This window comes from Nerophis ophidion, linkage group LG17 (assembly GCF_033978795.1).
Source record: "Nerophis ophidion isolate RoL-2023_Sa linkage group LG17, RoL_Noph_v1.0, whole genome shotgun sequence".
Taxonomy (NCBI): Eukaryota; Metazoa; Chordata; class Actinopteri; order Syngnathiformes; family Syngnathidae; genus Nerophis; species Nerophis ophidion.
The window spans coordinates 51674304-51735251 of record NC_084627.1 but is presented as its reverse complement, the minus strand read 5'-3'; the positions used below and the strand labels follow the sequence as shown (position 1 = coordinate 51735251).

Genomic DNA, 60948 nt, shown 5'->3' with positions numbered 1-60948 from the left:
CCCATGCCTTGGGCACTAATACACCCCCATACCATCACAGATGTGTAAGTTACCCATGCCTTGGGCACTAATACACCCCCATACCTTCACACATGTGTAAGTTACCCATGCCTTGGGCACTAATACACCCCCATACCATCACACATGTGTAAGTTACCCATGCCTTGGGCACTAATACACCCCCATACCATCACACATGTGTAAGTTACCCATGTCTTGGGCACTAATACACCCCCATACCATCACACATGTGTAAGTTACCCATGTCTTGGGCACTAATACACCCCCATACCATCACACATGTGTAAGTTACCCATGCCTTGGGCACTAATACACCCCCATACCATCACACATGTGTAAGTTACCCATGTCTTGGGCACTAATACACCCCCATACCATCACAGATGTGTAAGTTACCCATGTCTTGGGCACTAATACACCCCCATACCATCACAGATGTATAAGTTACCCATGTCTTGGCCACTAATACACCCCCATACCATCACACATGTGTAAGTTATCAATGTCTTGGGCACTAATACACCCCCATACCATCACACATGTGTAAGTTACCCATGTCTTGGGCACTAATACACCCCCATACCATCACACATGTGTAAGTTACCCATGCCTTGGGCACTAATACACCCCCATACCATCACACATGTGTAAGTTACCCATGCCTTTGGGCACTATTACACCCCCATACCATCACACATGCTGGCTTTTGAACTTCATTTTGTTCCAGAGTACAAACACATGTTGACTACCCTTGTGGACATTTAATCAACTCCTTAAAAAAAAAAAAAAATTCCCCCAGAATGATGTTATATACTAAAAGACAATTAAATGCTGTCTTAACTGTATATAAAACTTTATTCACAATATAAAATGTCCTAACCTGTACATACATAGCCGTTGCTTCTCTACATTATCTGACACACTAAGTGAACGATACATACCGGGACAAAATGATGTTATTAAATTAAAATAAAAACTCCCTAATACAATCAACCGTTACAGATGACCACACAAAACATTGCATTTACATTGAATGTGAATAGATTTATGTTAAATTGTGTTCAACCTACTTTTCTGACTGAAATATACACAGTGGCCACTATAGGGAGCCCGGGGGGAGGCGGGGGGGGGACTAGACACCAACAAGTCTTTTTTTGTTTTGTTTTTTCCCACTGGGGAAAAGTTGATTTAAAAAAAAAAAAAAAGTGATTGACTGCTGATGGAAGCGTCACAAGTAAATGTCATGCTCATAAATCTTGCAGCTTGAGACATGTCATAGTCAATAATAGTAAAGCACTGGAGAGACCAAGTGAGCGATTACAAGCATGCATCAACACTACAGGAACCAAAACAAAGACGGACACGACTACAGAAGGAAAACACTTGGACTTGACGGATATTAAAAATTGAATTCCTGCTTTGAGTATTCTACGTGACACTGTGAGCACCCAGCATGGACGAATAGAACAAACAAGTCATTGTTTTTGTCTGCTCGCGGAAAACAAGCATCCTAATCTACGATTTGACTCCCTCCAACGGCCATGACGCTGTGGAAAAAGGACTAGGCTGTTCTGAAAAACACCCCCCGAGGACACCTCAATGGTAAACGCTTTTGACCTCCCTCCCTCCTCAACGACACCTGCAGTCGAACTTTAGCAGATCGGCCTCAGTCTAAAAAACATTACATCATCACACCCAAGACAATTGGGCATACATGCACAAACCCCCCACCCCCACCCCACGCCTTCGCCAACACTTTTCCCCTCGGGGTGATGGTCGGATGGCAGCACTTCAAAGCAACAGTCGCCTTCCAGGGGCCCAACTCCCCGCCCTCTGTTGCAAGTTTGTTGTGATTACATGTAATGTGTTTATGTGTGCATTGCACACAGGTTTTTTTCCCCCACTCCAGACTAGGCCCCTCTTTAGGAGCCCAGTCTGGATTGTATTTTTTACTCATCTTCTTCCCCAGCGTTATACCTTTTCCCATCTTTTACGGAGCGCCTCGTGGTGACCCATTAGTGTTCCTGTTCTGTAATTCTTTAGACCAAGGGTCTCCAAACTAAGGCCTGCGGACTGGATCCGGCCAACCAGCGTCCAAAATATATTTTATGTATATATTTCATATATGTATATATATATATATATATATATATGTATATATATTCATACAGACCGGCCCCTGGCCAATTTTTTTTAATCCAATGCGGCCACAGAGTCCAAAAGTTTGGGGACCCCTGCTGTCCACAGTTTGTTTGTCTGATCTTGAAGGTGTTTGTCCTGTAAACAAAAATGTGGATGTACTTGTTGCAATGACAAGAAAGACCTACCTACCTACTGTGTGTCCGCAGAGGGTAACTGCTGCTGAACATACAGTATTTGTACATGTGTGTAACCTGACACGTAGACCACCGGCACAGTGAAACCAGAAACATCTGATAATGCTTGTGCATAGCCCAAATATATACAGTTGAATTATATATACAGTATACACGCTAATAAGAGGGTGATTAATGCAAAGAGAAGTGACCTTTGTAACTCCCCCAATAAACGCTATTGTATGCATGTTCCAGATAAACTGAAACTGAACAGTATATATTGTTTGGAGAAGCATCGCCCACTTTTGAATCAATCCCAGCGGCGGTGGCGTTGGAAGGATGGTGTAAAGCGCGAGAAGTATTGACGTACAAGCAGGTGATGAATGTTAAGCAGACACCATGCAGCAGAGTCCCGGGAAGCGTCTCTTGCGTTGTCGCACCAGCGGGTGTGGAGTCAGGTTCAGTAGGCTGCTGTCGTCTGGAACAAGAAGAGCAATAAATGGCCACAAAATAATATTCTGGAATGTTCTCAAGTGCCCTGATTCTTCAAAAGGCTGCTGGAAGACTCTGATTACGACAATGGTTTTATGTTCATTTCTACAGTATTGTGCCCTTGAAAAGATGTACTCTGTCATAAAATGTGTCTTGACATGGAAGAAGATGACTTGTGCCAGCTACTGCCAAAATTACAAATGTCCGATAATGGCTTTTTTGCCGATATCCGATATTGTGCAAATCTAAATTACTGATTCCAATATCAACCGATACAGATATATAGAGTGGTGGAATGAACACATCATTTAGTTGTGATGCCCGCTGGATGCATTAAACTATGTAACAAGGTTTTACAAAATACATCAACTCAAGTTATGGAAAAAACTGCCAACATGGCACTGTCATATTTATTATTGAAGTCACAAAGTGCATTATTTTTTTTAATCATAACTCAAAACAGCAGCTTGGAATTTGGGACATGCTCTCCCTGAGAGAGCATGAGGAGGTTGATGTGGGCGGGGTTGAAGTGGGCAGGGGTGGGTAGCACGGGGTTTGGTGTAATATTGTAGCTTCCCGGAAGAGTTAGTGCTGCAAGGTGTTCTGGGTATTTGTTCTGTTGTGTTTATGTTGTGTTACGGTGCGGATGTTCTCCCGAAATGTGTTTGTCATTCTTGTTTGGGGAGGGTTCATGGTGTGGCACATATTTGTAACAATGTTTAAGTTCTTTATACGGCCACCCTCAGTGTGACCTGTATGGCTGTTGACCAAGTATGCCTTGCATTCACTTGTGTGTGTGATACAAGATATTATGTGATTGGGCACTCTGTACTTCTCCCTACTTCCGTGTACCACTCCATACAGCGGCGTTTTTAAAAAGTCATACATTTCCCTTTTTGAAACCGATGTTGATAATTTCAGACAAAATCAGACATCTCTTGTAAAAATAAATGTATTTGTGTAACACATAGTGCGGCTGTGCGAGAGTACGGTGCTAAACCTGGCCCTTCAGGAACATATAACTAGTTTTCCCACGTTAATACTTACTGTATGTAATACAAAACACAAACCCAGTGAAGTTGTGTAAATGGTAAATAAAAACAGAATACAATGATTTGCAAATCCTTTTCAACTTATATTCAATTGAATAGACTGCAAAGACAAGATATTTATTGTTCGAACTGAGAAACTTAATTGTGTTTTGCCAATAATCATTAACTTGGAATTTAATGGCAGCAACACATTGCAAAAAAGTTGGTACAGTGGCATTTTTACCAGTGTGTTACATGGCCTTTCCTTTTAACAACACTCAGTAAATGTTTGGAAACTGAGGAGACACATTTTTGAAACTTTTCAGGTGGAATTCTTTCCCATTCTTGCCTGATGTACAGCTTAAGTTGTTCAACAGTCCGGGGTCTCTGTTGTCGCTTCATATCGCGTCACACATTTTCAATGGTCGACTGGTCTGGACTACAGGCAGGCCAGTCTAGTTTTACACTTTGTAGAGATGCGCGGATAGGCAATTATATCATCCGCATCCGCATCACCAAAATCGTCATCCACCCGCCGTCCACCCGAACCAACATTTTGTCGGGACCGTACCCGCCCGCTGAATTACATCAGAGGTCGGCCACCTTTACCACTCACAGAGCTATTTAAAACTGTTTCACATAGTAATGAAGTCAATTGGAGCCGTTAACGTTCTCGCGACTATTCAATAGCGTTCATCCTGATGACAAGTATATGGGCGTGCTGTGAAGCCATTGCCTTTGTCGCCTTCTACAACATGTCCATATAACATGTTGTCAGTCCAGCAACATGTTATATGCAGCTTCCGCAAAAACACGTATGAGATTGAAAGGCATACTGGGTGATACGGAGTACACTGATGGTTGTTATATAAACAACTTTAACACTTACTAATATGCGCCACGCTATGAAGCCACACCCAACAAGATTAACAAACACATTTCGGGAGAACATCCTCACAGTAACACAACATAAACGCAACACAACAAATACCCAGAATCCTTTGTATTCATGACAGTTCCGGAATATATTTCAGACCCCCGCGCCCCCAACCCCACCCACCTTACCGACGCACGGGGGTGGGGGGGTTGGTTTGGGGTGTACAAAAAAGTCAGGAAGTGTCATAAATACAAAGGATTATGGGTATTTGTTGTGTTGCGTTTATGTTGTGTTACTGTGAGGATGTTCTCCCGAAATGTGTTTGTCGTTCTTAATTGGTGTGGCTTCACAGCGTGGCGCATATTACTAAGAGTGTTAAAATTGTTTATATCACAACCATTAGTGTACTCTGTGTCACCCAGTATGTCTTGCAGTCGTGTGCATGATACTGTGGAAGCCACACACAACACGATACTGGACTGACAAGCAGGTCGTACATGTTGTAGAAGGCGACAAAGCTAACTGCTTCATAGCACGCGCTAATATTTAATATCTGGGTGACTTTCTAGAGAATAATAGCGTCTCCTATTGACTTCTTCTCTTTATTACACGGGTCTTAAATGGCTCTTTGAATGGCAAAGGATACCGATCCCAGAACCATGTATGTCAAATGTCTCCTGATGGTTCAACCGCCACCCGCCCGAATCTAATTAAAATCTATTTTTTCGTCACGTCAACCAGCCGACCCGCGGTTTACCTGCGGACACCGCGGATGAGACCGCAAAGCGCGCATCTGTAACACTTTGCATCAGTCCATCTTAGATGAGCTTGGACCCAACGAAGCCGGCGGCGTTTCTGGGTGTTGTTGATTGAGCTAAAACGAACTGAGCACCAAAATGGCACTCTGGACACTTTTGCTATAGTTTGGGAGCAATAGACACAGCTCAAAACTGCCATATATAAAGGTAAGAGTAAAAGCGTTTTAAAGAAACTTGTTAAAAACCGCCATAAATAAAAGTAAACGTAATAGTGTTTTAAGGAAAAATGCTAAAAATTGCCATAATTTAAGTTAAAATCAAGAGTATTTTAAGGAAAACTGCTAAAAACTGCCATAATTAAAGGTAAAAGTAACAGTGTTTTAAGCAAAACGTCCAAAACCGCCATAAATAAAGGTAAAAGTAATAGTGTTTTAAGGAAAACTGCTAAAAACTGCCATAATTAAAGGTAATAGTATTTTAAGGAAAACTGCTAAAAACCGCCATAATTAAAGGTAAAAGTAATAGTGTTTTAAGGAAAACTGCAAAAAACTGCCATAATTAAAGGTAAAAGTAATACTTTTTTAAGGCAAACTGAAGATGGCTTGTATTATATAATATTATATGTATGTCCAATGTATGTCCAATATTATATGTATGTCCAATATTATATGTATGTCCAATGTATGTCCAATATTATATGTATGTCCAATATTATATGTATGTCCAATGTATGTCCAATATTATATGTATGTCCAATATTATATGTATGTCCAATGTATGTCCAATATTATATGTATGTCCAATGTATGTCCAATATTATATGTATGTCCAATGTATGTCCAATATTATATGTATGTCCAATATTATATGTATGTCCAATGTATGTCCAATATTATATGTATGTCCAATATTATATGTATGTCCAATATTATATGTATGACCAATGTATGTTCAATATTATATGTATGACCAATGTATGTCCAATATTATATGTATGTCCAATGTATGTCCAATATTATATGTATGACCAATGTATGTCCAATATTATATGTATGTCCAATGTATGTCCAATATTATATGTATGACCAATGTATGTCCAATATTATATGTATGTCCAATATTATATGTATGTCCAATATTATATGTATGTCCAATGTATGTCCAATATTATATGTATGACCAATGTATGTCCAATATTATATGTATGTCCAATATTATATGTATGACCAATGTATGTCCAATATTATATGTATGTCCAATGTATGTCCAATATTATATGTATGTCCAATATTATATGTATGACCAATGTATGTCCAATATTATATGTATGACCAATGTATGTCCAATATTATATGTATGACCAATGTATGTCCAATATTATATGTATGACCAATGTATGTCCAATATTATATGTATGTCCAATGTATGTCCAATATTATATGTATGACCAATGTATGTCCAATATTATATGTATGTCCAATGTATGTCCAATATTATATGTATGACCAATGTATGTCCAATATTATATGTATGTCCAATGTATGTCCAATATTATATGTATGTCCAATATTATATGTATCTCCAATGTATGTCCAATATTATATGTAAGTCCAATATTATATGTATGTCCAATGTATGTCCAATATTATATGTATGACCAATGTATGTCCAATATTATATGTATGTCCAATGTATGTCCAATATTATATGTATGACCAATGTATGTCCAATATTATATGTATGTCCAATGTATGTCCAATATTATATGTATGTCCAATATTATATGTATCTCCAATGTATGTCCAATATTATATGTATGTCCAATATTATATGTATGTCCAATGTATGTCCAATATTATATGTATGACCAATGTATGTCCAATATTATATGTATGTCCAATGTATGTCCAATATTATATGTATGTCCAATATTATATGTATCTCCAATGTATGTCCAATATTATATGTATGTCCAATATTATATGTATGTCCAATGTATGTCCAATATTATATGTATGACCAATGTATGTCCAATATTATATGTATGTCCAATGTATGTCCAATATTATATGTATGTCCAATGTATGTCCAATATTATATGTATGACCAATGTATGTCCAATATTATATGTATGTCCAATGTATGTCCAATATTATATGTATGTCCAATGTATGTCCAATATTATATGTATGTCCAATGTATGTCCAATATTATATGTATGTCCAATATTATATGTATGTCCAATGTATGTCCAATATTATATGTATGTCCAATATTATATGTATGTCCAATATTATATGTATGACCAATGTATGTTCAATATTATATGTATGACCAATGTATGTCCAATATTATATGTATGTCCAATGTATGTCCAATATTATATGTATGACCAATGTATGTCCAATATTATATGTATGTCCAATGTATGTCCAATATTATATGTATGACCAATGTATGTCCAATATTATATGTATGTCCAATATTATATGTATGTCCAATATTATATGTATGTCCAATGTATGTCCAATATTATATGTATGACCAATGTATGTCCAATATTATATGTATGTCCAATATTATATGTATGACCAATGTATGTCCAATATTATATGTATGTCCAATGTATGTCCAATATTATATGTATGTCCAATATTATATGTATGACCAATGTATGTCCAATATTATATGTATGACCAATGTATGTCCAATATTATATGTATGACCAATGTATGTCCAATATTATATGTATGACCAATGTATGTCCAATATTATATGTATGTCCAATGTATGTCCAATATTATATGTATGACCAATGTATGTCCAATATTATATGTATGTCCAATGTATGTCCAATATTATATGTATGACCAATGTATGTCCAATATTATATGTATGTCCAATGTATGTCCAATATTATATGTATGTCCAATGTATGTCCAATATTATATGTATCTCCAATGTATGTCCAATATTATATGTAAGTCCAATATTATATGTATGTCCAATGTATGTCCAATATTATATGTATGACCAATGTATGTCCAATATTATATGTATGTCCAATGTATGTCCAATATTATATGTATGACCAATGTATGTCCAATATTATATGTATGTCCAATATTATATGTATGTCCAATGTATGTCCAATATTATATGTATGACCAATGTATGTCCAATATTATATGTATGTCCAATATTATATGTATGACCAATGTATGTCCAATATTATATGTATGTCCAATGTATGTCCAATATTATATGTATGTCCAATATTATATGTATGACCAATGTATGTCCAATATTATATGTATGACCAATGTATGTCCAATATTATATGTATGACCAATGTATGTCCAATATTATATGTATGACCAATGTATGTCCAATATTATATGTATGTCCAATGTATGTCCAATATTATATGTATGACCAATGTATGTCCAATATTATATGTATGTCCAATGTATGTCCAATATTATATGTATGACCAATGTATGTCCAATATTATATGTATGTCCAATGTATGTCCAATATTATATGTATGTCCAATGTATGTCCAATATTATATGTATCTCCAATGTATGTCCAATATTATATGTAAGTCCAATATTATATGTATGTCCAATGTATGTCCAATATTATATGTATGACCAATGTATGTCCAATATTATATGTATGTCCAATGTATGTCCAATATTATATGTATGACCAATGTATGTCCAATATTATATGTATGTCCAATGTATGTCCAATATTATATGTATGTCCAATATTATATGTATCTCCAATGTATGTCCAATATTATATGTATGTCCAATATTATATGTATGTCCAATGTATGTCCAATATTATATGTATGACCAATGTATGTCCAATATTATATGTATGTCCAATGTATGTCCAATATTATATGTATGTCCAATATTATATGTATGTCCAATGTATGTCCAATATTATATGTATGTCCAATATTATATGTATGTCCAATGTATGTCCAATATTATATGTATGTCCAATATTATATGTATGTCCAATGTATGTCCAATATTATATGTATGTCCAATGTATGTCCAATATTATATGTATGTCCAATGTATGTCCAATATTATATGTATGTCCAATATTATATGTATGTCCAATGTATGTCCAATATTATATGTATGTCCAATATTATATGTATGTCCAATATTATATGTATGACCAATGTATGTTCAATATTATATGTATGACCAATGTATGTCCAATATTATATGTATGTCCAATGTATGTCCAATATTATATGTATGACCAATGTATGTCCAATATTATATGTATGTCCAATGTATGTCCAATATTATATGTATGACCAATGTATGTCCAATATTATATGTATGTCCAATATTATATGTATGTCCAATATTATATGTATGTCCAATGTATGTCCAATATTATATGTATGACCAATGTATGTCCAATATTATATGTATGTCCAATATTATATGTATGACCAATGTATGTCCAATATTATATGTATGTCCAATGTATGTCCAATATTATATGTATGTCCAATATTATATGTATGACCAATGTATGTCCAATATTATATGTATGACCAATGTATGTCCAATATTATATGTATGACCAATGTATGTCCAATATTATATGTATGACCAATGTATGTCCAATATTATATGTATGTCCAATGTATGTCCAATATTATATGTATGACCAATGTATGTCCAATATTATATGTATGTCCAATGTATGTCCAATATTATATGTATGACCAATGTATGTCCAATATTATATGTATGTCCAATGTATGTCCAATATTATATGTATGTCCAATATTATATGTATCTCCAATGTATGTCCAATATTATATGTAAGTCCAATATTATATGTATGTCCAATGTATGTCCAATATTATATGTATGACCAATGTATGTCCAATATTATATGTATGTCCAATGTATGTCCAATATTATATGTATGACCAATGTATGTCCAATATTATATGTATGTCCAATGTATGTCCAATATTATATGTATGTCCAATATTATATGTATCTCCAATGTATGTCCAATATTATATGTATGTCCAATATTATATGTATGTCCAATGTATGTCCAATATTATATGTATGACCAATGTATGTCCAATATTATATGTATGTCCAATGTATGTCCAATATTATATGTATGTCCAATATTATATGTATCTCCAATGTATGTCCAATATTATATGTATGTCCAATATTATATGTATGTCCAATGTATGTCCAATATTATATGTATGACCAATGTATGTCCAATATTATATGTATGTCCAATGTATGTCCAATATTATATGTATGTCCAATGTATGTCCAATATTATATGTATGACCAATGTATGTCCAATATTATATGTATGTCCAATGTATGTCCAATATTATATGTATGTCCAATGTATGTCCAATATTATATGTATGTCCAATATTATATGTATGTCCAATGTATGTCCAATATTATATGTATGTCCAATATTATATGTATGTCCAATATTATATGTATGACCAATGTATGTCCAATATTATATGTATGACCAATGTATGTCCAATATTATATGTATGTCCAATGTATGTCCAATATTATATGTATGACCAATGTATGTCCAATATTATATGTATGACCAATGTATGTCCAATATTATATGTATGTCCAATGTATGTCCAATATTATATGTATGTCCAATGTATGTCCAATATTATATGTATGACCAATGTATGTCCAATATTATATGTATGTCCAATGTATGTCCAATATTATATGTATGACCAATGTATGTCCAATATTATATGTATGTCCAATGTATGTCCAATATTATATGTATGTCCAATGTATGTCCAATATTATATGTATGTCCAATGTATGTCCAATATTATATGTATGACCAATGTATGTCCAATATTATATGTATGTCCAATATTATATGTATGTCCAATATTATATGTATGTCCAATGTATGTCCAATATTATATGTATGACCAATGTATGTCCAATATTATATGTATGTCCAATATTATATGTATGACCAATGTATGTCCAATATTATATGTATGTCCAATGTATGTCCAATATTATATGTATGTCCAATATTATATGTATGACCAATGTATGTCCAATATTATATGTATGACCAATGTATGTCCAATATTATATGTATGACCAATGTATGTCCAATATTATATGTATGACCAATGTATGTCCAATATTATATGTATGTCCAATGTATGTCCAATATTATATGTATGACCAATGTATGTCCAATATTATATGTATGTCCAATGTATGTCCAATATTATATGTATGACCAATGTATGTCCAATATTATATGTATGTCCAATGTATGTCCAATATTATATGTATGTCCAATGTATGTCCAATATTATATGTATCTCCAATGTATGTCCAATATTATATGTAAGTCCAATATTATATGTATGTCCAATGTATGTCCAATATTATATGTATGACCAATGTATGTCCAATATTATATGTATGTCCAATGTATGTCCAATATTATATGTATGACCAATGTATGTCCAATATTATATGTATGTCCAATATTATATGTATGTCCAATGTATGTCCAATATTATATGTATGACCAATGTATGTCCAATATTATATGTATGTCCAATATTATATGTATGACCAATGTATGTCCAATATTATATGTATGTCCAATGTATGTCCAATATTATATGTATGTCCAATATTATATGTATGACCAATGTATGTCCAATATTATATGTATGACCAATGTATGTCCAATATTATATGTATGACCAATGTATGTCCAATATTATATGTATGACCAATGTATGTCCAATATTATATGTATGTCCAATGTATGTCCAATATTATATGTATGACCAATGTATGTCCAATATTATATGTATGTCCAATGTATGTCCAATATTATATGTATGACCAATGTATGTCCAATATTATATGTATGTCCAATGTATGTCCAATATTATATGTATGTCCAATGTATGTCCAATATTATATGTATCTCCAATGTATGTCCAATATTATATGTAAGTCCAATATTATATGTATGTCCAATGTATGTCCAATATTATATGTATGACCAATGTATGTCCAATATTATATGTATGTCCAATGTATGTCCAATATTATATGTATGACCAATGTATGTCCAATATTATATGTATGTCCAATGTATGTCCAATATTATATGTATGTCCAATATTATATGTATCTCCAATGTATGTCCAATATTATATGTATGTCCAATATTATATGTATGTCCAATGTATGTCCAATATTATATGTATGACCAATGTATGTCCAATATTATATGTATGTCCAATGTATGTCCAATATTATATGTATGTCCAATATTATATGTATCTCCAATGTATGTCCAATATTATATGTATGTCCAATATTATATGTATGTCCAATGTATGTCCAATATTATATGTATGACCAATGTATGTCCAATATTATATGTATGTCCAATGTATGTCCAATATTATATGTATGTCCAATATTATATGTATGACCAATGTATGTCCAATATTATATGTATGTCCAATGTATGTCCAATATTATATGTATGTCCAATATTATATGTATGACCAATGTATGTCCAATATTATATGTATGACCAATGTATGTCCAATATTATATGTATGACCAATGTATGTCCAATATTATATGTATGACCAATGTATGTCCAATATTATATGTATGTCCAATGTATGTCCAATATTATATGTATGACCAATGTATGTCCAATATTATATGTATGTCCAATGTATGTCCAATATTATATGTATGACCAATGTATGTCCAATATTATATGTATGTCCAATGTATGTCCAATATTATATGTATGTCCAATATTATATGTATCTCCAATGTATGTCCAATATTATATGTATGTCCAATATTATATGTATGTCCAATGTATGTCCAATATTATATGTATGACCAATGTATGTCCAATATTATATGTATGTCCAATGTATGTCCAATATTATATGTATGTCCAATGTATGTCCAATATTATATGTATGTCCAATATTATATGTATGACCAATGTATGTCCAATATTATATGTATGACCAATGTATGTCCAATATTATATGTATGTCCAATGTATGTCCAATATTATATGTATGTCCAATATTATATGTATGACCAATATTATATGTATGACCAATGTATGTCCAATATTATATGTATGTCCAATATTATATGTATGACCAATGTATGTCCAATATTATATGTATGACCAATGTATGTCCAATATTATATGTATGTTCAATGTATGTCCAATATTATATGTATGTCCAATGTATGTCCAATATTATATGTATGACCAATGTATGTCCAATATTATATGTATGTCCAATATTATATGTATGTCCAATATTATATGTATGTCCAATGTATGTCCAATATTATATGTATGACCAATGTATGTCCAATATTATATGTATGTCCAATATTATATGTATGTCCAATATTATATGTATGTCCAATATTATATGTATGTCCAATGTATGTCCAATATTATATGTATGTCCAATGTATGTCCAATATTATATGTATGTCCAATGTATGTCCAATATTATATGTATGTCCAATGTATGTCCAATATTATATGTATGTCCAATGTATGTCCAATATTATATGTATGACCAATGTATGTCCAATATTATATGTATGTCCAATGTATGTCCAATATTATATGTATGACCAATGTATGTCCAATATTATATGTATGTCCAATATTATATGTATGACCAATGTATGTCCAATATTATATGTATGACCAATGTATGTCCAATATTATATGTATGTCCAATGTATGTCCAATATTATATGTATGTCCAATATTATATGTATCTCCAATGTATGTCCAATATTATATGTATGTCCAATATTATATGTATGTCCAATGTATGTCCAATATTATATGTATGACCAATGTATGTCCAATATTATATGTATGTCCAATGTATGTCCAATATTATATGTATGTCCAATGTATGTCCAATATTATATGTATGTCCAATATTATATGTATGACCAATGTATGTCCAATATTATATGTATGACCAATGTATGTCCAATATTATATGTATGTCCAATGTATGTCCAATATTATATGTATGTCCAATATTATATGTATGACCAATGTATGTCCAATATTATATGTATGACCAATGTATGTCCAATATTATATGTATGTCCAATATTATATGTATGACCAATGTATGTCCAATATTATATGTATGACCAATGTATGTCCAATATTATATGTATGTTCAATGTATGTCCAATATTATATGTATGTCCAATGTATGTCCAATATTATATGTATGACCAATGTATGTCCAATATTATATGTATGTCCAATATTATATGTATGTCCAATATTATATGTATGTCCAATGTATGTCCAATATTATATGTATGACCAATGTATGTCCAATATTATATGTATGTCCAATATTATATGTATGTCCAATATTATATGTATGTCCAATGTATGTCCAATATTATATGTATGACCAATGTATGTCCAATATTATATGTATGTCCAATATTATATGTATGACCAATGTATGTCCAATATTATATGTATGACCAATGTATGTCCAATATTATATGTATGACCAATGTATGTCCAATATTATATGTATGACCAATGTATGTCCAATATTATATGTATGACCAATGTATGTCCAATATTATATGTATGTCCAATGTATGTCCAATATTATATGTATGACCAATGTATGTCCAATATTATATGTATGTCCAATGTATGTCCAATATTATATGTATGACCAATGTATGTCCAATATTATATGTATGTCCAATGTATGTCCAATATTATATGTATGTCCAATATTATATGTATCTCCAATGTATGTCCAATATTATATGTATGTCCAATGTATGTCCAATATTATATGTATGACCAATGTATGTCCAATATTATATGTATGTCCAATGTATGTCCAATATTATATGTATGTCCAATATTATATGTATGACCAATGTATGTCCAATATTATATGTATGTCCAATGTATGTCCAATATTATATGTATGTTCAATGTATGTCCAATATTATATATATGACCAATGTATGTCCAATATTATATGTATGTCCAATGTATGTCCAATATTATATGTATGACCAATGTATGTCCAATATTATATGTATGTCCAATATTATATGTATGTCCAATATTATATGTATGTCCAATGTATGTCCAATATTATATGTATGACCAATGTATGTCCAATATTATATGTATGTCCAATGTATGTCCAATATTATATGTATGACCAATGTGTGTCCAATATTATATGTATGTCCAATGTATGTCCAATATTATATGTATGACCAATGTATGTCCAATATTATATGTATGACCAATGTATGTCCAATATTATATGTATGTCCAATGTATGTCCAATATTATATGTATGACCAATGTATGTCCAATATTATATGTATGTCCAATATTATATGTATGTCCAATGTATGTCCAATATTATATGTATGACCAATGTATGTCCAATATTATATGTATGTCCAATAATATATGTATGTCCAATGTATGTCCAATATTATATGTATGTCCAATGTATGTCCAATATTATATGTATGTCCAATATTATATGTATGTCCAATATTATATGTATGTCCAATGTATGTCCAATATTATATGTATGACCAATGTATGTCCAATATTATATGTATGACCAATGTATGTCCAATATTATATGTATGTCCAATATTATATGTATGTCCAATATTATATGTATGTCCAATGTATGTCCAATATTATATGTATGACCAATGTATGTCCAATATTATATGTATGACCAATGTATGTCCAATATTATATGTATGTCCAATGTATGTCCAATATTATATGTATGTCCAATATTATATGTATGTCCAATGTATGTCCAATATTATATGTATGTCCAATATTATATGTATGTCCAATGTATGTCCAATATTATATGTATGACCAATGTATGTCCAATATTATATGTATGTCCAATATTATATGTATGTCCAATGTATGTCCAATATTATATGTATGTCCAATGTATGTCCAATATTATATGTATGTCCAATATTATATGTATGTCCAATGTATGTCCAATATTATATGTATGTCCAATATTATATGTATGTCCAATGTATGTCCAATATTATATGTATGTCCAATATTATATGTATGACCAATGTATGTCCAATATTATATGTATGTCCAATGTATGTCCAATATTATATGTATGTCCAATATTATATGTATGACCAATATTATATGTATGACCAATGTATGTCCAATATTATATGTATGACCAATGTATGTCCAATATTATATGTATGTCCAATGTATGTCCAATATTATATGTATGTCCAATGTATGTCCAATATTATATGTATGTCCAATGTATGTCCAATATTATATGTATGTCCAATATTATATGTATGTCCAATATTATATGTATGTCCAATATTATATGTATGTCCAATATTATATGTATGACCAATGTATGTCCAATATTATATGTATGTCCAATGTATGTCCAATATTATATGTATGACCAATGTATGTCCAATATTATATGTATGTCCAATATTATATGTATGTCCAATGTATGTCCAATATTATATGTATGTCCAATGTATGTCCAATATTATATGTATGACCAATGTATGTCCAATATTATATGTATGTCCAATGTATGTCCAATATTATATGTATGTCCAATATTATATGTATGACCAATGTATGTCCAATATTATATGTATGTCCAATGTATGTCCAATATTATATGTATGTTCAATGTATGTCCAATATTATATATATGACCAATGTATGTCCAATATTATATGTATGTCCAATGTATGTCCAATATTATATGTATGACCAATGTATGTCCAATATTATATGTATGTCCAATATTATATGTATGTCCAATATTATATGTATGTCCAATGTATGTCCAATATTATATGTATGACCAATGTATGTCCAATATTATATGTATGTCCAATGTATGTCCAATATTATATGTATGACCAATGTGTGTCCAATATTATATGTATGTCCAATGTATGTCCAATATTATATGTATGACCAATGTATGTCCAATATTATATGTATGACCAATGTATGTCCAATATTATATGTATGTCCAATGTATGTCCAATATTATATGTATGACCAATGTATGTCCAATATTATATGTATGTCCAATATTATATGTATGTCCAATGTATGTCCAATATTATATGTATGACCAATGTATGTCCAATATTATATGTATGTCCAATAATATATGTATGTCCAATGTATGTCCAATATTATATGTATGTCCAATGTATGTCCAATATTATATGTATGTCCAATATTATATGTATGTCCAATATTATATGTATGTCCAATGTATGTCCAATATTATATGTATGACCAATGTATGTCCAATATTATATGTATGACCAATGTATGTCCAATATTATATGTATGTCCAATATTATATGTATGTCCAATATTATATGTATGTCCAATGTATGTCCAATATTATATGTATGACCAATGTATGTCCAATATTATATGTATGACCAATGTATGTCCAATATTATATGTATGTCCAATGTATGTCCAATATTATATGTATGTCCAATATTATATGTATGTCCAATGTATGTCCAATATTATATGTATGACCAATGTATGTCCAATATTATATGTATGTCCAATATTATATGTATGTCCAATGTATGTCCAATATTATATGTATGTCCAATGTATGTCCAATATTATATGTATGTCCAATATTATATGTATGTCCAATGTATGTCCAATATTATATGTATGTCCAATATTATATGTATGTCCAATGTATGTCCAATATTATATGTATGTCCAATATTATATGTATGACCAATGTATGTCCAATATTATATGTATGTCCAATGTATGTCCAATATTATATGTATGTCCAATATTATATGTATGACCAATATTATATGTATGACCAATGTATGTCCAATATTATATGTATGACCAATGTATGTCCAATATTATATGTATGTCCAATGTATGTCCAATATTATATGTATGTCCAATGTATGTCCAATATTATATGTATGTCCAATGTATGTCCAATATTATATGTATGTCCAATATTATATGTATGTCCAATATTATATGTATGTCCAATATTATATGTATGTCCAATATTATATGTATGACCAATGTATGTCCAATATTATATGTATGTCCAATGTATGTCCAATATTATATGTATGACCAATGTATGTCCAATATTATATGTATGTCCAATATTATATGTATGTCCAATGTATGTCCAATATTATATGTATGTCCAATGTATGTCCAATATTATATGTATGACCAATGTATGTCCAATATTATATGTATGTCCAATGTATGTCCAATATTATATGTATGACCAATGTATGTCCAATATTATATGTATGTCCAATATTATATGTATGTCCAATGTATGTCCAATATTATATGTATGACCAATGTATGTCCAATATTATATGTATGACCAATGTATGTCCAATATTATATGTATGTCCAATGTATGTCCAATATTATATGTATGTCCAATATTATATGTATGTCCAATGTATGTCCAATATTATATGTATGTCCAATATTATATGTATGTCCAATGTATGTCCAATATTATATGTATGACCAATGTATGTCCAATATTATATGTATGTCCAATGTATGTCCAATATTATATGTATGTCCAATGTATGTCCAATATTATATGTATGTCCAATATTATATGTATGTCCAATGTATGTCCAATATTATATGTATGTCCAATATTATATGTATGTCCAATGTATGTCCAATATTATATGTATGTCCAATGTATGTCCAATATTATATGTATGTCCAATATTATATGTATGTCCAATGTATGTCCAATATTATATGTATGTCCAATGTATGTCCAATATTATATGTATGTCCAATGTATGTCCAATATTATATGTATGTCCAATATTATATGTATGTCCAATGTATGTCCAATATTATATGTATGTCCAATGTATGTCCAATATTATATGTATGTCCAATGTATGTCCAATATTATATGTATGTCCAATGTATGTCCAATATTATATGTATGTCCAATATTATATGTATGTCCAATATTATATGTATGTCCAATATTATATGTATGTCCAATGTATGTCCAATATTATATGTATGTCCAATGTATGTCCAATATTATATGTATGTCCAATGTATGTCCAATATTATATGTATGTCCAATATTATATGTATGTCCAATATTATATGTATGTCCAATATTATATGTATGTCCAATATTATATGTATGTCCAATGTATGTCCAATATTATATGTATGTCCAATATTATATGTATGTCCAATATTATATGTATGTCCAATATTATATGTATGTCCAATATTATATGTATGACCAATGACTAAACATGCTTTCAACCCAACCTTTTAACATGAATGGGGTTTCCCCCTGCTTAAAAAAAAGTCTAACATGATTATAACCTCTTTTCTGGACTGAGAATGTGTATTTGGTTATGATTTGATATTTTATGAATTAAAATTAACTGAATTTTTCTTAGTGGTGTCATTAATCAATCAATCAATTCCTTTATTGTCATTGTCATAAATAACACTTAAGTCATGCATGTCAACGAGATTTCGTTTGAGCTTTGTCCTTTTACTACTATTTCAAATTCAGTCTTTCAACTGTTTATCCTGTTCAGGGCGCTGGAGCCTTGGTCTCGGCTGACTTGGTCGAAGGCGGGCCTATCAACTCCTACTTGAAGAGGTTTTAAGTCTCTTCTGCAGATGTGCCGCAGCAGCAGTGGTTGTAAAGAAGGTTTTTTGTGGCAAATATTACACACCTTGATTTTTCAGTGGCAAAGGCATGGTGTCCCTGAGTTTGCTGAGCAGGTTTCTCATCTCCTGCATATCTCTGCCAAGATATAAAAGTGTAATGAGTGCACTCTGGGATCAAAAAAAGGGTCATCAAGTATAACAAACATCTTATAAGAGCAGCAAAAAAGCCGCTTTGACAAACGTACCTCTCTATGTTTTCAATGTGGACTCCCACCAGCCACAGCTCATGAGGGTAATCGATGGGAGAGGAGGAACGATCTTCCAGGATGGGAGCATCAGAACTCTCATCGACTCGGAAGTCCATCTTGGGTTCTGACTCAGTTCCTGGAAGATTTGTAATATGAAGAAAATGTCAGTAGAAAATAAGGATGGCCACTAGGGCGGGATCATATATTGTCCCACTAATTATTGCAGATAATTTTATGGCGTTCAAACTATATATATATATATATATATATATATATATATATATATATATATATATATATATACATATATACACATATATACATATATACATACATTCACAGTACATATATATACACACACACACACATATATATATATATATATATGTATATATATATATATATATATATATATATATATGTCTTGATTGGATTATCCAGAGAATAGTGCTCGATACCGTGGTAGAGCGCAATATGTAGGTGTGGGAAAAATCACAAGACTACTTCATCTCTACAGAACTGTTTCATGAGGGGTTCCCTCAATCATCAGGAGATTTTATCTCCTGATGATATATATACATATATATATATATATATATATATATATATATATATATATATATATATATTATGGTTAGCATTATTTTGACACCAAATTAAGCACTAACACAATCATAATATATAATAAAACCAATATTGTTATCATCACCCATAATACTAATAATGCAAGTAACCCTTTCAAACATAATTAAGTATTTTTTTACAATTGTAATCAAGAATTCTTAATGATCCTAAATAGGTTGAAAAAATATATTACAGTAAAATTGACTCTTATTTACAAAAATCGAAAACATTTTATACAAGCGGAGTTTCTTTCCCAAATTGGAAAAAGTAGGTCTTTTTTTTTTTTTTTTTTTTTTTTTGCCATATCTTTCCAAAAATGCGGCTTTCTGGCTCTTACATCCATATTCATGGATTCATCCGGCTTGGGTTTGAAGCCAACATATTTGTACGCACAGGTTGCATAAATTTGACCGGAGATGGTGAAATCCCTAAATTCTTTGCGATAGCTGGTTGAGAAATGTTGTTTTTTAACTGTTGGACAATTTGTTCATAAAGTGGTGACCCTCGCCCATCCTTTCTTGTCAACATGTTGCGGGCATCAAATTCCAAATGAGCTAATATGTGCAAAAAATAAGAATGTTTACCAGCACATCTTGTATTTTGCAGTCTATTCAATTGAATATAAGTTGAAAAGGATTTGCAAATAACTGTATTCTGTTTTTATTTACCATTTACACAATGTCCCAATTTCACTGGTTTTGGGTTTTGTATATCAATAAATCAATCATTTTTTTGTGATCCGTTAACCTTGACAGTCCTAGAATTTACATGTTTTAGTAGGATTTCAAAACTAAGCATTACTTGCGCATATTTGCTAATAGGATGATGAAAAAAACGAAACATTTTTTTACATTTGAAAATCTGTCAGAAAAGTTTCTGTCATGTTTTTGTGTTCTTGTCTTTAGTGTCTTAGTCCTAAGAAACGTACTTAATTGGTCGCCATGGAGACGAGGATTAGTGACTTAGAAGTAGCTACAACACTGACATTAGCACTTGCAGGAAATATGCAACTTTTTGACCAAAGAAACAACATTACATCTTTTGTAGACCACAAGGAAATGTTTTAAATGTATAACAAAAATCTTAATATGACTCTTTTAACAAAGTTCTATGGTCTCTTTTGAACCCTTGTTTTGCATATACTGTACTGTACTGTACTCTTGCCTTGTATGGCGATGGCACTTTTTCTGTGAAGCTGCAGCACCCCCAGCAGGCCCATTGACTTCAGCATCTCCGTGATGAACATTTCCAAGCAACACTGCAGCTGGATGAAGAGCCGACAGATCTCTGGGTGGATCTCCCCGTCTTCTGGACTGCATAGTGGAAAGACCAAAGATATGATATTAAAGATCTCCCCGTCTTCTGGACTGCATAGTGGAAAGACCAAAGATATGATATTAAAGATCTCCCCGTCTTCTGGACTGCATAGTGGAAAGACCAAAGATATGATATTAAAGATCTCCCCGTCTTCTGGACTGCAAAGTGGAAAGACCAAAGATATGATATTAAAGATCTCCCCGTCTTCTGGACTGCAAAGTGGAAAGACCAAAGATATGATATTAAAGATCTCCCCGTCTTCTGGACTGCAAAGTGGAAAGACCAAGGATAGGATGTTAAAGTGGCTAAGAAAAAGATTGTGGAAGTCGCTTCCTAGCGGTCCCAGGGAGCCAGGCGTGCAGGTTCAACAAAGTTTTAATGATAATGTCTTTTCAACAAAAGTTTTCTCTCCTATTAGAACGTGACTTTTCAGTCACGTCTGTATCCTCTCTCCCTTCCTGCTTACTGTTAAAGACAACAGATGATTAGATTAACAGGTAGCACCTGTGAAATTTAATCACCTGCCAGCTGTGTCTCGCCGCCAGCACTGCCACGCCCCCGTCTGATGGGGCACTGTCCTCAGCACCTAGGACAGAGGCGGTGACTTTTTCTCCTGCACCTCCCTCCACAAACCTATTACCCAAATTTACACCCTTATGTCCAAAGTAGACCGTTTTGTATTATTCTAATCCCAGGGTGATCAAAGATTCTGCAAAAGTGCAAGCAGTATGGTTCCAAATATGGTACCCTAAGGCTCAAATGCTAGAGTAACTTGAGGGTTCCTGGTTCGAATCCAACTTTTGGCGTTGTGACTCTTCGCCCACCTTCCCACTGATGGGTGCTGGTTAGCGGCTGGTTCCGCCATTACTGTGTGAATGTGACATATGGTGAAAAGCGCTTTTGGTACCGTGCAGGTATAGCAAAGCGCTCTTTAAATACAAAACATTTACCAAATATCGCTAGTGAGGGTGTAACCATGACCAGAATTAGTGACAAACTGCGATAAAACTCCAGACTGTCGGTATTGACCGTTTCAACTTGAGAAAGGCCAATCGCTCGGCCACTAAACAGTATCCGTCAAGTCTCGCAAATAAACATGTGATCATCATTGCCGAGTAGGTAAGAAAAAGAAGATGCAGAAGCAAATTACCCAAATTTACGCCCTTATGTCCAAAGAGATTATACAGAAAATTTGACAGTTTTTGATCAAAGATTGTAAATAAGCGCAAGCAGTATGGGTGGGAGGATCAGTCCAAATATGATATCCTAAGGCTTAGATGCATGAGCAACTTGAGGGTTCCTGGTTCGAATACAACCTTTGGCGTTGTGACTCACCAAAGTCCTACCAAATACTGTAAAAATTGGACCCATTACCCCCCTCAGCATCAAAAGTTGTAATTGGCGGTTAAATCCCCAAAAATTATCTCCGGGTGCGGCCTCCGCTGCTGCTCACTGCTCCCCTCACCTTCCAGGGGGTAATCAAGGGTGATGGGTCAAACACACCTAGAGTGTGCGTTCGACAATCGTTGTTATTTTCACTTTAACTTAAGTATTCACGTGTGCGCTGCGCGGGGCGCATCTTCGAGAGTGCGCCAGGCGGGTGCCAGTCCGGCTGCAGCAACCATTCGCCAGCAATCAGCGCACCTGTCACTGATTAGAGGACCTGCTTTCATAAGCTTGCTATCCCGCGCCAGAACGTAGCTACCTATTCAGTACAGTAAGCCTAATTGTCAAGCTCTATGCGTACTCTTTGTTCTGTGTTTTCTCCCTCGTCGTCTTCATTTTCTCGTGTCCTCCTTGTCGCCTCGCTACATCCTGCCTTCGTTGCCCACGTCACGAACTGTGCGTCTCGTCTCCCCGGATTCCCTTTTGTTCTCTGGCTGCTTCTTGAATCTCGACCTACCGCTTGTACATGGACACTGACGCCACGCTATCGCCCCCGTCTACCTGCCTGTCTCACGGACCTTTGAGCCAGCTTTTCCCCTCTGGGACTTCCGCCTCTGGCTCAACACTCTAGTAACACGCAAAAGTTAACTCACACACACAGTCGCACGCATACACACCCCTTTGGCTTAGTCACACTCCATTCTCTAGTGTATTAATAGTATTATTGGTCTTATATATATATATATATATATATATATATATATATATATATATAAATAAATAGAGCTTATACGCCATCCCTCCTGTCTGTGGCGTCTCCTTCCCTCTGTACACATAACAGACGATGCACCTTTTCTTCCCTCATTGGTGATCAAGACCCCGAAATACATGAACTCCTCCAGGTAATCATACATCAAATTAATTTTCCTGAGTTTTATTCTTAATATAATCATGGATCAACAAACTAAGGGCAAAATCATTTTGAAGCATTTGCATGAAAAATGTATCACTCTTGGTGATACATGGCCTGCATTTACTTTGGTATCGAATGCCAAATAAGAATCAATGTAAAAATTAGCAGTATCTCTATTACAAGCAAGTGGTACAGTATTGATGGCATAAAGAACCGATGTCATGTGGAGCTAATGTAGCACAGACAACATTGGTCCTATTGTGTCCTTGGATCAATACAGCGGCAATTTCTTCTGACATTCCTGTGGTGTCAAACTGCTAATTGTCAGCTCTGTGCTGCTTCAAATATCCCCTCGATATTTAATATAGGATACAATATTGGACAAAAGTATAACCCAGTGCCTATATAGACAGAGTTATTATACATACATATATATCTATGTATATATATACTGTAGGAAGTGAAAATAGAGGACAATATTGCTTTGGTACATTTATCTACAACGGGCCTGGGCAATTATTTAGACTGGGGGCCAGTAGATCTGTTTAGGAACACTAATACAAAACCTCACAATAATGTCTGATTGAATGCTAAAAACGTTACAACAAACCGCCTTAAAAACATAATGGAATTTGACATTTTTATATGAAGGATAAAACACTGAATATTGACAACATATGAACATCACATCCACTTTCAATCCACACATTTTACAATCGAGTGAAACCCAACAAAATGCAACAAACTGAAATATGAACGCGAAGGGTACAAAATAAAGCCACCTCCAATCTGATATATCTGATACATCACTAAGCTTTACAACTTTGTTGTGAAAATCTCCCTCCGCGTCTGTGGAAACACTTCCTGTCCACACTGCTTGGTGCCATGTCTGAGCTGCTGTGACTTACATTACCATAGTAACTAATTAGATGACCATAGTAACTAATTAGATGACCATAGTAACTAATTAGATGACCATAGTCACTAATTAGATGACCATAGTAACTAATTAGATGACCATAGTAACTAATTAGATGACCATAGTAACTAATTAGATGACAGTAGTAACTAATTAGATGACCATAGTAACTAATTAGATGACCATAGTAACTAATTAGATGACCATAGTAACTAATTAGATGACCATAGTAACTAATTAGATGACCGTAGTAACTAATTAGATGACCATAGTAACTAATTAGATGACCATAGTAACTCATTAGATGACCATAGTAACTCATTAGATGACCATAGTAACTAATTAGATGACCATAGTAACTAATTAGATGACCATAGTAACTAATTAGATGAGCGTAGTAACTAATTAGATGACCATAGTAACTAATTAGATGACCGTAGTAACTAATTAGATGACCATAGTAACTAATTAGATGACCATAGTAACTCATTAGATGACCATAGTAACTAATTAGATGAGCATAGTAACTAATTAGATGAGCATAGTAACTAATTAGATGAGCATAGTAACTAGTATATCATCCATAAGCACAAATACTTAGTACAGTTGAAGGCTTAGAAAAGATGAGTGCACATCACAACTGCAGCTACACTTTCCACCTTAAGGATCTAAAAAAATGATTTGGGGATGACCGGAGGGCCGGATTGAAAAGCTCAACGGGTTCCCAGGTCTTACTTTGTACAGGTCTGATCTACAAGGTCAGGGTTTCCCCTGAATGGAACTGAATGGTGAAAGTGGTGCTCCACCATGGCAACATCATAGCTGCCACACCTTGAAAATGAGGGTTTTTTTCAATGAAAAAAAATTAAGTACCGTATTTTTCGGACTATATGGCGCACTTAAAATCCTTTCATTTTCTAAAAAATCGACAGTGCCCAAGTATTACTGTGGTGTGTGTAAGGACCGCAAAATGGCACCCACTAGCAGACGTTTTATCTGGTGTTTTGTTTCACAATAATATGCAAAACCTTCTAGTACCTGCTGATGCGTATTTCAGATCTGCATAAGTCTTATACTTACTGTAGTCCGTGCCGATACCGTTGTCGATTAGGTTCTTCTTTTTCATTATCTTCTTATTATGGGACATTCATCCTCCACTGTTGCCATTTCTAATATAAAGTAGCGTAAACTTCTAACTTATATCTCGCTATGGAAACGCTAAAAACTACTAGTGTAGTGGGCTTACATAATTCACCCACGGAACTTTAGTTAATAAAGAGTTCAGGTCAGATGTTTTTTTACGGGACACATTTCCGGCCTTGTTGCGCTAGTCAGCCACGAATGAGGAGATGCTGCTCAGTTGTTGATTGAAGTCTGAATGTCATTAAAACAGTTAGCGCCATCTTTTGACTCTTCTTCCACTCCCGTCCTTGCACGCTACACCGCTACAACAAAGATGACTGGGGAGAAAAGCTGTCAAGGGTGAGCCACGTAAATAAGACCGCCCACAAAATGGCGACTGTCAGAAAGCAACTTGAAGATGGTCTGTAACACATAATCTATGCAACATTTTGACCAAAGAACCACCATTACATGTTATGTAGACCACAAGGAAAAGTTTTAAATTTAGAAAAAAATCATAACATGACCTCTTCAATACGCCTTATAATTTGGTGCGCCTTTTGTATGAAAAAAGACCTAAATAGACCCGCTCATCAGCAGTGCGCCTTATAGTCCAGTGCGCCCTATGCTCCAGAAAATACTGTAATATGATGTATTGTAGCCCTCGGAAGAAGTCACACAAAGTCTGACGCATATTTCTTCTTAACTTTTATTCCCAATCTTATGATCACGAATGGCATAATTCCAACAGGTTTTACCGCTCCTGCAATTAATTCTGTCTAAGTGTTTCCCCGGACACAAAATTCTCATTCTCCGCCTATCCGCTTTCATTCAGTGACGGTGTGTTTGTGATGATGGAAAAAATTGATATCAAATCAAAACCACACAAACAAAAAACATTACCACCAGCAGGTTGTTCCAGTATTAATGGATATATATAGCCTGTTATATAGGCACTATGGACGGGACACAGTGCGGCACAGAAAAATGTGACTTTCATCACTGAAAACAGCGCTGCCAAAACCGAATGTAAACAAGATGCACACCATTGCCTGGAGCATTGTCAGCATGTCTGTGATGTGGACCTACTTTAATATTTCCCAGATAAGTGGGACGTGGAAGGACAGAAATAGTCTCTAAACAGGATTTGTTGCTAGTCTTTCAAAATAAAGTCATTAAACATCAATAGACACTTTTAAAATTCTCCAAGTACATTGCACAATAAGCAGCAACAATTACAAATTTGGTTGAAATATATGAAATACATGTTAATACTAATTAATAACCTATTTGTTTTTAAATGTACGTATACGTTTTTTGAGCCTTTTTAAAGAAAATCATACAGCAGATTATGCAAATTATGTGATGTCATTATGGCCATGCCCCCACCGCTACAAATATCGTGGTAATCTTGGGGAAACCCTGAAGGTGTTGGGAAAGTGCGAGTGCAGAGGCCGCTGAGGCCCTGACAAAAGTCATCCTGAATGTGTCCTAAATATTTGAATTTTACAAATATATCATGTATGATTAGTACATTCAATTGTGACAGCCCTAAATTCTGAATCCCAATACTTGTCTATGTACAGTATGTACCATATTTCTCAGACTAAAAGGCGTACTGAATATTAGTTCATTTTCTCAAAAATCGACAGTGTTCCATAAAACCTGGTGCGCCTTATGCATTTATTTATTCTGGTTGTGCTTACCGACCTCAAAGCAATTTTATGTGATAGATTGATTGAAACTTGTATTAGTAGATTGCACAGTACAGTACATATTCCGAACAATTGACCACTAAATGGTAACACCCCAATAAGTTTTTCAACTTGTTTAAGTCGGGGTCCACCTTCATCAATTGATGGTACATGGTGTCATAAGTGTGGCCAGTAGATGGCAGTCGCGCATAAGAGATACCTGTGGACTGCAAGTCGACGCTTGTTGTTCAAAAAATGATGTTAGTGAAGGAGACCAAAACTGTGACGTTTCATTGACAATATAGCACATTAGACAATATAGCACATTAGACAATATAGCACATTAGACAATATAGCACATTAGACAATATAGCACATTAGACAATATAACACATTAGACAATATAGCACATTAGACAATATAGCACATTAGACAATATAGCACATTAGACAATAAAACACATTAGACAATATAGCACATTAGACAATAAAACACATTAGACAATATAGCACATTAGACAATAAAACACATTAGACAATATAGCACATTAGACAATATAGCACATTAGACAATATAGCACATTAGACAATAAAACACATTAGACAATATATTACATTAGACAATATAGCACATTAGACAATATAGCACATTAGACAATATAACACATTAGACAATATAGCACATTAGACAATAAAACACATTAGACAATATAGCACATTAGACAATAAAACACATTAGACAATATAACACATTAGACAATATATTACATTAGACAATATAGCACATTAGACAATATAGCACATTAGACAATATAACACATTAGACAATATAGCACATTAGACAATAAAACACATTAGACAATATATTACATTAGACAATATAGCACATTAGACACTATAGCACATTAGACAATATAACACATTAGACAATATAGCACATTAGACAATATAACACATTAGACAATATAGCACATTAGACAATATAGCACATTAGACAATATAACACATTAGACAATATAGCACATTAGACAATATAACACATTAGACAATATAGCACATTAGACAATATAACACATTAGACAATATAGCACATTAGACAATATAACACATTAGACAATATAACACATTAGACAATATAGCACATTAGACAATATAGCACATTAGACAATATAACACATTAGACAATATAGCACATCAGACAATATAGCACATTAGACAATGTAGCACATTAGACAATATAACACATTAGACAATATAGCACATTAGACAATATAACACATTAGACAATATAACACATTAGACAATATAGCACATTAGACAATATAACACATTAGACAATATAGCACATTAGACAATAAAACACATTAGACAATATATTACATTAGACAATATAGCACATTAGACAATATAGCACATTAGACAATATAACGCATTAGACAATATAGCACATTAGACAATATAACACATTAGACAATATAGCACATTAGACAATATAACACATTAGACAATATAGCACATTAGACAATATAACACATTAGACAATATAGCACATTAGACAATATAACACATTAGACAATATAGCACATTAGACAATATAGCACATTAGACAATATAACACATTAGACAATATAGCACATTAGACAATATAGCACATTAGACAATATAGCACATTAGACAATATAGCACATTAGACAATATAACACATTAGACAATATAACACATTAGACAATATAGCACATTAGACAATATAGCACATTAGACAATATAACACATTAGACAATATAACACATTAGACAATATAACACATTAGACAATATAGCACATTAGACAATATAACACATTAGACAATATAGCACATTAGACAATATAGCACATTAGACAATATAGCACATTAGACAATATAACACATTAGACAATATAACACATTAGACAATATAGCACATTAGACAATATAGCACATTAGACAATATAACACATTAGACAATATAGCACATTAGACAATATAGCACATTAGACAATATAGCACATTAGACAATATAGCACATTAGACAATATAGCACATTAGACAATATAGCACATTAGACAATATAACACATTAGACAATATAACACATTAGACAATATAACACATTAGACAATATAACACATTAGACAATATAGCACATTAGACAATATAGCACATTAGACAATATAGCACATTAGACAATATAGCACATTAGACAATATAACACATTAGACAATATAGCACATTAGACAATATAACACATTAGACAATATAACACATTAGACAATATAACACATTAGACAATATAGCACATTAGACAATATAGCACATTAGACAATATAGCACATTAGACAATATAGCACATTAGACAATATAACACATTAGACAATATAGCACATTAGACAATATAGCACATTAGACAATATAGCACATTAGACAATATAACACATTAGACAATATAACACATTAGACAATATAGCACATTAGACAATATAGCACATTAGACAATATAGCACATTAGACAATATAACACATTAGACAATATAGCACATCAGACAATATAGCACATTAGACAATATAGCACATTAGACAATATAGCACATCAGACAATATAGCACATTAGACAATATAGCACATTAGACAATATAGCACATTAGACAATATAACACATTAGACAATATAGCACATTAGACAATATAACACATTAGACAATATAGCACATTAGACAATGTAGCACATTAGACAATATAGCACATTAGACAATATAACACATTAGACAATATAGCACATTAGACAATATAGCACATTAGACAATATAGCACATTAGACAATATAACACATTAGACAATATAACACATTAGACAATATAACACATTAGACAATATAGCACATTAGACAATATATTACATTAGACAATATAGCACATTAGACAATATAACACATTAGACAATACAACACATTAGACAATATAGCACATTAGACAATATAACACATTAGACAATATAGCACATTAGACAATATAACACATTAGACAATATAGCACATTAGACAATGTAGCACATTAGACAATGTAGCACATTAGACACGGTGCTTAAAAATCTGTCCGGACGGCTTTGGTGAGCAACCAAGTCACACCGCTGGATGGCTTTTTGGAACATTACGGCTAGTCAGACGTACTGTACTTCATCCATCCATTTTCTACCGCTTATTCCCTTTTGGGGTGGCGGGGGGCACTGGCGCCTACTGTGTTTCAACATACGGTTATTATTATGGTAAAGGCACCTATTAGGAGACAGATGTGGTGTTTTGTTTCGCCCTATAACAGAAAAACAACTTTTCTCACCAATTGCTACCTCCTGCTGTGTATTTAAGGTCCGCATAAGTCTATTATTGTAGTCTGCACTGTAGTCAATAAGCTCCTTATTTTCATCATTGCTCTTGCTGTGGGACATTCCTCCTCTGCTGTTGCCATTTTTAGTAAAAAATTGCAAACATTTCTACCTAATATCTGTCAGTAGACTCGCTGTGGAAGCACTAAAAACTACAACAAAAGATGACGGGGAGAAGACGCAGTCAAAGTGGAGAAAGGTAAATAAGACGGCCTACAAAAGGTAAATAAGACGGCCTACAAAAGGTAAATAAGACGGCCTACAAAAGGTAAATAAGACGGCCTACAAAAGGTAAATAAGACGGCCTACAAAAGGTAAATAAGACGGCCTACAAAAGGTAAATAAGACGGCCTACAAAAGGTAAATAAGAGGGCCTACAAAAGGTACATAAGAGGGCCTACAAAAGGTAAATAAGACGGCCTACAAAAGGTAAATAATACGGCCTACAAAAGGTAAATAATTCGGCCTACAAAAGGTAAATAAGACGACCTACAAAAGGTAAATAAGACGGCCTACAAAAGGTAAATAATACGGCCTACAAAAGGTAAATAATACGGCCTACAAAAGGTAAATAAGACGGCCTACAAAAGGTAAATAATGCGGCCTACAAAAGGTAAATAAGAGGGCCTACAAAAGGTAAATAAGAGGGCCTACAAAAGGTAAATAAGACGGCCTACAAAAGGTAAATAAGACGACCTACAAAAGGTAAATAAGACGGCCTACAAAAGGTAAATAATACGGCCTACAAAAGGTAAATAAGACGGCCTACAAAAGGTAAATAATACGGCCTACAAAAGGTAAATAAGAGGGCCTACAAAAGGTAAATAAGACGGCCTACAAAAGGTAAATAATACGGCCTACAAAAGGTAAATAAGAGGGCCTACAAAAGGTAAATAAGACGGCCTACAAAAGGTAAATAAGACGGCCTACAGAAGGTAAATAATACGGCCTACAAAAGGTAAATAAGAGGGCCTACAAAAGGTAAATAAGAGGGCCTACAAAAGGTAAATAATACGGCCTACAAAAGGTAAATAAGAGGGCCTACAAAAGGTAAATAAGACGGCCTACAAAAGGTAAATAAGACGGCCTACAAAAGGTAAATAAGACGGCCTACAAAAGGTAAATAAGACGGCCTACAAAAGGTAAATAAGAGGGCCTACAAAAGGTAAATAAGAGGGCCTACAAAAGGTAAATAAGAGGGCCTACAAAAGGTAAATAAGAGGGCCTACAAAAGGTAAATAAGACGGCCTACAAAAGGTAAATAAGAGGGCCTACAAAAGGTAAATAAGACGGCCTACAAAAGGTAAATAAGAGGGCCTACAAAAGGTAAATAAGACGGCCTACAAAAGGTAAATAAGACGGCCTACAAAAGGTAAATAAGACGGCCTACAAAAGGTAAATAAGACGGCCTACAAAAGGTAAATAAGACGGCCTACAAAAGGGGGCATCCTGAAGAGATGAGTGTTGTCCAGATACCAATAGTTTGCTAACAAAATGTATTTCCATCATTTTCTGGACTTTTCTAAATAAAGGAACCAAAAAAAAGACATTATTGGCTTTATTTTTACAACAAATCTTATGGTAGATATGTTTCTTGGAATTTGTGAGCATTGGGGGGGGAAAGGTGGGTGTGGGGGGGCCGGGGTTGAGGTGGGGGAGGGAGGGTAGGGGGTAGCTGGGGGTGGGGGTGTATATTGTATTTGTTCTGTTGTGTTTACGTTGTGTTACGGTGCGGATCTTGTGTGTTTGTCATTCTTGTTTGGGGGGTAGGGAGTAGCTGGGGTGTATATTGTAGTGTCTTGGAGGAGTAGTGCTGCAAGGGATTCTGGGTATTGGTTCTGTTGTGTTTATGTTGTGTTACGATGCGGATCTTGTGTTTTTGTCATTCTTGTTTGGGGGGTAGGGAGTAGCGGGGGTGTATATTGTAGTGTCTTGGAGGAGTAGTGCTGCAAGGGATCCTGGGTATTTGTTCTGTTGTGTTTATGTTGTGTTACGATGCGGATCTTGTGTTTTTGTCATTCTTGTTTGGGGGGTAGGGAGTAGCAGGGGTGTATATTGTAGTGTCTTGGAGGAGTAGTGCTGCAAGGGATTCTGGGTATTTGTTCTGTTGTGTTTACGTAGTGTTATGATGTGGATCTTGTGTGTTTGTCATTCTTGTTTGGGGGGTAGGGAGTAGCAGGGGTGTATATTGTAGTGTCTTGAAGGAGTAGTGCTGCAAGGGATTCTGGGTATTTGTTCTGTTGTGTTTATGTTGTGTTACGGTGCGGATCTTGTGTGTTTGTCATTCTTGTTTGGGGGGTAGGGAGTAGCGGGGGTGTATATTGTAGTGTCTTGGAGGATTAGTGCTGCAAGGGGATCCTGGGTATTTGTTCTGTTGTGTTTATGTTGTGTTACAGTGCGGCTGTTCTTTAGAAATGTGTTTGTCATTGTTGTTTGGGGGGTAGGGAGTAGCGGGGGCGGAGGGGCATATTGTAGCGTGCTGGAAGAGTTAGTGCTGCAAGGGTATTCTGGGTATTTGCTCAGTTGCGTTTATGTTGTGTTATGAAATGTGTTTGTCATTCTTGTTTGTTGTGGGTTCCCAGTGTGTTGGTAACAGTGTTAAAGTTGTTCATACGGCCACCCTCAGTGTGACCTCCTATGGCTGTTGACCAAGTATGCCTTGCATTCACTTGTGTGTGAGAAAAGCAGTAGATATCATGTGATTGGTCCGGCACACAAAGGCAGTGCCTTCAAGGTTTCTTGGCCTCTGTAGTGGTCCCTACGTCCGTGGACCACTCTGTGCGGCGGAGTTTTAAAAAGTCATACATTTTCCTTTTTGAAACCAATACCGATATTACATTTTAAAGCATTTATTGGCTGACAACATCAGCAGTCTGATATTATTGGACATCTCTGATAGTATTTCTACAATATGCTGCAGTCTGAGGGGTACTTAAAAGACCAACTGCCCCCCGAGCCCTGCTTTGGACACCAGAGTCCAGAAACAATGTTGAATATTTTGTATTCTGACATAAGCACAAGCAGCCCTGTCGCCTCACACTGAATAAAAAACTTGTTGAGGTAGATTCTGTCATTGCTCACCCAGACACGGCGACGAGGGCGAGGTTGTGGTGTGCAGCCCGGGCCATGGAGCATCCTTTGGCCCGGGTGTAGTGCATCTGAGCCCGCAGAGACGGACAGTCGGCGGACATCTCCCCCACAGAGATCACCTGTTCCCGGTACAGCGCCACCAGGGTGTTGAATTCCTGCACAGTCTGAACAAAATTGCAGCTTTTTATTGTTTGTCTTCAAATGTCTGCCAGCACGCGACGCCAAATGGGTTCCATTTATTAAGAATTTATTTTTTAAAAAAACACTCACCATCCTGCAGCCGTCCACGACGCTTTCTCGGTTCTCCGAAGCCGCCTGCAGCCCTCTGGTGATGGGCAAGACACTGCCTGCGGACCTGGGGCGCTTCTTCCGCCCGCACGGTGCGGAACTCATGCATGCACAGCTCGCTGCTCCTTCTCCTGCTCCTCCTGCTCCTCCTCCTCCTGCTGCTCCTCCTGCTCCTCCTGCTCCTGCTCCTCCTGCTGCTCCTTCTGCTCCTCCTGCTCGTCCTGCTCGTCCTCGGGAGGCTCGCCGCCTCACAAACACCGCGGCTCGGACGCCGCAGTTAGGACGTGCTGGAGAGCTCCGGCTGAGGCGGACTGTTCCCCGGCTGAGGCGGACTGGTGTTCCCGGCTGAGGTCCCCGCCAGCATCCCGCAGCCGACAGGAGAGTCACCTTCAGCCGCTCCTGCAGGGCCGAGGGAAGGGGGAGGTGGGAAGGGGGAGGGGGGAGGGGGAGGGGCTCCGACGTCTCCCGCTACACCGTCACGTGTGCGGCGGGAAACGAGGCGTCACCTTCCCGCCTGACTGTTAACTCTTCCGACGCCAGGACGACTCCGGCAGTTGAGAGTTCTGCAACCCGCGGCTCTGGAGCCCCCTGCGGTCCTTTCATGTCTCACCTGCGGTCCTTTCATGTCTCACCTGCGGTCCTTTCATGTCTCACCTGCGGTCCTTTCATGTCTCACCTGCGGTCCTTTCATGTCTCACCTGCGGTCCTTTCATGTCTCACCTGCGGTCCTTTCATGTCTCACCTGCGGCTCCCTTCTGCCGTGAAACACGAAGTCAACAAATGATGGCTACTGCATTTATCAAATGTTATTTCATTTTAATTCAACAGTTATTTTGGAGTGTTATGTGATCGTGTCATATGAAAATAAAAACATATTTTAATATATTGTCGATCTCTTGCTGCCAAACAATTGTATCGTTTTTAGCGGTCAATCTAGCAAAGGAAGGATCAAAAAACAGAAACATTTTATTTTGGAATATTTTAGAATATTGGCGTGAGTTGTTTTTTTTGTCATTCAAAAGGGAATTAGTGCATTTTTCTCTAATGTTCAAAATAATTTGGTGATTTGCTTCATTATAGCCAGAAATAAAAAGTGAGTCTTTTTTTTGTCAAGTGTTTGATTTCCTAAATTCAATAGAGCAAGTATAGAGTACAGAGGCGGTATAGCTCAGTTGGTAAAGTCGCCATGCCAGCAATTTGAGGGTTCCAGGTTTGATCCCCGCTTCCGCCATCCTACTCACTGCCATTGTGTCCTCGGGCAAGACACTTTCCACCCACACTGCTCTAAATGTAACTAAGATATTGGCTTTCACTATGTAAAGCATTTTGAGTCACTAGAGAAAAAGCACTATATAAATATAATTCACATATCAACTCTATATCCATCCATCCATCCATTTTTTACCGCTTATTCCCTTTCGGGGTCACGGGGGGCGCTGGCGCCTATCTCAGCTACAATCAGGCGGAAGGCGGGGTACACCCTGGACAAGTCGCCACCTCAACTCTATAAAGACCTCAAAAATGTGCAACAAGGAGGCAGCGTTTCTGACGACTTCAATGAACTGTAATAAGAAAAACAACCTCTTTGGTGAATAAAAATCCAAGTATTTACATATCTAGCACACATGAAATTCTTAATATTATTTTTGACTAATTACACTTACTTAGCAATCCTGGTCACATGTGTGGAGATCAAACTCTGTGTTGTGGTCTCTTGGTGTGGTCTGCGGTCACACCGGCCTCAGGACTACAATCCACTGACCCATCCCTCATGTGGCTCAGCCCTCTGTTTGATCCGGTCCTCAAGGTACTGGACTACATTCACTCTTGACCGGACAAAATGTACGGCAGATCAAATGTGTGAATTTCCCCCAGGGATCAATAAAGTACTTTCTATTATATTCTATTCTATTCTATTCTATGTGTGACAGTCTGTCACTTCACTTCTGTTGGGCTTCCTTGTTTTTGTATTTACTTCCCGTCAGTGCTCTTATTTTGTTCAATTTCCTGTTTGTTCCGCAGAGTACTGTTTTCTCCTCCCCTGCCGTTGATTGGCAGCCGGGCCACACCTGCTGCCAATCAACATACACCTGCTGCCAATCAACATACACCTGCTGCCAATCAACATACACCTGCTGCCAATCAACATACACCTGCTGCCAATCAACATTTGTTTATTTAACTTTTCACTCCAGCACTCCTCAGTGCTCGAAGATATTTCTATGTTTGGAACTTCTGTTTGCAAGACTGCTTCGTGTTTTTGTTTTGATGATAATTAAAGTCATCTTACCTGCACTCAGCTCTCCTGGTTCCTGCAATCTCGGGGATAACAAAACAGCAGTCATGCAGTTTCCTGACCAAATGGTCTGTATTCTGTTTGTTTTTTTTAACCGGATCAGAATTGAGAAATTTGAAAGCAGCCAAAGAGACCAGTTGATGGATCATACATTTAAAAAAGAATAAATACAATATCACAAGAAATCTCCCTCACTGCTACTTTGCATTTCCTGTTCAAAAGATTTTATTTTGTTATGTTTCCCTCGACTGGTTGGCTTGAATAACAAACTTCACCTTTTCACTTCCACTCTAGAGGCCGTATTTTCTGTACTTTCCACCAAATTTTAGAAGAAAAATTATATTTTTCCAAATGTTATCTGCACCGGACTAAAAAAGGGAGCCTGTAAAACGGCTGATCAAACAAAACAGAAGTCATCATCATGGAGCCACAAGTTTCAAAAGTTAGTTCTCCAATCAGCTAAAAAGACTCAATAACACCACTGTGATGTTTTTGGAGAATTACAAAACTGAAACAACACAAAAAAATACCAATATAAGTTACTAATACTAACATCAACAACAGTGTTAGCATATTTGCTATTATTAATTGAACTATTGATTAATTAAGAAGTTTATTGACATCTTAAAGAATTGAATCCATGAAATTATTTAAAAAGGGCAAATGGATGGCACAAAAGGCCAAAAGGCTTGTTTCCATTGTGGTCCGTTAAATATTCATCACATTTGATACATTTAATAATAATACATATATAACCTGTAACATGTATATCAAAAAGTGTGTTAAAAAATGGATGAATGATGTACATATTGTATGTAAGTTATCACAAAACTGTGTTGGATGGAGGTCAGCTCGCCCTGCCAGAGGACAAAAGATGTCTTTGATCCTACCAAGTAAAAGGCTTGTAAAACTCCACTGTGCAGGATGGGAAGCGACATGAAGGCGTCGGTTTCTTTTTTCTATTGTAATCCGCAGGAAGATTTTGTTTTGACCCGAGATCTACAAAATGAAGAGGAAGCAGGGCCTGACTCCCCTCCAGGCACCTTTTCTTTGAACTGTTTTACGACCTTTTCTTTGAACTTTTTTTTAATGAAAATTGATGGCTGTTTACGACTTCCTTCCCTTAGAAACAGCTGGATTCAGACTGCAGTGCAGTCACCGAGGTGCCTGGCTGGGCGTCGGAACCGGAGCCAGAGGAAGAGGCAGAGGAGGACTGTCGGCGCAGCGCATCGAAGACAGGACACACATTTATTTGTACTCCATGAACTCGGAGGTGCTTCCTCATGTTCGACGTGCACCCTCCTAAGCACCAAACAGTCCTGTCACACGTGTTACATTTCGCCGATATTTCATTTTTTTTTAGTAAAATAAAGCCAGACTTTTGACCGCCGATGCCTGCTATCCATGCTTGACTGACTCGCTCGGCTACATAGGCTCGGCTATGCTAACACTTCTGGCGGTGGGCGCTTCTTCGTTGGTGTTCACCGGCTTCTTCTTCCGATCGGCGGACTTATTTTTTTTTTCTGGTCGGTGGACTGGGTATCGAAACTAGGAATCGAAATTCAAACTTTTGAACGATTCCGGGAGAATCGGAAAGTTAGTCCCGGTTCCAATCGATACTCGATACTCGATACCCAACCCTATAGGTGAGAGTAGGAATGTAGATAGCTCAGTAGACCGTGAGCTTTGCCTTCCGGCTCAGCTCTCGTTTGGTCACAACAGTGCGGCAAAGAGACTGCGATACTGCCCCGGCTGCTCCGATTCTACGTCTGGTTTCCTTCTCCATCTTTCCCTCACTCGTCAACAAGACCCCGACATACTTCAACTCCTCCACCTGGGACATTGTCTGCGTTCTCTCTTTTGTTTCGCAATATTGTGCAAAAGCAACTTTTCTTACCTTCTGGTACCTGCTGATCTGTATTTGGGATCTGCATAAGTCCCCAAAATTCTGCGTGCTCTGTAGTCCGTCCCGACCCTACGTCAATAAGCTTCTTCTTTTTCTCTATCTTCTTGTTATGTGACATTCATCCTCCACTGTTACCAATTTCTAGTATAAAGTAACGTAAAGTTCTTACTTATATCTGTCAGTAAACATCGCCATAAAAGCGCTAAAACATACCGGTGTAGTGAGTTTACATTATTTACCCAAGGAACTTTAATTATTAGAGCGTTCCGGTAGGACGTTTTTTCACGGGACACATTTGCGGCCTGGTTGTTGCAGGAGAGACCCACGGAGGAGGAGATGCTGCTCCCTTGTTGATTGAAGTCAAGTCTGAAAGTCATCAAAACAGCTGCCGAGGACTGCAGACGCAAGTCATGCAATCAGACACGTTTTCATATTATATGTTCATCAATGTGCATCGTCCCGCATGTGACCAAGACATAACAAACATAACAAACGGTGATTCCTAGGATACTTTTATGAACAAGCTCATTGGTGTGTTGTAGTGGGAAAGGTGCAAGTGAAGTCAGAGAAAATGCAGTTGTTTACCAATTATTTAATATTTCTGTGAAATCCACAAGCAAATGCGTCACAGACCAGTATAGCAGTCTGGGGTTGTGGGTTACTGCTGTTTTACTCTCTTGATTGATTGAAACTTGTATTAGTAGATTGCACAGTACAGTACATATTCTGTGCAATTGATTGAAACTTGTATTAGTAGATTGCACAGTACAGTACATATTCTGTGCAATTGATTGAAACTTGTATTAGTAGATTGCACAGTACAGTACATATTCTGTGCAATTGATTGAAACTTGTATTAGTAGATTGCACAGTACAGTACATATTCTGTGCAATTGATTGAAACTTGTATTAGTAGATTGCACAGTACAGTACATATTCTGTGCAATTGATTGAAACTTGTATTAGTAGATTGCACGGTACAGTACATATTCCCTACAATTGACCACTAAATGGTAACACCCCAATAAGTGTTTCAACTTGTTTAAGTCCATGTTAATCAATTCATGGCGGTAAACTGAGAGAATGATTAACAATAAAATACAATTGTGCAATTACATCGTATTGTCATTTTATTGTAATTAACCATAAAAATCTAAGTGTTGCTGTTAAAGTAAGACTGTAAATGTTCCCGTGAAGATAAGGCAAATATCATGACTTTTGTTAAAGTGTAAATGATGGAACAATGTTGCAGCTAATCATTCAGTACTATTAGATTTTGCAATGAATTACTAATCAAAAATAAAATCAACAAAAACACAAAATGATTCACTTTTATTCCATAAATGTTTTTTGCACAAAATGAAGTCGGCAAATCAGGTCAATAAAATTAAAAACTTTAGTCTTGGTTCTCATTTAAAAGATTTGGTTTTTATCCCCTAAACCCCTCTGGCGTGCATATAGACTTTCCCTCCTGGGTTTGTTGACACAATACCATCCATCCATTCATTTTCTACCGTTTATCCCTTTTTGGGGTTGCGGGGGGTCGCTGGCACCTATCTCAGCTGTGATCAGGCGGTAGGCGGGGTACACCCTGGACCAGTCGCCACCTCATCGCAGGGCCAAACACAGACACTTGTGATTTAGGGCTATATAATAAACATCGATCGATTGATTGATTGATTGATTGATTCAATACTAACATGTATAAACAATGTAACATAACAACCAAAGACCAAACAGAAACATAGAAAAGGACTTAAAAAAACAATTTCTGATTCTACCTGATACTGCAGATACTATAAGTATGGATATGATCGACTTCGAGATCACTTAAACCCGGGGTTCAAAGTCAAGGCCCCTGAATGAATGATCTGTGGCCCCCGGGATGATATTTGTACAGTATTAGAAGAGGCCCGCAGGCCACAGTCGCCTGCTGCTGTTTTGCACGCACCAATACTCCATCAGTCTTGGCGCTAGGAATTCACAGATGTGTAAGTTACCCATGCCTTGGGCACTAATACACCCCCATACCATCACACATGTGTAAGTTACCCATGTCTTGGGCACTAATACACCCCCATACCATCACACATGTGTAAGTTACCCATGCCTTGGGCACTAATACACCCCCATACCATCACACATGTGTAAGTTACCCATGTCTTGGGCACTAATACACCCCCATACCATCACACATGTGTAAGTTACCCATGTCTTGTTCACTAATACACCCCCATACCATCACACATGTGTAAGTTACCCATGCCTGGGGCACTAATACACCCCCATACCATCACACATGTGTAAGTTACCCATGTCTTGGGCACTAATACACCCCCATACCATCACACATGTGTAAGTTACCCATGTCTTGGGCACTAATACACCCCCATACCATCACACATGTGTAAGTTACCCATGCCTTGGGCACTAATACACCCCCATACCATCACACATGTGTAAGTTACCCATGTCTTGTTCACTAATACACCCCCATACCATCACACATGTGTAAGTTACCCATGCCTTGGGCACTAATACACCCCCATACCATCACACATGTGTAAGTTACCCATGTCTTGGCCACTAATACACCCCCATACCATCACACATGTGTAAGTTACCCATGTCTTGGGCACTAATACACCCCCATACCATCACACATGTGTAAGTTACCCATGCCTTGGGCACTAATACACCCCCATACCATCACACATGTGTAAGTTACCCATGTCTTGTTCACTAATACACCCCCATACCATCACACATGTGTAAGTTACCCATGTCTTGGGCACTAATACACCCCCATACCATCACACATGTGTAAGTTACCCATGTCTTGGGCACTAATACACCCCCATACCATCACACATGTGTAAGTTACCCATGTCTTGTTCACTAATACACCCCAATAACATCACACATGTGTAAGTTACCCATGCCTTGGGCACTAATACACCCCCATACCATCACACATGTGTAAGTTACCCATGTCTTGGGCACTAATACACCCCCATACCATCACACATGTGTAAGTTACCCATGTCTTGTTCACTAATACACCCCCATACCATCACACATGTGTAAGTTACCCATGTCTTGGGCACTAATACACCCCCATACCATCACACATGTGTAAGTTACCCATGTTTTGGCCACTAATACACCCCCATACCATCACACATGTGTAAGTTACCCATGTTTTGGCCACTAATACACCCCCATACCATCACACATGTGTAAGTTACCCATGTTTTGGCCACTAATACACCCCCATACCATCACAGATGTGTAAGTTACCCATGCCTTGGGCACTAATACACCCCCATACCATCACAGATGTGTAAGTTACCCATGCCTTGGCCACTAATACACCCCCATACCATCACACATGTGTAAGTTACCCATGTTTTGGCCACTAATACACCCCCATACCATCACACATGTGTAAGTTACCCATGTCTTGGGCACTAATACACCCCCATACCATCACACATGTGTAAGTTACCCATGTCTTGTTCACTGATACACCCCCATACCATCACACGTGTGTAAGTTACCCATGTCTTGTTCACTAATACACCCCCATACCATCACACATGTGTAAGTTACCCATGTCTTGTTCACTAATACACCCCCATACCATCACACATGTGTAAGTTACCCATGTCTTGGGCACTAATACACCCCCATACCATCACACATGTGTAAGTTACCCATGTCTTGTTCACTAATACACCCCCATACCATCACACATGTGTAAGTTACCCATGCCTTGGGCACTAATACACCCCCATACCATCACACATGTGTAAGTTACCCATGTCTTGGGCACTAATACACCCCCATACCATCACACATGTGTAAGTTACCCATGTCTTGGGCACTAATACACCCCCATACCATCACAGATGTGTAAGTTACCCATGTCTTGGGCACTAATACACCCCCATCCCACATGTGTAAGTTACCCATGTCTTGTTCACTAATACAACCCCATACCATCACACATGTGTAAGTTACCCATGTCTTGGGCACTAATACACCCCCATACCATCACACATGTGTACGTTACCCATGCCTTGGGCACTAATACACCCCCATACCATCACAGATGTGTAAGTTACCCATGTCTTGGGCACTAATACACCCCCATACCATCACACATGTGTAAGTTACCCATGTCTTGGGCACTAATACACCCCCATACCATCACACATGTGTAAGTTACCCATGTCTTGGCCACTAATACACCCCTATACCATCACGCATGTGTAAGTTACCCATGCCTTGGGCACTAATACACCCCCATACCATCACAGATGTGCAAGTTACCCATGCCTTGGGCACTAATACACCCCATACCATCACACATGTGTAAGTTACCCATGTCTTGGGCACTAATACACCCCCATACCATCACAGGTGTGTAAGTTACCCATGCCTTGGGCACTAATACACCCCCATACCATCACACATGTGTAAGTTACCCATGCCTTGGGCACTAATACACCCCCATACCATCACACATGTGTAAGTTATCCATGTCTTGGGCACTAATACACCCCCATACCATCACAGATGTGTAAGTTACCCATGCCTTGGGCACTAATACACCCCCATACCATCACACATGTGTAAGTTACCCATGTCTTGGCCACTAATACACCCCCATACCATCACACATGCTGGCTTTTACACTTTGCGCCCATAACGGTCTGGGTGGTTTGCTTCCTCTTTGTTCAGAAGGACACAATGTCCACAGTTTAAAAAAAAAATTGAAATGTGGACTCTTCAGACCACAGAACACTTTTCCACTTTGCATCAGTCCATCTTAGATGATGTCGGGCCCAGAGAAGCCGGCGGCGTTTCTGGATGTTGTTGATAAATGGCTTTGGCTTTGCATAGTAGAGCTTTAACTTGCACTTACAGATGTAGTGACCAACTGTATTTAGTGACAGTGGTTTTCTGAAGTGTTCCTGAGCCCATGTGGTGATATCCTTTAGAGATTGATGTGGGTTTTTGATACAGTGCCGTCTGAGGGATGGAAGGTCACGGTCATTCAATGTTGGTTTCCGGCCATGCCGCTTACGTGGAGTGATTTCTCCAGATTCTCTGAACCTTTTGATGATATTATGGAGCGTAGATGTTGAAATCCCTAAATTTCTTGCAATGTCACTTTGAGAAAGGTGTTCTTAAACTGTTTGACTATTTGCTCACGCAGTTGTGGACAAAGGGGTGTACCTCGCCCCATCCTTTCTTGTGAAAGACTGAGCATTTTCTGGGAAGCTGTTTTTATATCCAATCATGGCACCCACCTGTTCCCAATTAGCCTGCACACCTGTGGGATGTTCCAAATAAGTGTTTGATGAGCATTCCTCAACTTTATCAGTATTTATTGCCACCTTTCCCAACTTCTTTGTCACATGTTGCTGGCATCAAATTCTAAAGTTAATGATTATTTGCAAAAAAAAAAAAGTTAATGAGTTTGAACATGAAATATGTTGTCTTTGTAGCATATTCAACTGAATATGGCTTGAAAAGGATTTGCAAATCATTGTATTCTGTTTATATTTACATCTAACACAATTTCCCAACTCATATGGAAACAGGGTTTGTATTTGATGTTTCTGAGTGGCCCGGTAGCAAATGCCCCCGGACCGGTGGTTGGGGACCCCTGCAGTAGATGATAATACATGTGGAAGGCAAAGAGACAAGCCCCCCCCCCCCCCCCCCCCCCCCCTCCCCGCCGGTGACGCACTGCTATAAATGTCCACCATCCCTCAGCAGTGTGCGCCTCAAAGAGGACTATGCGCGCTCCAAGGTGGGAGTGTGCGCTCTGGGCCGACTAACCAGCGCGAAACCGGCATGGAGGACGCAAACGGCACATTCGACCTCCCGCTCAACAGAAGCTCCAAAAGCGAGGAGGGGGGGGAGGAGGTGAAGCTGGGTTACCAAGTCCTCACCTCCGTCCTCCTCGGCGCGCTCATCCTGTGCGCAATCTTCGGGAACGCCTGCGTGGTGGCGGCCATCGCCCTGGAGCGCTCCTTGCAGAACGTGGCCAACTATCTGATCGGTTCCCTCGCCGTCACCGACCTGACGGTGTCGGTGCTGGTTCTGCCCATGGCGGCGCTGTACCAGGTGCTGAACCGCTGGACCCTGGGCCAAATCCCGTGCGACATCTTCATCTCGCTGGACGTTCTGTGCTGCACCTCGTCCATCCTGCACCTGTGCGCCATCGCCTTGGACCGCTACTGGGCCATCACCGAGCCCATAGACTACATGAAGAAGAGGACGCCCCGGAGAGCCGCAGTTCTGATCAGCGTCACTTGGCTGGTCGGGTTCTCCATCTCCGTGCCGCCCATGTTGATTATGCGCTCCACGGCCAACAGCTTGGAAGAAGACCGCAAGAACCCCAAGCAGTGCAAGATCCGACAAGACCTTTGGTACACCATCTATTCCACTTTTGGGGCTTTTTACATCCCCCTGCTGCTCATGCTGGTTCTCTACGGGCGGATTTTCAAAGCGGCGCGGTTCCGCATCAGAAGGACCGTGCGTAAAAGCGAGGCCAAGAAAGTGGCGCACTCCGGCTTGGCGTCGTCGTCCCCGGCGCTCCCCCGCCAGAAGACTCCCAGGGAGGCGCAGACGAAGAGCTGGAAGCGCAGCGTGGAGCCCCGACCCATGCCGTGCGTCAAGCACGAGGACGGGGAGTCGCTGGAGATCATCCAGGTGCACGGCGGCCTGAGAGGCAACCTCCTGCCGGGGACGCCGAGCACCGTGCCGCTGTTCGAGAGCAGACACCAGAAAGCCACCGAGGCCAAGAGGAAGATCGCGCTGGCCCGGGAGCGCAAGACGGTGAAGACTCTGGGCATCATCATCGGGACCTTCATCCTCTGCTGGCTGCCCTTCTTCATCGTGGCCCTGCTCATGCCCTTCTGCCAGCCGCGCTGCTTCATGCCCGCCTGGCTGGCAGACGTCTTCAACTGGCTGGGCTACTCCAACTCGCTGCTCAACCCCATCATCTACGCCTACTTCAACAAGGACTTCCAGGGGGCTTTCAAGAAAATCATCAAGTGCCATTTCTGCACACCCTAGTTCACTTTCCACGGCTGGACCAGGGGCCTCAAACTCATTCTAGATGGGGGGCCACGCGGAGAACTATCCACCCCCGAGTGGGGCCGGGCTGCTAAAATCACGACAAGATAACTTAAAAATAAAGACAACTTCGGGTTGTTTGCTTTGTTTAAAAAATGGAATGAGAACACTCTGAAAATATACAAATCATAATGTTGTTGTTGTTGTTTTTTTACACTTACATGTTGCAGTTAATAATATATTCTATTTATATTTCTTGTTATTTATATATTATGTCCCAGGTGTCAAACATTTGGCGAGAGGAGTTTGCCAAGTATAAAATTAACCAAAATGTTATAGTAAAAAAAAAAATAAACCTGCTGTTTTAAATGTGTCCACTAGATGTCACAATAGCAATTATTTTTATCTTTGTAGATGATGCTACATATGTAAAAAAAAATATATTAAAATAAACCACATAGAAGAACATACTGGAAATGTACAAATGAAAATGTTGGGGTTTTTTTTACACTTAAATGTTACAATTAATATTAATTATACTTTCTGAATAAATGATGTGTTAATGTTCATCACTCACTGGTGTTCAACTTTAATCTATCACAATAGAAAAATAATATCAAAATCAAATTACATTATGTTATTTATGTGGTTTGCTCATTTTCGTTAACTACTGCACTAACATCATGTGGTCTATTTATTTATGTCTTTTTACATGTGCAGCATCATCTACAAAGATACAACGTATTGCTATTGTGACATCTAGTGGACACATTTACAATAGCAGTTTCTTTCATTCCAAAATGTTATACTTAGCAAACTCATCCCGCAGGCCGGATAAAAGCTGTTGGGTCTGCCTGATCCAAGCCGCAGGTCTTGGTTTGAGACCCCTGGACGAGGCCACCAGGACAAGAGCAGCCCATAGGAACCAATTTCTGCTTGAAACAACAAAAACAATTTTTAAAAAAGCATCATTTGTCATCATGCAAATATGAATAATAGACAAAGCTGTGCTCCTCATCTTGTTCTGTCATGTTCAATAAAGACATGCTTCAAATACTGCACCTCTTTTTTTTAGTAACATTTCTAACTTTTTAATTAGTCAGTTGACATAAACAATGGTTATTTATTTTAAACTTTGTCTTTGGATGGATGGATATTTCATATGAAACCCATCATTAAATCTGCATGTGAGGTAGACATTTTCATGCTTTTCCATCCATCCATTTCCTACCGCTTATTCCCTTTCAGGGTCGCGGGGGGCGCTGGCGCCTATCTCAGCTACAATCGGGGGGAAGGCAGGGTACACCCTGGACAAGTTGCCATCTCATCGCAGGGCCAACACAGATAGACAGACAACATTCACACACTAGGGACCATTTAGTTTTGCCAATCAACCTATCCCCAGGTGCATGTCTTTGGAGGTGGGAGGGGCCTATCCCCAGGTGCATGTCTTTGGAGGTGGGAGGGGCCTATCCCCAGGTGCATGTCTTTGGAAGTGCGAAGAAGCCGGAGTACCCGGAGGGAACCCACGCAGTCACGGGGAGAACATGCAAACTCCACACAGAAAGATCCCGAGCCTGGATTTGAACCCAGGACTGCAGGAACTTGGTATTGTGAGGCAGACGCACTAACCCCTCTGCCACCGTGAAGCCCTTTTCATGCTTTTATTCCTTAGAAAATATTAACATGTTGTATGGAGTTAACTTATTTTTAGCCATTGACTTTGCAACATTATCTTAATTTTAGCATGAATAATTATATTTTGTCTAATCCAAACATGTTAAAATTGAACAAATAATTGTTCAAATAAGATATTTTTGGTTTTCTTTGCAAAATTATCTTAATTTTAGCATGAATAATTATATTTAATCTAATCCAAACATGTTCAAATTGAACAAATAATTGTTCAAATAAGATATTTTTGGTTTTCTCCTCAAGAAAATCTTGTTTAAAGATTCTGCTCCATCCAGAGATTGCTAAATTTAAGAATTGCAAGTTTAATAATACTTGCTTTAAGAATGAAATACAAGTTCTGCTTATTTCCAGACAAACAAATTAATTTAGGATGTTTTATCAAGTAAAATGTACAAGCTGCACGGGCAGATCATTTCCACTGTAGTTTTTAATATTTTGTTTCCCTCAAATCTAGTCTATTTCAAATATTGCATCATTTAAAAATAATAATAATACAAATATGTTTTATTTAGTTGAATATTTTACTTAATTCTTGCCATTGACTTTGCAACATTATCTTAATTTTAGCAATTAATTATTATTACATGTTGTCTAGTCTGAACATGTTAAAAACTGAACACATTCCTATTCAAATAAGATATTTGTGTTTTTATCCTCGAGAAAATATTGTTTAAAGATTCTACAGCATACAGAGATTGCTAAATTTAAGAATTGCAAGTTTAATAAGACTTGCTTTAAGAATAAAATAAAAGTTCTGCTTATTTCCAGACATACAAATTAATTTAGGATGTTTTATCAGGTAAAATAAACAAGCTGCATGGACAGATCCTTTCCCTGCAGTTTTTAATATTTTGTTTCCCTCAAATCTACTCTATTTAAAATATTACATCATTTAAAAATAATAATAAAAAAAACGTTTTATTCAGTTCAATATATTGTACTTAATTTTTAGCCATTGACTTTGCAACATTATCTTAATTTTAGCATGAATAATTATATTTTGTCTAATTTAAACACGTTAAAATTGAACAAATAATTATTCAAATAAGATATTTTTGGTTTTCTTTGCAAAATTATCTTAATTTTAGCATGAATAATTATATTTTGTCTAATCCAAACATGTTCAAATTGAACAAATAATTGTTCAAATAAGATATTTTTGGTTTTCTCCTCAAGAAAATCTTGTTTAAAGATTCTGCTCCATCCAGAGATTGCTAAATTTAAGAATTGTAAGTTTAATAATAATTGCTTTAAGAATAAAATGCATGTTCTGCTTATTTCCAGACAAACAAATTAATTTAGGATGTTTTATCAAGTAAAATGTACAAGCTGCATGGGCAGATCATTTCCACTGTAGTTTTTAATATTTTGTTTCCCTCAAATCTAGTCTATTTCAAATATTGCATCATTTAAATATAATAATTATAAATATATGTTTTATTTAGTTGAATATTTTACTTAATTCTTGCCATTGACTTTGCAACATTATCTTAATTTCAGCAATTAATTATTATTACATGTTGTCTAGTCTGAACATGTTAAAAACTGAACAAATTCCTATTCAAATAAGATATTTGGGTTTTTCTCCTTGAGAAAATATTGTTTAAAGATTCTACAGCATACAGAAATGGCAACATTTAAGAATTGCAAGTTTAAGAAGACTTGCTCTAAGAATAAAATAAAAGTTCTGCTTATTTCCAGACGTACAAATTAATTTAGGATGTTTTATCAGGTAAAATGTACAAGCTGCATGGACAGATCCTTTCCCTGCAGTTTTTAATATGTTGTTTCCCTCAAATCTACTCTATTTAAAATATTACATCATTTAAAAATAATAATAAAAAACGTTTTATTCAGTTCAATGTATTGTACTTAATTTTTAGCCATTGACTTTGCAACATTATCTTAATTTTAGCATGAATAATTATATTTTGTCTAATTTAAACACGTTAAAATTTAACAAATGATTGTTCAAATAAGATATTTTTGTTTTTCTCCTCAAGAAAATCTAGTTTAAAGATTATGTAACATCTTGAGAAAGCGCAATTGAAGAATTGCAAGTTTAATAATGCCTGCTTTCAGAATAAAATACAAGTTATGCTGATTTCCAGATATACAAATTAATTTAGGATGTCTTATCAAATAAAATCAACAAGCTGTACGGACAGATCATTTCCACTGTAGTTTTTTAATATTGTTTCCCTCAAATCTAGTCTTTTAAAAAAAATATTTTGTCAGCTCATTTTTGCAGTGTACGAACTACTCAAAAATAAAAATTAAGATATCCACATTTTTCTTTCATATTTCCAGCATTTTTGTTTTTAACTTTTGTCACTGTAGTTCCACATCAAAATAAATTCACACATTTATAAATAATGTGATTCCTCAAAGGGAGCAAACATAAAATACACTGAAAGAAAACATATTGTTCATAAAAAAAAAGAAAGAAAGTTTTATGTCCTTTCCCTTTGTCATGCTGCAGCCTCACAAGTCTCAGCCGAGGAGGCGAGGAGGTGAGGAGGCGAGGAGGCGAGGAGGCGAGGAGGCGAGGAGGGGGCCACTATGGATGCTGGAGAGCTGGTTGCCATGGCGACATATGAGGGATGCAAACTCCGGGAGCCAGAGGGGCAATTACCTGATCAAAGGCCTGGTGCAACACAGTAATGCAGAGGTGTGTGTGTGTGTGTGTGTGTGTGTGTGTGTGTGTGTGTGAGTGGCCCACAGCTGGCAGCCATCACTCACACACACACACACACACACACACACACACACACACACACACACACACACACACACACACATACACACACAATAAACAGGTGTTATTCTTTATTTGCTATTCTTCAGTCTTCTTTTGTACGCCATAACTGCACTGGAGGATGGAATCCATCGTGTATTAAATGATAAATAATAAATAAATGGGTTGTACTCGTATAGCACTTTTCTTTCTTCAAGGTACTGAAAGCGCTTTGACACTACTTCCACATTCACACACACATTCACACACTGATGGAGGGAGCTGCCATGCAAGGCGCTAACCAGCACCCATCAGGAGCAAGGGTGAAGTGTCTTGCTCAGGACACAACGGACGTGACGAGGTTGGTACTAGGTGGGGATTGAACCAGGGACCCTCGGGTTGCACACGGCCACTCTCCCACTGCGCCACACCGTTTATTTAGCGTTTATTTCGACGTAGGTTCAACACAGAACACCTACCCAATCTCCGCCCGTGCGCCAAAGCATAGTGGTAAATAGTTTAAACTGCAATTTTTTTTTAGAATTATTATTATTGTTATCATTACTAATATGATTATTTCTATCATTATTATTATGTCCGATAATGGCTTTTTTGCTAATATCCGATATTCCGATATTGTCCAACTCTTAATTACCGATACAGATATATAGAGTGGTGGAATGAACACATTATTATGTTGTGATGCCCCGCTGGATGCATTAAACAATGTAACAAGGTTTTACAAAATACATCAACTCAAGTTATGGAAAAAATGCCAACATGGCACTGCCAGATTTATTATTGAAGTCACAAAGTGCATTTTTTGTTTAAACATGCCTCAAAACAGCAGCTTGGAATTTGGAACATGCTCTCCCTGAGAGAGCATAAGGAGGTTGAGGTGGGCGGGGTTGGGGGGGGGGGCAGGATTGAGGTAGGGGAGGGAGGGTAGAGGGTAGCTGGGGGTGTATATTGTAGCGTCCCAGAAGAGTTAGTGCTGCAAGGGGGTCTGGGTATTTGTTCAGTTGCGTTTATTTTGTGTTTCAAGTATTTCTTATATATATATATATATATATATATATATAGTTAATAATGTATATTTGTATATGTATATATATATGTATATATATATATATATATATATATATATATATATAAATATATATATATATAGTTAATAATGTATATTTATATATGTATATATATATATATATATATAGTTAATAATGTATATTTATATATGTATATATATATATATATATATATATATATATATATATATATATATATGCAGAGGACAAATTTGACCAAACCTAGTGTGTGTGTGACAATCATTGGTACTTTAATTTTAACTTTAACTTTTTGATTCATTAGTACCGCGATACTATTCTAGGATTGGTATACCGTACAACCCAAGTTCATTGTACATTACTTTCTTGAAACATTTTGCAAAGCATATTATTAAAAAAAAAAAAAACACATAGAATAGTAATTCATAATACATGTTTTATAAAACACAATGTTCACTGAATCAATGACATACACTTCATTTTCTAGATCAATACGACGCCCCAAAATTTGTACTTACATTTTCCTTGAAATGAATGTTGTCATGGTTGCTAAGTCAAGCTCGACACAGCTGAAACTTTACTTTTCAAATGTGCATTAAATCAAGGGTCAAGCAGAAAACAAACTTCCTAATCTGCAATTTGACTCCCTCCAATGGCCTCGACGCTGTGGAAACAGGACCAGGCTGTTCTGAAAAACACCCCAGAGGACACCTCAATGATGGACGCTTTTGACCTCTCTTCCTCCTCAACGACACCTGGAGTCGAACTTTTGCAGATCGGCCTTAGTCGATCACACCCAAGACAATTGGGCATACACGCACACCCTCCAACCCCCACCCCACGCCTTCGCCACCGCTTTTTCCCCTCGGGGTGATGGTCGGATGGCAGCACTTCAAAGCAGCAGTTGCCTTCCAGGGCCCCAACTCCCCGCCCTCTGTTGCGAGTTTGTCATGATTAAATGTAACGTGTTTATGTGTGCATTGCACACAGGTTTTTTTCCCACTCCAGACTAGGTCCCCTTAGTAGCCCAGTCTGGATTGTATTTTTTTACTCATCTTCTTCCCCAGCGTTTTACCTTTTCTCATCTTTTACGGGGCGCCTCGTGGTGACCCATTAGTGTTTCTGTTCTGTAACCCTGTTCACTGTTCCCTGTTTGTTTGTCTCATCTTGGCTGAAAATAAAGTTTTGTTGTACTTGTGCAATGACAATAAAGACCTACCTACCTACCTACCTACCTACCTAGCTACCTAGCTACCTAGCTACCTACCTACCTACCTACCTACCTACCTACCTACCTACCTACCCACCTACCTATCTACCTACCTACCTACCTACCTACCTACCTACCTACCTACCTACCCACCTACCTACCTACCTACCTACCTACCTACCATTCAAACTATTTCTACATTCATCCTGCATTCCATTAGCAATCCAATTCAGCGTCAGCTCTTCAACATTCAAACTGTTCTTACATGGGTCCCACAGTCTGTCAGCATTTCACTTCAACTTCAGCATTGGCGCATTCACACGCAGTTCCTTCAGGAATTGCCTCTTGGAGTTAATAATGAAATCCAGAGGCAAATTCATAGAATTATTGGCTGGTACAAGTGGCCCTCTGATGGCAGCCATAAGTGCGATGTGGCCCTCAATGAAAACCATCTTGATGAAAGTCAATAAAAACAGAAAGAGTGCAGTTGCTGGACTGGAAGTCATGCAGTATTCCTGTCTGCCACTCAGGCTAGAGCAAGGAGTGTTCAAAAAGAATGACCTTTGAATGGCCGGAGAGGCCAGAGAGCCTAGAGGGTCTGTAAGCTCCAATGCAAGAGTACACATCCACATCTGAGCAAGCTCCCCAAGACCGCTGTGGGCTTGGCGGAGTGGTGTGGATCACAGGCAAAGGAAGAGTCGGTCGAGGCGGCATTCTTGGGAGTGGAGGTTCTGGTAGATGGGCAGGAGCTGGGGGAGGCGGCAACAATGTTGTACGACCTACTGGTGGTGGGCTTGGGAGTGGGGTTGTGGCGACAGTCTGGACGGGGGAAGTGGTCTCTGGAATTTTCCCATTTTGAGCTGACAGCTTCTGGTACGATGAAGGATGTTTGAGGGTGTAGGTGGCCGTGTGGTAGAAGCTGTAGTACTCCAGAGCATTCCTAGCACTCGCCATCCTCAGCCTCCGGAACGACAAATGGGGAAAATGTATGTCAGGTTCAAACACTGATGACATCTATTAAACAGGACAAGAAGCAAAGAATCAAACAGAGACAGAATTCAATTTGGCTCAGTGAGGAGAGACGCCTGCCCTCTGTACCCTTCTACTGTGTCTCAACACGCTCTGGCGAAAGATTGTACACCAACTCTTTTATTTGGACTTTCCCTGATTACATGGCAACAGCTGTTTCTAAGGGACGTGGGTCGTAAACAACCATCGCCTTTGGCTACAGAACAGTTCAAAAGAAAAGGTCGTAAACAGTTAAGAGAAAAAGTGGTAAAACAGTTCAAAGAAGCAGTGCCTGGAAGGGAGTCTGGTCCTGCTTCCTCTTCGCTTTTGTAGTTTTTGGGTCAAGACACCATCTTTCTGTTGATTGCAATACATGAAAGAAACAGAACACCTTCATGTTGCTTCCCCCCTACAGAGTGGACTTTTACAAGCCTTCTTCTTGGTAGCTTCTTTTGGTCTTCTCACCGGGAACTCATTTCAACACAAAGTTTTGTGATGACTTGGATACAATTATTCTAACAATGTGTCCTTTTCCTCGTTAAGTATAATTCTTCTTATATAAGCAGTGTATACATTCTTATATATGAAACCCCTGCAGACCCTAAAGTGATCATTTTCCAGAAAAAAAACGACCTCTTTAGGACCACCCTTACTAGACATAGAAAGATTTGTATTTACACCATAAATAATGTATACATACCATGCAAATATGAAAAATATTGTTGTGAAAAACAGGTTGGAATTTTACAAGGAAAAGGTCACAATTTCCCAAGAAAAACTTGGAATTTTGGCAGTATTATGTAGTAAAAGTTGTAGTTTACCTTAACACAAGTTAAAAAACAGAACATTTGTGCAATATTGTAATAAAAGATGAAATTTATACTCAATAACCGTCGCAATTTTACATGAAAAGCTTAAAATGATGGCAATTTTATGAAAACAGTTGACAAAAGTCACAATTTAATAAAAAAAACTGTCAAATGTTGGCAATAATATAATAATAATCAGAATTTCATTTGGCTAAACTATGACAAAAGTCATAATTTCACTCAAAAAATGTCACTATTTTACAAGAATATCCCAGAAATTGACAACAATGTCATAAAAGTCAGAATTTTATATGACAAATGTCACAATTTTGCATTTTAAACGTAATATTTATCTACATTAAAAATAAATAATTTTACGAGAAAATAGTGCATTATTACAATAACAGAAAGAATATGAGAAATTGTTCCCAATTTTATAAGAAAAGTGAAGTGAAGTGAAGTGAATTATATTTATATAGCGCTTTTCTCTAGTGACTCAAAGCGCCTTACATAGTGACACCCAATATCTAAGTTCCATTTAAAGCAGTGTGGGTGGCACTGGGAGCAGGTGGGTAAAAGTGTCTTGCCCAAGGACACAACGGCAGTGACTAGGATGGCGGAAGCGGGAATTGAACCTGCAACCCTCAAGTTGCTGGCACGGCCACTCTACCAACCGAGCTAAAAAAGTCGACACATTGTGAGGAAAAGACTTCCTATAGTTATTTTATTTTTTTGTAGAATTATTTGGTTTCTAATTGTTTTTAATCTTCATTATTTACTTGATGTAATTACAGTATGTCTTCATGTACATATTTGTCAAATGTTGTTGACTGATTTTGGCCAAAGGGGTGCTTTTACATTTCTTAGTGTGGAGGTTGTCCTCCGGTGGGTTCTTCAGACCACCAAGCATTGACAAGCGAGCAGGATACAGTTTCAATGAAGTTGGATTTTTTTCAAACAAAGTCCTTCTGTGGCTTTTCAGCAATTGTCCTTTTTTCATATTCTCACTCCAACAACTGTCTCCTGCCAGCTGCTGCCTTTTAGCGGTGCGACAGGTGATTAGATAACCAGGCCCAGGTGGGCCATCCACGCTGATTTCGAAGCCCGTCCTGGCACACCCCGCTTCGCTGCAGGTCCGCAGGCCACGCATATGTTCCTTGACTGCACTTAAATGTAGAATATATGTAAAATGTATTTATATGATTTACATATTATATATATAATATATGTTATATATTATTTTTTATTATTATTGTCTATTGTGAGCAAACTGTGGTGCTGAATTTCCTCCAGGGATCAATAAAGTACTTTCTATTCTATTCTATTCTATTAACTCGCTGGAATATAAAGACAATATAACATACATCCATAAACATAGATGCATTTGCAAAAGTGCAATATATTTATCTGTACAGTAATCTATTTATTTATATCTGCACTACATGAGCTAATGCAACAAAATGTTGTTCTTATCTGTACTGTAAAGTTCACATTTGAATGACAATTAAAAGGAAGTCTAAGTCTAAGTCTAATTTATGGAAGTTTGTAATAATTATCACCAACTAACGGTCTGTCAAAAGTACTCCTGATTGATTGATGGATTGATTGATTGATTGATGGATTGATGGATTGATTGATTGATTGATTGATTGATTGATTGATTGATTCATTGATTGATTGATTGATTGACGGATTGATGGATTGATGGATTGATGGATTGATGGATTGATTGATTGATGGATTGATTGATTGATTGATTGATTGATTGATTGATTGATTGATTGATTGATTGATTGATTGATTGATTGATTGATTGATTTGCTTATTCTATATAAGCTGTCTACAAACACTACACATATTTCCTCTGTTTCTTCAAAAATGCTAACCTGGTCCACATTACAGAGAGGAAGTGAACCAACAGTGACTTAAAGAGAGAGTATTGTTAAACAGCCTCACTTCTTCCTCCTCCTTTCCAGACACGTGGAATGTTCCAACTGTAAACATGTGTTTATGTGACGTTTCTCAAGGTAAGCTTGTATTTGCAAGCAACTAAAGCATGACTATTGCTATTTGTAATGAAGGATCACAAGAAAAGAAAAGGCCAGGTATTGCATATTTCATTGCAAAACAGAGACAGGTGTACCTCGCAGTTCCAAGAGCCTGCAGGTCATACACACCTGTGTCTAGTTTGTAGGAGTCTGTAGAGGAGCAGCAGGATGACAACGCCCGCCAAAGTCATCAGCAGCACCAGCACCCTGGGATCCAAACTCCAGCAGGACTTCCCAGCTCCTTTGGCCGAGCTGCCGGACCTGGGGGTCTGTGGAGTCTGCATGGCTGCCTCCAGTTCTGTGGTTCTGTTCCACCTTGGATGTGGTAAGCACACCTGCCTCGGAGTGGGGGAGGGGTCAGGACGGGAGGGCCTCAGAACCAGGCTTGGTCAGCAGAGTCCAGCGGCAACTGTGTTGAGGAGACTGTCAAGTGTCCAGATAAAGTTCCACAAACAACATCAATGGTGACAACTTTGCTTTCTGTTAGTAATCAGTTTCAAAAGGTCAGACAAAGACCTTTTGAAACCGTATAAATCATTTATGTAATTATTTATATACACAACTCAAAACCAGTGAAGTTGGTACGTTGTGTAAATGCTAAATAAAAACAGAATAGGATAATTTGCAAATCCTTTTCAACTTATATTCAATTGAATAGACTGCAAAGACAAGATATTTCATCTTCCAGATGAGAAACTTAATTTTTTTGTGTGCAAATAATCATTAACTCAGAATTTTATGGCAGCAACAAAAACGTTGGCACAGGGGCATTTTTACCAGTGTGTTCCATGGCCTTTCCTTTAAACAACACTCAGTAAACCTTTGGGAACTGAGGAGACACATTTTTGATGCTTTTCAGGTGGAAATATTTCAAATTCTTGCTTGATGTACAACTTAAGTTGTTCAACAACTTCTTGTTGTGGTATTTTAGGCTTCATATTACGCCACACGTTTTCAATGGGAGACAGGTCTGGACTACAGGCAGGCCAGTCTAGTACCTGCACTGCAAAAAGCCAATGTTCAAAAACAAGAAAAGAAATACAAAAATGAGGGGTACTTTTACTTGAACTAAGAAAAATAATCTGCCAATAGAACAAGAACATTTGGCTTGTCACGACTTTGTCAGCCTGTAGATTATGTTTAGTTTTCTGTCATGTCTGATCACGACGGTGTACGGCCTTACTACCCTGAGACTCCCCAGTCTTTGTCAGCCTGTAGATTATGTTTAGTTTTCTGAGATGTCTGATCACGACGGTGTACGGCCTTACTACCCTGAGCATCCCCAATCTTTGTCAGCCTGTAGATTATGTTTAGTTTTCTGTCATGTCTGATCACGACGGTGTACGGCCTTACTACCCTGAGCATCCCCAATTTTTGTCAGCCTGTAGATTATGTTTAGTTTTCTGTCATGTCTGATCACGACAGTGTACGGCCTTACTACCCTGAGACTCCCCAATCTTTGTCAGCCTGTAGATTATGTTTAGTTTTCTGTCATGTCTGATCACGACGGTGTACGGCCTTACTACCCTGAGCATCCCCAATTTTTGTCAGCCTGTAGATTATGTTTAGTTTTCTGTCATGTCTGATCACGACGGTGTACGGCCTTACTACCCTGAGCATCCCCAATTTTTGTCAGCCTGTAGATTATGTTTAGTTTTCTGTCATGTCTGATAACGACAGTGTACGGCCTTACTAACCTGAGCATCCCCAATCTTGTTTGTTCAACAAGCTAAGTAGGATCTGGCCTGGTTAGTACTTGGATGGGAGACTGCCCAGGAATACTAGGTGCTGTTTGACCTTTGGACTCTTTAAGTTCCTTTTTTTTTCACTCCCTTGTTTTGTTTCCATGGCTACCCATTGGTTTCACCTGTTGCTCATTTGGACACACGCACCTGTGTAATCATATCCCTCTTACTTAAGCCTGTCTTCTTGTGTTGGTCGGCCTGGCGTCATTGTGATCTTGTCTTGCTCTGTGCTGACTTTATTCCTGCCTTGTCATCGTTTCCTGCTTCATGCCATGCCAACTAAGTTTGGTTTGATTTAGGCTCATAGTCTGTTTATGCCTTAGTTTTGTTCCGTAGCCCAAGTTGTGCCTCCACTGTGAGCGCTTTTTCTTTGTAACTTTTTGTAGTTAAAATAAATCATGTTTTTACTTGCACGCCAAGTCCCGAGTAGTCCGTCTGCCTTCCTGGGAGAACGACCCCGCAACAAGCTGCGACCCCCACCCATCCTGACAGACTTTCCAGAACAAGTAAAATTAGTAAACCTCAATGAACCCAAAAGTACCTTAAAATAAGGACATTTTCAATAATAACTGTACTACTATATGGAGTACACATTGTTGTATTGTTTCATTAAAAATACAACAGCTAAGTCCATTTGGCTGTCATCTGTTTTAATATGAGACACAATTGTGTCAAAGTCAGGATATTTTTTTCATGCTTGAAATAAGAAATGATTACTTTAAAAAGTACTTTTCTACTTGTGAGTGTTGACACAGCTTTGTAACACTTTATAGTCTAGTTTCAAGCATGGTTTACTCAATATAGGTCATCACATCTCAGCAACAAGCTGTAATATCTTACTGAGATAATGTAGGACCAGAACCCTTAAATCAAGTAAAAGACTCAAACATAAAATCTGCTTAGTAAGAATAATTATCTTATCAGATACAAGCAAATAAGCAAAATATCAGCCTTATTTGAAATATTTAATCTTACTTAGATTTCAGTTTTTGCAGTGTGCATTCTTTTACGCTGTTTTAACACGTCGCTTGGCTTGTTGAAATAAGCAGGGGCGTCCATAATAACATTGCTTGGATGGCAGCATATGTTGCTCCAAAACCTGTTTGTACTTTTCAGCATTAATGGTGCCTTCAGAGATGTGTAAGTTACCCATGCCTTGGGCACTAATACACCCCCATACACACACACACACGTGTAAGTTACCCATGTCTTGGGCACTAATACCCCCCCATACCATCACACATGTGTAAGTTACCCATGCCTTGGGCACTAACACACCCCCATACCATCACACATGTGTAAGTTACCCATGCCTTGGGCACTAATACACCCCCATACCATCACACATGTGTAAGTTACCCATGCCTTGGGCACTAATACACCCCCATACCATCACACATGTGTAAGTTACCCATGCCTTGGGCACTAATCCCCCCCCATACCATCACACATGTGTAAGTTACCCATGTCTTGGGCACTAATACACCCCCATACCATCACACATGTGTAAGTTACCCATGTCTTGGGCACTAATACACCCCCATACCATCACACATGTGTAAGTTACCCATGTCTTGTTCACTAATACACCCCCATACCATCACACATGTGTAAGTTACCCATGTCTTGGGCACTAATACACCCCCATACCATCACACATGTGTAAGTTACCCATGTCTTGGGAGCTAATACACCCCCATACCATCACACATGTGTAAGTTACCCATGTCTTGGGCACTAATACACCCCCATACCATCACACATGTGTAAATTACCCATACCTTGGGCACTAATACACCCCCATACCATCACACATGTGTAAGTTACCCATGCCTTGGGCACTAATACACCCCCATACCATCACACATGTGTAAGTTACCCATGCCTTGGGCACTAATCCCCCCCATACCATCACACA

At 37.1% G+C, this 60948-nt stretch overlaps 2 protein-coding genes across 2 annotated transcripts; one reads left to right on the top strand and one right to left on the bottom strand.

Moving 5' to 3' along the window:
- Positions 1 to 857: 857 nt before the first annotated feature.
- LOC133536539 (regulator of G-protein signaling 7-binding protein B-like) lies at positions 858 to 35827 on the bottom strand. Its single transcript, XM_061877166.1, has 6 exons — positions 35397 to 35827; positions 35118 to 35290; positions 22459 to 22607; positions 20668 to 20806; positions 20488 to 20558; positions 858 to 2814 (listed from the first exon to the last, which is right to left on the bottom strand). Exons 1-6 carry the CDS (start codon positions 35517 to 35519, stop codon positions 2723 to 2725), a joined length of 747 nt encoding a protein of 248 aa, XP_061733150.1. The 5' UTR covers positions 35520 to 35827; the 3' UTR covers positions 858 to 2722.
- A 9607-nt stretch (positions 35828 to 45434) lies between these two features.
- htr1ab (5-hydroxytryptamine (serotonin) receptor 1A b) lies at positions 45435 to 47716 on the top strand. The gene has a single exon (XM_061877252.1). It carries the CDS (start codon positions 45485 to 45487, stop codon positions 46709 to 46711), a length of 1227 nt encoding a protein of 408 aa, XP_061733236.1. The 5' UTR covers positions 45435 to 45484; the 3' UTR covers positions 46712 to 47716.
- The last annotated feature ends 13232 nt before the right edge of the window (positions 47717 to 60948 follow it).

Coding starts and splice junctions, on each gene's coding strand:
- LOC133536539 (XM_061877166.1), bottom strand. CDS start 35,519: ATGAGTTCCGCACCGTGCGGGCGGAAGAAGCGCCCCAGGTCCGCAGGC. Junction 35,291..35,396: donor TCGTGGACGGCTGCAGGATG/GTGAGTGTTTTT, acceptor AATTTTGTTCAG/ACTGTGCAGGAATTCAACAC. Junction 20,807..22,458: donor AAGTGCCATCGCCATACAAG/GCAAGAGTACAG, acceptor CAAATCTTCCAG/GAACTGAGTCAGAACCCAAG.
- htr1ab (XM_061877252.1), top strand. CDS start 45,485: ATGGAGGACGCAAACGGCACATTCGACCTCCCGCTCAACAGAAGCTCC.